Source organism: Calliphora vicina, chromosome 2 (genome assembly GCF_958450345.1).
Source record: "Calliphora vicina chromosome 2, idCalVici1.1, whole genome shotgun sequence".
NCBI lineage: Eukaryota > Metazoa > Arthropoda > Insecta > Diptera > Calliphoridae > Calliphora > Calliphora vicina.
In genome coordinates, this window is record NC_088781.1 from 81,162,458 (window position 1) to 81,234,546 (window position 72,089).

At 33.1% G+C, this 72,089-nt stretch overlaps 4 protein-coding genes and 1 long non-coding RNA gene across 5 annotated transcripts in view; 1 reads left to right on the forward strand and 4 right to left on the reverse strand.

The window, feature by feature from the left end:
- Positions 1-978: 978 nt before the first annotated feature.
- On the reverse strand, positions 979-2,217 carry LOC135950602 (uncharacterized). Its single transcript, XM_065500134.1, has one exon. It carries the CDS (start codon positions 2,215-2,217, stop codon positions 979-981), a length of 1,239 nt encoding a protein of 412 aa, XP_065356206.1.
- Positions 2,218-22,869: 20,652 nt separating this feature from the next.
- Positions 22,870-48,190, reverse strand: LOC135950603 (uncharacterized). The gene is made up of 3 exons (XM_065500135.1): positions 47,545-48,190; positions 22,948-23,091; positions 22,870-22,890 (listed from the first exon to the last, which is right to left on the reverse strand). The coding sequence occupies exons 1-3, from the start codon at positions 48,073-48,075 to the stop codon at positions 22,870-22,872; spliced, it is 696 nt and encodes a 231-aa protein (XP_065356207.1). The 5' UTR covers positions 48,076-48,190.
- Positions 48,191-52,025: 3,835 nt separating this feature from the next.
- LOC135952028 (uncharacterized) lies at positions 52,026-53,213 on the reverse strand. Its single transcript, XM_065501805.1, has 2 exons — positions 52,453-53,213; positions 52,026-52,388 (listed from the first exon to the last, which is right to left on the reverse strand). The coding sequence occupies exon 1, from the start codon at positions 53,208-53,210 to the stop codon at positions 52,593-52,595; it is 618 nt and encodes a 205-aa protein (XP_065357877.1). The 5' UTR covers positions 53,211-53,213; the 3' UTR covers positions 52,026-52,388; positions 52,453-52,592.
- Positions 53,214-55,210: 1,997 nt separating this feature from the next.
- The window catches only part of Utx (Utx histone demethylase), a 530,199-nt gene continuing 513,320 nt past the window's right edge, over positions 55,211-72,089 (forward strand). Inside the window, exons 1-3 of the mRNA XM_065501028.1 lie at positions 55,211-55,349; positions 55,400-55,731; positions 55,786-55,894. Coding sequence (XP_065357100.1) covers positions 55,285-55,349; positions 55,400-55,731; positions 55,786-55,894 — 506 coding nt within the window. The 5' untranslated portion in view covers positions 55,211-55,284. The remainder of the gene's footprint in view (positions 55,350-55,399; positions 55,732-55,785; positions 55,895-72,089) is intronic.
- Positions 70,225-70,981, reverse strand: LOC135952673 (uncharacterized). The gene is made up of 2 exons (XR_010576055.1): positions 70,784-70,981; positions 70,225-70,461 (listed from the first exon to the last, which is right to left on the reverse strand). It is a non-coding gene; the product is annotated as an uncharacterized LOC135952673 (long non-coding RNA).

A 72,089-nucleotide genomic window follows, 5' to 3' on the forward strand; every position in this document is an offset into this window, starting at 1 on the left:
CCAGAACGATTCTTGTTCCACACGGCAGAATTTTCTCGGCGTCTGATATCGGTGGTGGTCGACCTCCAAGTACGAAATTCATACAGTATCCTGCCATCCAAGATTTTCGGGTGGTTCACTGTCGGAATTTGTACGCCGTCGACCATGATGCCTAAGTTCAATTTTACCTCCTTCGTCCAGGTGGTGTGAAGAGTGTTGCCGATGACTTCGTTGGTGATAACTGCAGGTTACGTGCAGTGAAGAAATTGTGGATTTAATTGAGATAACCATTTACCATACCGCAAAGCTCATCAACGTTGTGACCTGTTGCCAATATAGTGCAGTCGTCCGCATACGAGATTATCTCTACGCCCTGTTGGGGCACTGGAAGTTTAGAGAGGTAGAAGTTAAAGAGGAGTGGCGATAGGACCCCGGCCTGAGGAACTCCTTGTTTAACTCTACGGGGTTTTGAGCGTTTGTCTCTAAACTCCACGAACGACTGCCTGCCATTCAGATAGATCACTATCCATCTCTTCGTGTTGTTGGTCATTGTGGACTGCAGGATGTCCTGGAAGAGTGTGGCGTGACTGACAGTGTCGAAGGCTTTCGACAGGTCAAGTGCCACTAGGATAGTCCGTTCACAAGGCCTCTGCTGGTTTAAGCCTTGTGAGATCTGAGTGACTATGGCGGATAATGCTGTAGTGGTACTGTGCATTTTACGGAATCCATGCTGGTGACGAGCAGCTGGTAGTTGACGGGTTAGCTGAGGGAGAGGAAGAGCTTCGATTGTCTTCGCTACAGGTGACAGGAAGGAAATCGGCCTGTACGATTGACCCTCACTCTCGATTTTCCCAGGTTTTAGCAATGGGATCACTCGACCCATTTTCCAGACATCGGGTATAGTTAAGCTCCTCACTGACAGATTAAAAACCATTGTCAGGTACTCGACTCCCCGCTCGCCTAAGTGTTTTAGCATCAGCATGGATATCCCATCAGGTCCTATTGCCTTTGAAGGCTTAGCTGTGTTGATGGCTTCTGCAACTTCAGTTGGAGCGTGTAAAGCTGTTGTGTGTCCGAGACTGGAAGATCGTGTAGTTTGCGGACAATACTTCTTTTCGCCTTGTCTCTCTCGGGGTGCTCAATGAATTGTCGGCAAAAAGCGCGCGCGCACCGTTTAGCGTCGGATATGGTGGTATCTGCAAACTTAATCGAGACCCTATCATCCTTTTTAGTCGGATTGGAGAGAGACCGAACTGTGGACCACAACTTGCCAACTACAGAACTTAAGTTGCAGTTCTTCAAATGATCCAACCATTTGTTTCGCTTGTCCTCATTTACCAACCTGCTGATATCGCGGTTCAGCTGGGCGATCCTAGGGTCGTCAGGGTTGGTACTTCGGATGTCATCACGCTCATCTGCGAGTCCCGCTGCTTCTGTTCGCACTACGGATATTCTTCCAGCTGGAATAAAGCGAGCGGCTGCTGCGGCGATGGTTTCGCGAAACTTCCTCTCTGCTTTGTGTACGTTGGAGGGAATCGGTAAACCATTGAAGATGCGGTTGGTAAATTCTCTGAAGCCGTGCCAGTCTGCTTTCTTTTGGTTGATGTAAGTTCGGCGTTCAGAGACGATGAAATCGTTGGGTCTATCCAGACAAACGATTATGGGTAAATGGTCTGATCCTAGAGAAATAACTGCACGCCAGGTTGTGCAGTTAATCAGACCAGGAATCGCTATGGTGATATCTGGCGAACTTGCGCAATTACCCATAACCCGTGTGGGGGCATCATCATTTAGTGTGCGGAAGGTGGATTCGTCAATCTGTTCCGCCAGCGACGCTCCTCTCTGGTCTTCCCCAAGACTTGAGTGCCAGAGCTGATGGTGAGCGTTAAAATCCCATAGGACCAGACGAATATCACCATCTAGTAAGGTCCTAATGTCGGGATGGTAGCCTGTTGGACAACTGGCTACTGGCGGAATGTAGACATTATAGAGCTCCAACTCCGAATCTCCCGATCTGACCGCAATACCCTGAACTTCAAGATATTGGTCTCTAGAATTCAGATCGAGAGAAAGAGCTCTATACTGCACGGTGTTGTGTATAATAAATGCGATGCCTCCACCGTTGCCTCTGGTGCGGTCTTTTCGGAGAACGTTGTATTCGTTGGAACTTTGCAGACTGGAATTACTCGTAAGTTTTGTCTCCTGGACCGCAGCGACCACGATGTTGTGTTGGCGCATAAATCGGGTTATCTCAGAAATTTTTTAACAGCAATATGGATATCACCCCAGGTCTACGGACTGCAATCGATGGTGTGAGCGGCGATGGTTGTTGCTGCTGCTGTTGTTGTACTTGCTGTCGTTGTTGTGATTGCGGTGGGGAGTTGTAACTATAGTCTATAGTCTAGTCTATAGTCTAGTCTATAGTCTAGTCTATAGTCTAGTCTATAGTCTAGTCTATAGTCTAGTCTATAGTCTAGTCTATAGTCTAGTCTATAGTCTAGTCTATAGTCTAGTCTATAGTCTAGTCTATAGTCTAGTCTATAGTCTAGTCTATAGTCTAGTCTATAGTCTAGTCTATAGTCTAGTCTATAGTCTATAGTCTAGTCTATAGTCTAGTCTATAGTCTAGTCTATAGTCTAGTCTATAGTCTAGTCTATAGTCTAGTCTATAGTCTAGTCTATAGTCTAGTCTATAGTCTAGTCTATAGTCTAGTCTATAGTCTAGTCTATAGTCTAGTCTATAGTCTAGTCTATAGTCTAGTCTATAGTCTAGTCTATAGTCTAGTCTATAGTCTAGTCTATAGTCTAGTCTATAGTCTAGTCTATAGTCTAGTCTATAGTCTAGTCTATAGTCTAGTCTATAGTCTAGTCTATAGTCTAGTCTATAGTCTAGTCTATAGTCTAGTCTATAGTCTAGTCTATAGTCTAGTCTATAGTCTAGTCTATAGTCTAGTCTATAGTCTAGTCTATAGTCTAGTCTATAGTCTAGTCTATAGTCTAGTCTATAGTCTAGTCTATAGTCTAGTCTATAGTCTAGTCTATAGTCTAGTCTATAGTCTAGTCTATAGTCTAGTCTATAGTCTAGTCTATAGTCTAGTCTATAGTCTAGTCTATAGTCTAGTCTATAGTCTAGTCTATAGTCTAGTCTATAGTCTAGTCTAGTCTATAGTCTAGTCTATAGTCTAGTCTATAGTCTAGTCTAGTCTATAGTCTAGTCTATAGTCTAGTCTAGTCTATAGTCTAGTCTATAGTCTAGTCTAGTCTATAGTCTAGTCTATAGTCTAGTCTAGTCTATAGTCTAGTCTATAGTCTAGTCTATAGTCTAGTCTATAGTCTAGTCTATAGTCTAGTCTATAGTCTAGTCTATAGTCTAGTCTATAGTCTAGTCTATAGTCTAGTCTATAGTCTAGTCTATAGTCTAGTCTATAGTCTAGTCTATAGTCTAGTCTATAGTCTAGTCTATAGTCTAGTCTATAGTCTAGTCTATAGTCTAGTCTATAGTCTAGTCTATAGTCTAGTCTATAGTCTAGTCTATAGTCTAGTCTATAGTCTAGTCTATAGTCTAGTCTATAGTCTAGTCTATAGTCTAGTCTATAGTCTAGTCTATAGTCTAGTCTATAGTCTAGTCTATAGTCTAGTCTATAGTCTAGTCTATAGTCTATAGTCTAGTCTATAGTCTAGTCTATAGTCTAGTCTATAGTCTAGTCTATAGTCTAGTCTATAGTCTAGTCTATAGTCTAGTCTATAGTCTAGTCTATAGTCTAGTCTATAGTCTAGTCTATAGTCTAGTCTATAGTCTAGTCTATAGTCTAGTCTATAGTCTAGTCTATAGTCTAGTCTATAGTCTAGTCTATAGTCTAGTCTATAGTCTAGTCTATAGTCTTGTCTATAGTCTAGTCTAGTCTATAGTCTAGTCTATAGTCTAGTCTAGTCTATAGTCTAGTCTATAGTCTAGTCTAGTCTATAGTCTAGTCTAGTCTATAGTCTAGTCTATAGTCTAGTCTATAGTCTAGTCTAGTCTATAGTCTAGTCTATAGTCTAGTCTATAGTCTAGTCTAGTCTATAGTCTAGTCTAGTCTATAGTCTAGTCTATAGTCTAGTCTATAGTCTAGTCTATAGTCTAGTCTATAGTCTAGTCTAGTCTATAGTCTAGTCTATAGTCTAGTCTAGTCTATAGTCTAGTCTATAGTCTAGTCTATAGTCTAGTCTATAGTCTAGTCTATAGTCTAGTCTATAGTCTAGTCTATAGTCTAGTCTATAGTCTAGTCTATAGTCTAGTCTATAGTCTAGTCTATAGTCTAGTCTATAGTCTAGTCTATAGTCTAGTCTATAGTCTAGTCTATAGTCTAGTCTATAGTCTAGTCTATAGTCTAGTCTATAGTCTAGTCTATAGTCTAGTCTATAGTCTAGTCTATAGTCTAGTCTATAGTCTAGTCTATAGTCTAGTCTATAGTCTAGTCTATAGTCTAGTCTATAGTCTAGTCTATAGTCTAGTCTATAGTCTAGTCTATAGTCTAGTCTATAGTCTAGTCTATAGTCTAGTCTATAGTCTAGTCTATAGTCTAGTCTATAGTCTAGTCTATAGTCTAGTCTATAGTCTAGTCTATAGTCTAGTCTATAGTCTAGTCTATAGTCTAGTCTATAGTCTAGTCTATATTCTAGTCTATAGTCTAGTCTATAGTCTAGTATATAGTCTAGTCTATAGTCTAGTCTATAGTCTAGTCTATAGTCTAGTCTATAGTCTAGTCTATAGTCTAGTCTATAGTCTAGTCTAGTCAATAGTCTATAGTCTAGTCTATAGTCTAGTCTATAGTCTAGTCTATAGTCTAGTCTATAGTCTAGTCTAGTCTATAGTCTAGTCTAGTCTATAGTCTAGTCTATAGTCTAGTCTATAGTCTAGTCTATAGTCTAGTCTATAGTCTAGTCTATAGTCTAGTCTATAGTCTAGTCTATAGTCTAGTCTATAGTCTAGTCTATAGTCTAGTCTATAGTCTAGTCTATAGTCTAGTCTATAGTCTAGTCTATAGTCTAGTCTATAGTCTAGTCTATAGTCTAGTCTATAGTCTAGTCTATAGTCTAGTCTATAGTCTAGTCTATAGTCTAGTCTATAGTCTAGTCTATAGTCTAGTCTATAGTCTAGTCTATAGTCTAGTCTATAGTCTAGTCTATAGTCTAGTCTATAGTCTAGTCTATAGTCTAGTCTATAGTCTAGTCTATAGTCTAGTCTATAGTCTAGTCTATAGTCTAGTCTATAGTCTAGTCTATAGTCTAGTCTATAGTCTAGTCTATAGTCTAGTCTATAGTCTAGTCTATAGTCTAGTCTATAGTCTAGTCTATAGTCTAGTCTATAGTCTAGTCTATAGTCTAGTCTATAGTCTAGTCTATAGTCTAGTCTATAGTCTAGTCTATAGTCTAGTCTATAGTCTAGTCTATAGTCTAGTCTATAGTCTAGTCTATAGTCTAGTCTATAGTCTAGTCTATAGTCTAGTCTATAGTCTAGTCTATAGTCTAGTCTATAGTCTAGTCTATAGTCTAGTCTATAGTCTAGTCTATAGTCTAGTCTATAGTCTAGTCTATAGTCTAGTCTATAGTCTAGTCTATAGTCTAGTCTATAGTCTAGTCTATAGTCTAGTCTATAGTCTAGTCTATAGTCTAGTCTATAGTCTAGTCTATAGTCTAGTCTATAGTCTAGTCTATAGTCTAGTCTATAGTCTAGTCTATAGTCTAGTCTATAGTCTAGTCTATAGTCTAGTCTATAGTCTAGTCTATAGTCTAGTCTATAGTCTAGTCTATAGTCTAGTCTATAGTCTAGTCTATAGTCTAGTCTATAGTCTAGTCTATAGTCTAGTCTATAGTCTAGTCTATATTCTAGTCTATAGTCTAGTCTATAGTCTAGTATATAGTCTAGTCTATAGTCTAGTCTATAGTCTAGTCTATAGTCTAGTCTATAGTCTAGTCTATAGTCTAGTCTATAGTCTAGTCTAGTCAATAGTCTATAGTCTAGTCTATAGTCTAGTCTATAGTCTAGTCTATAGTCTAGTCTATAGTCTAGTCTAGTCTATAGTCTAGTCTAGTCTATAGTCTAGTCTATAGTCTAGTCTATAGTCTAGTCTATAGTCTAGTCTAGTCTATAGTCTAGTCTATAGTCTAGTCTATAGTCTAGTCTAGTCTATAGTCTAGTCTATAGTCTAGTCTATAGTCTAGTCTATAGTCTAGTCTATAGTCTAGTCTATAGTCTAGTCTATAGTCTAGTCTATAGTCTAGTCTATAGTCTAGTCTATAGTCTAGTCTATAGTCTAGTCTATAGTCTAGTCTATAGTCTAGTCTATAGTCTAGTCTATAGTCTAGTCTATAGTCTAGTCTATAGTCTAGTCTATAGTCTAGTCTATAGTCTAGTCTATAGTCTAGTCTATAGTCTAGTCTATAGTCTAGTCTATAGTCTAGTCTATAGTCTAGTCTATAGTCTAGTCTATAGTCTAGTCTATAGTCTAGTCTATAGTCTAGTCTATAGTCTAGTCTATAGTCTAGTCTATAGTCTAGTCTATAGTCTAGTCTATAGTCTAGTCTATAGTCTAGTCTATAGTCTAGTCTATAGTCTAGTCTATAGTCTAGTCTATAGTCTAGTCTATAGTCTAGTCTATAGTCTAGTCTATAGTCTAGTCTATAGTCTAGTCTATAGTCTAGTCTATAGTCTAGTCTATAGTCTAGTCTATAGTCTAGTCTATAGTCTAGTCTATAGTCTAGTCTATAGTCTAGTCTATAGTCTAGTCTATAGTCTAGTCTATAGTCTAGTCTATAGTCTAGTCTATAGTCTAGTCTATAGTCTAGTCTATAGTCTAGTCTATAGTCTAGTCTATAGTCTAGTCTATAGTCTAGTCTATAGTCTAGTCTATAGTCTAGTCTATAGTCTAGTCTATAGTCTAGTCTATAGTCTAGTCTATAGTCTAGTCTATAGTCTAGTCTATAGTCTAGTCTATAGTCTAGTCTATAGTCTAGTCTATAGTCTAGTCTATAGTCTAGTCTATAGTCTAGTCTATAGTCTAGTCTATAGTCTAGTCTATAGTCTAGTCTATAGTCTAGTCTATAGTCTAGTCTATAGTCTAGTCTATAGTCTAGTCTATAGACTAGACTATAGACTAGACGCTATTGTCTTTCCATTTTACCAAAAGAATTTCATTTTGTTTGTCAAATCTATAGTCATATGAAGCCAACTCTTCTTTATTCATTTCATTCGCAAATCTTATTGGAAACTTTTTTGTTCCGTTTTCTCAAATTGTGCCAATAGCACGAATTCTATTTTCCTTGAGATCGACCAAGATAATACAACTAGTAAAAACGTTATCAAAAAATACCTCTCCTTTTTCTCAAGTAATTTTTTTTACTACTTTTTTTTTTTTTATTATTATTATTATGTTTATTAGTATTATTAATACTTTGAAAATTACACATTGACATAAATTATTACAAAATTGTATTTCTCTTTACTCTATAAAAATCCAATTACATTATTTTTAACAAATTTAACACACTCTTTTCTAAATATATATTCATTTGTTTCAGATTTTACGTTATTCGGTAATGAGTTATAAAGTCTAAGTCCTTTGTAGAATAATGATAACTGCATATTTGTTCTCATGGCTCTCTGTAGTCTGAAATCATCGGCATTTCTCAGACTATATGGTTGTAACTCTCCCACATAATTTATTTGCTCGCATAGATATGCTGGTGCTTTCCCTCTTTTCATTTTGCGTATAAATAGCAATGTGTTTAACTCTAATCTGTTTTTTATATTTAGCCAATTTAGTGCGTTTAACATATGATTTATTGATGTATATCTATTGCATTTTAAGATGGTTCTCATTGCCTTATTTTGTAATTTTTGTAGTCTTTCTATTTGTGTGGTTTTAAAGCACGTATATAAAATTGTGGAACCAAATTCAAAATGTGGTTTTATTATGGTATTGTAAATATTTATTGCTGTTATTGTTGATATTTTGTTTCTAATTCGTTTGAAAAAACCAATTTTCTTGGTAATTTTTTTACATATATAGTCTATATGCTCTTTGAATTTCATTTCTTTGTCTATTATGAAACCAAGGTATTTTATTTGTCTTACTTTTTCTATTTTTTCTCCATTTATTTGAAATATTGCACTACTGTTCATATTTATTTCTATTATCTTTGTTTTATTTTCATTGAGCTTCAATTTGTTCATTTTTAACCATTTGCTTTTGACCCTAAGGGATCAATAAAATTTGCCTCCGATTTTCTACAATATAAATCGTAAGTGTAGCAATATCCGTTTTTTGACATTGACTTTAACGCAATTTCCATGCCAATATCTTTATCATAAGACCACTATAAATCCTCTCTGGGTTATTTGTTATATCAAATCAATATCAGTGCAAACATATATTTTTTTAAGTCTAGTCTAAACACCTAAATGTTGTCTGTCACATCTCTCGGTAAGTTGTCAGCTGTCATGTTCTTATCACCACCATCTGTTAATTGATTGCGAAATCATAAAAAGAATCACTGTCACTATCTTCCAATATTGCTTTTATATTTCTGTAAACATAACAGTGTTGGCAAAATTTGTATATGGATTCTGCCAATGTACTCAATTGAGTACAGTTATATTTAAAATACGATAACTTTGTAAAAGTAAATGGCAGACAATTTATTTTAACATATTTTATAAATAGAAATGCTTTCTTTTAGAAAATAAAATAAAAATTAGCAACACAGTAAAAGCTAAAAAAAAACGGAAAATCTGTGCTTATCTCGCCACACCAATTTTCTATAAGTTTAAGAGTCTATTTTTTGACAGCTGATACGTATAAAGTCAGATTTTTTGTATTATTTTAGCGGAAGCAGGTCGCTTTTAAGCTAAAAACGCGAAAAAATCACAAAAACTTTTAAAATTTCAAAAATATCGCCTAATATTTAGCTGTACTCAATTGAGTACAGCGGCGCCAAATGGGTTAATGGCCTGGCGATTTTTTATTAACATTAACATTTTTTAACCAATTTTTTTCTTTAAAATCTTATTAGAACGACAATTACGTTTACATTTCGATTCTTTTAAATTAAGTTGCTAAAGTAATTATTTAATGGCAAAATTTTTACAAAAACTGAAAAAATTGCATTTTTTCCCCTTGTAAATGCACCTCAAAACTTCAGAGCCGATGCGGCACCAGTTAACTTTATCCTATCATCCTAATATTTTACACAAAGTATTTTTTGGCTACGGAGAACATTTCTGGGGGGAGTTACGATCCAAATTTTACAAAAAAAATTGCCCCATACATATAAGGCGCACTCTAGTGATCACTCTATTTCTGAACAAAAATCGTTTATATAAAAACTCAATATATCTAAAACCGTTAGTAACTTGGCCAATAAGCTTTTAATCAAGAAAAGTAGCTCGATCTGTAATGACTCATATTTCTGGCCAAAAATCGATTTTTTTTATATAAAAACTCACAATATCTAAAGTCGTTAGTAACTCATATTTCTGAACAAAAATCGATTTTTTATATAAAAACTCACAATATCTAAAATCGTTAGTGACATGGCCAATAAGCGTTTAATCAAGAAAAGCTGCTCGATCTGTGATCTCTTATATTTCAGAACAAAAATTTATTTTTTATATAAAAACCCAAAATATCTAAATTCGTTAATAACTTGGCCAATAAGCGTTTAATCAAGAAATGGAGCTCGATCTGTATCACTCACATTTCAGAACAAAAATGTATCTTTTATATAAAAACTCAAAATATCTAAATTCGCTATTAACTTGCGTAAGCGTTTAATCAAGAAAAGGAGCTCGATCAGAACAAAAATGGATTTTTTATATAAAAACTCAAAATATCTAAAGTCGCTATTAACTTGGCCAATAAAAGTTTAATCAAGAAAAAGAGCTCGATCTGTGATCACTCATATTTCAAAACAAAAATAGATTTTTTATATAAAAACTCACAATATTTCTAATCGCTAATAACTTGGCCAATAAGCGTTTAATGATGAAAAGCAGCTCAATCTGTGATCACTCATATTTCCGAACAAAACTCAAATTTTTATATAAAAACTCAAAATATCTAAATTCGCTAATAACTTGGCCAATAAGTGTTTAATCAAGAAAAAGTGCTAGATGTGAGCATACATGTATGCTGTTGTTGCTTGGACAGAACAACGTCTGTCGGGTCAGCTAGTTTACAATAAATTTCAATGCAATTTACAATAAAAGGGTTTGCATACTTTCAGGCTTTTACTTTTACTTTTTAATAGTTGATTGACAGCAATATGGAAAAAGTTCATAACAAAAAAAGAAAACCATATGATTAATTGAACCGTTATTTGAAATAATAATATTAGCCAAAAAAAAGAAATTTATTAAACTTAACTAATTTTTAAAATGAATTCATTTTGTGTTTCATATAGTGAATTGTGCAAGGAACTTATAAATTGCGATAATAATGTGGATTTATTAACTGATTTCATAAAAACAAAAAACATGGGGCTTACTATTAATGAAATTGAGATTGTGAAAAAATCAGTTCAGAAGCGATTTCTTAGCCGCTTTTTTAAACGTTGCACACTGGTCGATCCCATAGGCCAAAAATAAAAAAACAAAGTGAAAAGTTTGTCACCAAATGTGTCATCACTATTTCTTATAAAAACAAGGTTTTAATATTTATAGTTGTTTTTGTTTTATTCCAACTATACTCTTCAAGAATAGCTTCAAAAGTGAGAGCATTTTGACAGTTGGTTTTTGCAGAGTGAAAAAGTGGAAAATTAAGCGCAACTTTAAATTAATTAAAACCATATAAAAAAATGTTTTTTTGAAAAAAATCAAAATGAATATTGAATTGGAAGGTATTAACTTAATTTTAATATAATTACAATGTGTTTAGCTTCTTGTGTATTTTTTATAAAATTAATATTTGCCCAGTGTCATTTTTAGTGTTCGTTCGTCCATATATTTCAATTTCAACTAGAGTTTTAGTTGTGTTTCCCCCTGATGTCTCCAATGGTATTATTTCTGGTTTGTTAGTTAATATTCCAAGATTCTAAAATTGCAAATTTCAGCTGCATCCTTTTGCATCTCTTTGATTTATCTCCCATACACCAAAGCGGCCTCGTTGTTTATGATGTCCAACTTTGAATTTTTGTGAGGTGTTTTGTTAGTTTATGTTCGCGTTGCTTTGTTATTGTTATGCATGTAAAGAATTGTGTTTGTTTTTTTTCTTGTCCACGGACTTTTAATATTTTTACTTTATGAATTTGGTCCTTATTATAAGTTGTATTTGCAATCTTATAATTGCAAACTTTTGCGCTCACATATTTTTGATATTTGGTGCTTAGAATGCTGAAAAAGCTCGAAAAGTGAAGGATGTCGTGAAAAACTATATTAAAAATGAGGACTACACATTTAAAGAAAGTCATTTAGAAACACGCTTAAATTATAATTGCAAAAAAATTTCAAAATTTTGTCAAAAATTCAATCGTATAAAAACAAAAGTTCAAAATACATATTCTGATTGGCTTGCCTAAAAGGAGTCGATTTTATTAAACTCACATAGCGAGCGGACCACGCCCAGATTTAGTTTGCAATGTTTTTAGTAAGATTTCTTATTGATCTTTAATTTTTTATCAATTTTATAAAGTTTATAGTTTTACTGATATGGGGAGTGGGTGTGGCAGTTGTCCAATTACGCCCATTTTTGAAAAAAAATGTGTGTAATATCCTTATTATATATTGTACCAAAAATTATAAATGTACTATTATTTATTACCGAGATATGGAATTTTGATTAACTAGAATTTCATAACCTCGCACTGCTCGTTGGGGTGAATTTGGATGATAGGGGAAGGGTATGAGTCATCAACCACTCCCATTTTATCACTAAATAGTTCTGACATATTTATAAAGCCGTGACCGAAATTACAAGTTGATACCTACACTGGAAGTATTTTTGGCCGCCGACTCCATACAGCACCGACCACTGTGCGTTGGGCCGAATCTCACAGAAACAAATAATATTTCTTTAAGAAAAATGATGCTTGGCTAAAAATTGACTCGTGGACAGTTTTTCGTTCCGTAAGAACCTAACCTAAATAATTAATCGAGGTTTAGATTTATTCGGTTAATAATCGGTTAATTTAAAATTATCCGATTAACCGAATAATTTCTATTTTCATTTTTAATTGAAAATACAACAACGAATTTTGGTTACAAAAACATAAAAAACAGCAAATAAGGTATTTGAGATCATTTTTGTAAACATATCGCCCATTTGCTGCAACAACGTCATAACTCAAAATCCGTGTTTTATGAACTGAGTAATACAAAATATGCGCTGTTCTATAATCTTTCAAATAGTTTTCAAAAAAGTCAATTATTTTTTGTGTGAGTGTTTTTTTGTTGTTGTTGTAAACATCAAAATTAAAATTCATGTTTTCTCGTATATTTCATAAGTAAAAATACGGATTAGAAAGATATTAACATCTACTATTTATATTTCTGAAATCGCATGATTTGTTGAAAATTTATTTAAGAAATAGTAATATGTCATAAAACATTCAAAGACGTTTTTCTCGAAACGACTTTTTTTAATTATGACGTTGTTGCAGCAAATGAGCGATGTGTGAGTTTTTTAGGGTTTTAGTGAGATCTTCTGAAATAATCTTTTATAAAAATAATATAATTTAAAAGATTTTTTTCTTTAGATTTAATAAAACTTTTCTTGGAATAAAACTCTCTCGCTGATTGTATATGTTGGAGAAATCAAGAGCACGATAAAGAATATTCCGTTTTGGATTGTTTTAGATTTTGATTAATTTAAAAAATAAATACAAAAAAATTGTTTAAAGTGCAAAAAAAAAGGAATTTCGGTTAATCGGTTAATCGACACAAATTAATCGGTTTATTTGTTATTTGAAAATAGGCAATTTCAAATTATTCGAACAGTTAACCGTCCAAAATTAATCGGTTAACCGATTAACGGTTAATCGATTGAATACCCTAAGTAGTACTAACATGGAGGTAGACCGAGCTGACTTATTTTTTTTCTAATGAAAACTGCAACTGCTAAATTTCTTGGAGCCAAACTTCTAAAGTATGGTGGCGATATGCAAAACAAAGAAGATTTATCTCCACTGCTCAATTGCTAATAATGCAGATTTTGCCTTTTTGCAGTTTTCTCCATTCATCATAGATTTTTCCAGAGTTGCGACCATAGCTGTAACTTGTGAATAAAATACAAAATATAAATATTTTTTATATTATTATAGTTTTTGTTTCCAATTATAAATATTTATTTTCCAAATTATTTATTAGTTAAATAAAGTATTTGTCTAATTTATTAATAATATTTACAGTTAAATTTATGCATATTTATATCTTTTAAAACCAAATAAATTATAAATAAAATCATTTTATATTAGTTTAACTAAATTATATTGATATTTTTTAGAAAATAGTAAAATTTTGTATATTCAAATAAAACAAAGTTGAATAAAATTTAAATTTATTTCATTTATATACAAATAAAATCAACTAATTTCTTTGGAATATTTATTCAAACAAAACACAAAAAACTAAAATTATTCAAACAAAAAATTATTGAATAGAAATAATTCTAATAAAACTTTAGAAATATTTTTATTTATCACAAATTTGAAACAAATAAATTTATTTTTCCAAAAATTACTGAATAGAAATAATTCTAATAAATGTTAAAGAATATTTTTATTTCACAATAATACTGATGTAAAATATCTTCTGATTGCATTCTGAGTTGAAAAAGTTAGTTCTCTGATATCTAATATTCTATTTTTAAAAACTACTACTTAATCATTGATTATCACTAGAATATGGACACAGATTAATGGTTTCAATTGGAGGTTTAATAATAAAATTTAAATTGTGAAGAACAAAATTCATGAATTATTTTTAAAAACTGTTTTTAACTGTAACTAGTTGTTCAAAATGATCGTCTTACATGGCATTCCTCCTAGGTCTAAGTGAAATTAGACGTTCAAAATATCGTTGAATTATTTTTGAGCATTGTTTTTGTTTGAAGGACCGAAGGATCTTTTTCATAATCCTCGGAAGAAAAATCTTTATCGTCCGAGCTCATTTTCACAAACAAAAATATTTTTTTATAAAATTTTTGAAAAATTTGTTGTTAAAATATTTGACTTTATTTTCACAAATAAAATTATTCAAAGAAAATTTCTATGAATAAAAGAGTATTCTAAATTTTTTAGTTGAATATTTAAATATTTTTCTTTTTTTTGGAGAAATAAAATTATTCAAAGAAAATTGCTTTGAATAAAATCTATCAACAAATTTTGGAATAAGTAAAATAATATTTTATTCATAACTAGTTGAATAAACTAATTTAATATTTAATTTTTACTATAAAAATATAATTTGAAAATAATTACATGTTTTCATATTGATTAGAATATTTTAAAATCTATTCATTATATAATAAATAAAATACAACTTATTGTTACTAAAATACAAATACTATTAGTATAATTTTATAAAAGTTTATTAAAAACTTTTAAGTATAATTTATTTAATATCGTATTCTATTGAAATCAAATAATATTTAATGCTTTATATTCTAAATAGATATATATTAATTAGTATCCTATTTTCAATAATATAGAATGATTTCAATATAAATTTATTTTTTTAAATATAACTAAAATTCAAAAATAATTAAGTTTTTGGAAATATTTTGAATAAAAATATTCACAATTTACAGCTATGGTTGCGACTAATGTTTATAAAAAACCGACGTTTGAAAAAACCAGTTTGTCGGTTAACCGAAAATTAGCCTTTTTTAGAAAACCGGTTTTTAGGATAACCGACTTCGAAAAAACCGGATAATATCTCATATATCTTGAAACCACTATAATGACCATCCACACAGCCAGACGGACGGACAGACATCGTTTAATCGAGAAAGTAATTCTGAGTTGATCGGTATACATTAAGGTGGGTGTTAGACTATCATTTTTTGGCGTTACAAACATCAACACAAACACATAATACCCTCCCCACTATGCACAGTGGTTTAGAAACTTTTTTTTGGAAATAATTCGGTATCTTGTGAATTATTGGATATATTGTTACGAAATTGAGCTGAGGTGTTTTCGAGTTAATTTACGTTTGTTCAGTTTCCTAGCGATAATGGGGGCCAGTGCGTAGTCCCCCAAAGTTGGTCACCTCGGGTCACAATTTAAAAAAAAAGCCAAAAATCCATTTTGATCTCCATGAGCTGAAATCTATATAAATAAAAATCAATTGTCGTTCGTTGGTAATTGCATCAGTTGAGAACATCTGGACCGATTTACACAATTTTTTTTTTAAATGTTGGTCATAGTCCAGCTTAGTTTTTGACGGAACGAAAAATTTACCACGCTCACTTTTTTTCGATTTATCTAAAATCTGAAAACGGCTACACCGATTTGTCTAATTTTTTGCTTAAATGTTCGTAGTTATCCAATTTATGTTTTTACTGAAGGAAAAATTGACCACTGCCACTTTATGCCCACTGTTTTCCATTCATCTAAAATCGGCTAATTTTTTTTTAAATATTCGTAGTAAAATTCGTAAGAAAAATTTACCACGATATATCTAAAATTGCCCAATAATACGCTCACTAATACGACCACTTACCAAATGTTTTTACGCCCAATAATACGACCACTTACCAAATGTTTTAAATATGTGACCAAAGGTAGTGACATGGCATCTGAAAAATGGTTGATCGACCGCCATCTACAACATTGACCAGATTTTTGATATGTGCCGGAATGATAAATTTGCCCGAACCTGCTATACTCCGAAATGCTAATATCTTGGCATATACTTGGAATCAATCGTCAAAGAAATTTCAACGGCGGAAACAAGGAATTCCAGGTTTCCCCCATTTATTTTCCAACGACGCATTAGGTCCATTCGAGAAACGATGAGTGCTTCTAAGTAATTGCGTTGGCCATAAATCAATTTTTTATATAACTACTCACAATATCTAAAATCGCTAATAACTTGGCCAATAAGCGTTTAATCAAGAAAAGCTGTTCGATCTGTGATCACTCACGTTTCTGAACAAAAATAGATTTTTTATATAAAAACTAAAAAAATATCTAAATTTGCTAATAACTTGGCCAATAAGCTTTTAATCAAGAAAAGGAGCTTGATCTGTGATCACTCATATTTCTGAACAAAAATAGATTTTTTATATAAAAACCCAAAATATCCAAATTCGTTAAAAACTTGGCCAATAAGCGTTTAATCAAGAAATGGAGGTCGATCTGTGATCACTCATATTTCAGAACAAAAATAGATTATATAAAAACTTAAAATATCTAAATTCGTTAATAACTTGGCCAATAAGCGTTTAATCCAGAAATGGAGGTCGATCTGTGATCACTCATATTTCAGAACAAAAATGGATTTTTTTTATATAAAAACTCAAAATATCTAATTTCGCTATCCATTAATAACAAAAATGGATTTTTTTATATAAAAACTCAAAATATCTAAATTCGCTATTAACTTGGCCAATAAAAGTTTAATCAAGAAAAGGAGCTCGATCTGTGATCACTCATATTTCAGAACAAAAATAGATTTTTTATATAAAAACTCAAAAAAATCAAGAAATGAAACTCGATCTGTGATCACTCATATTTCTGAACAAAAATCGATTATATAAAAACTCAAATTATCTAATTTCGCTAATAACTTGGCCAATAAGTGTTTAATCAAGAAAAGGAGCTCGATCTGTGATCACTCATATTTCTGAACAAAAATCGATTATATAAAAACTCAAAATATCTAATTTCGCTAATAACTTGGCCAATAAGCGTTTAATAAAGAAAAGGAGCTCGATCTGTGATCACTCATATTTCTGAACAAAAATCGAGTTTTTATATAAAAACTCACAATATCTAAAATCGCTAATAACTTGGCCAATAAGCGTTTAATCAAGAAAAGCAGCTCGATCTGTGATCACTCATATTTCTGGTACTGTGATCACTCATATTTCTGGCCAAAAATCGATTTTTTATATAAAAACTCACAATATCTAAAGTCGTTAGTAACTCATATTTCTGAACAAAAATCGATTTTTATATAAAAACTCACAATATCTAAATTCACTAATAACTTGGCCAATAAGCGTTTAATCAAGAAAAAGTGCTAGATCTGTGATCACTCATATTTCAGACCATAATTCTATTACTTATATAAAAACTCTAAATATGTTCATTGATTTACATGTATGCTGTTGTTGCTTGGACAGGACAGGACAACGTCTGTCGGGTCAGCTAGTATCCAATAATTCACAAGATACCGAATTATTTCCAAAAAAAAAGTTTCTAAACCTCTGTGCTATGGTGCACAGAGGGATGGATTCATACATTTTTTGCCAAAAATGCGCTGAAATTTGGCACCGAGAACTATATGGACCAAACTAAGAAAAAAATAAAATTGTATCAAAATCGACCATGCCCAACGCCCACTTCCCATACAGTCCAAATCGATTTTTTTGTATAAAATGTTGCCTATTCAAGTAAAAGTCTAGAAATTTGGTACATATATTTTCCGAAACAAAAGAAGAACGTATGCCGAGTTTCAATAAAATCGGCCACGCACCGCATACCGCTCATGCAATCCAAATGCAATACATTTTTGTGTAAAAATTATAAGGAATGGTCGTAGAGCATTGAAATTTGGCACCGAGAATTATATGGACTAAATTAAAAATAAAATTTTATCAAAATCGAGCACGCCCAACGCCCACCGCCCATACAATCCAAATAGATTTTTTCGCATAAAATTTTTCCTATCCAAGTAAAAGTCAAGGGTGTGAAGTTAAATTCGTAAGTTAAATACGTCCCACATATATGTTAACTACTTAACATAGCACTGTTAAATAAAGTAAATTTGAAAAACATAGTTTTTTTTGGCAAAAACATAATAAAATTAATTATTTTTATTCACCAATTAAAGAAAATACCTTAAATTTAAACTTTTAGTTAAAAAATAAAAAAACGTCTTCATATTAAGATTAAAATTACAGTTTGAATATGTAGTATTCAAGTTCATTGGCGGGCCACTTACGACAGACCTGAATGGGGTTTGGATATGGTGGGTGAAAGCTGGGAGGGAGTAGATGTCAAAACTATATAGGGTATACCCAGTTGTTTCTCAGGGAGGGCGCTACGATGGGTGGACTTTGTTCAATTACTTTTTTAACATTTATGTTCAAAGTGTTATAGGGGCCATTTAGGACAGACCTGAATGGGGTTTGCATATGGTGGGTGAAAGCTGGGAGGGAGTAGATATTAAAACTATATAGGGTATACCCAGTTATTTCTCAAGGAGGGCGCTACGAGGGGTGGATTTTGTTGAATTACTTTTTTAACATTTATGTTCAAAGTGTTATAGGGGCCATTTAGGACAGACCTGAATGGGGTTTGGATATGGTGGGTGAAAGCTGGGAGGGAGTAGATATTAAAACTATATAGGGTATACCCAGTTGTTTCTCAGGGAGGGTGCTACGAGGGGTGGATTTTGTTCCAAAATTGTAATGTTTAAAGTGTTATAGGGGCCATTCAGGACAGACCTGAATGGGGTTTGGATATGGTGGGTGAAAGCTGGGAGGGAGTAGATATCAAAACTATATAGGGTATACCCAGTTGTTTCTCAGGGAGGGCGCTACGATGGGTGGACTTTGTTCAATTACTTTTTTAACATTTATGTTCAAAGTGTTGTAGGGGCCATTTAGGACAGACCTGAATGGGGTTTGGACATGGTGGGTGAAAGCTGGGAGGGAGTAGATATCAAAACTATATAGGGTATACCCAGTTGTTTCTCAGGGAGGGCGCTACGATGGGTGGACTTTGTTCAATTACTTTTTTAACATTTATGTTCAAAGTGTGATAGGGGCCATTTAGGACAGACCTGAATGGGGTTTGGACATGGTGGGTGAAAGCTGGGAGGGAGTAGATACCAAAACTATATAGGGTATACACAGTTGCTTCTCAGGGAGGGCGCTACGGGGGGTGGATTTTGTTCCAAAATTGTAATGTTTAAAGTGTTATAGGGGCCATTCAGGACAGACCTGAATGGGGTTTGGATATGGTGGGTGAAAGCTGGGAGGGAGTAGATATCAAAACTATATAGGGTATACCCAGTTGTTTCTCAGGGAGGGCGCTACGAGGGGTGGAATTTGTTCCAAAATTGTTGTAATGTTAAAAGTGTTATAGGGGCCATTTAGGACAGACCTGAATGGGGTTTGGACATGGTGGGTGAAAGCTGGGAGGGAGCAGATATCAAAACTATATAGGGTATACCCAGTTGTTTCTCAGGGAGGGCGCTACGATGAGTGAACTTTGTTCAATTACTTTTTTAACATTTATGTTCAAAGTGTTATAGGGGACATTTCTCAGGGAGGGCGATAAGAGGGGTGGATTTTGTTCAAATACTTTTTTGAAGAATTTATGAACAATTTTTGTGTAGAAATACGTAAACATTTACGTCCCAGCAAAAACTTCGCTTACAAAGGCTACAATGACTTTTTAATAACTTACTTTTTAAGTAGTAAAGTCTGTTACTGTTACTTTTTTTCAATTTGCCCATTTTTTTATTGCACGTTTATTTTTAGAAAAACAGAAAAGAATATTGCATTACTGTGTGAAAACCATTATTTGATGCACAATGAGATAACTAAGCAGTGGTGTAGTGAGCACAACGGCAGACTACCAAACAGAAGGTTGCAGGTTCGAATCGGGTCTGCGACTTATTTTTTTTATATTTATTTTTTTGTGTAAATAAAAATTCTATAAATAACTTTAACAAAACAACTTATTTCTGGCCAAAATATAAAGGATTACTTTTGGGACATCGCGAACAAAAATAATGACGTCTTACAGTAGAAAAATAAGTAGTTGAATTCCCCTTATTTTTCGGCTTATTTGTAAGAAAAGTTTTTGCTGGGATATTTTGGACGGAAATAAGTTGTTTTGTTAGTAGAGTTATATAGAATTTTGTATTTGCAAACAAAAAATAAAAAAAAATAAGTCGCAGCCAAGAGTCGAACCATTAACCATCCGTTTGCTAGTCTGTTGTTGTACTCACTACACCACTGCTTAGTTACTTTATTGTGCGTCAAATAATGGTTTTCACACAGTAATGCAATTTTCGTTTCTGTTTTTCTAAAAATAAACATGCAATAAAAAAAATGGCAAATTGAAAAAAGTAACAGTTTTTTTGTTTTGTTTGTTTATTTTATAGTAAAGTCTAAAAAACAAAAACAGTATACTTAAAATGTAAGTTATTAAAAAAGACATTAGTTGTAGCTTTGTAAGCGAAGTTTTTGCTGGGTAGTTTGAGAAATTCAGATAAAACTTCGCTTACAAAGCTAAAAATAATGTCTTTTTCAATAACTTACATTTTAAGTAGTAAAGTCTAAAAAAACAAAATAAACAAACAAAACAAATAATCAGTTACCATTTTGGAACAAATTTCACACCTCGTAGCGCCCTCCCTGAGAAACAACTGGGTATACCCTATATAGTTTTGGTATCTACTCCCTCCCAGCTTTCACCCACCATGTCCAAACCCCATTCAGGTCTGTCCTAAATGGCCCCTATCACACTTTGAACATAAATGTTAAAAAAGTAATTGAACAAAGTCCACCCATCGTAGCGCCCTCCCTGAGAAACAACTGGGTATACCCTATATAGTTTTGACATCTGCTCCCTCCCAGCCTTCACCCACCATATCCAAACCTCATTCAGGTCTGTCCGAAATGGCCCCTATAACACTTTGAACATTAATGTTAAAAAAGTAATTCAACAAAATACACCTTCCATAGCGCCCTCCCTGAGAAACAACTGGGTATACCCTATATAGTTTTGACATCTACTCCCTCCCAGCTTTCACCCACCATGTCCAAACCCCATTCAGGTCTGTCCTAAATGGCCCCTATAACACTTTGAACATAAATGTTAAAAAGGTCATTGAACAAAGTCCACCCCTCGTAGCGCCCTCCCTGAGAAACAACTGGGTATACCCTATATAGTTTTGGTATCTACTCCCTCCCAGCTTTCACCCACCATGTCCAAACCTTATTCAGGTCTGTCCTAAATGGCCCCTATCCCACTTTGAACATAAATGTTAAAAAAGTAATTGAACAAAGTCCACCCATCGTAGCGCCCTCCCTGAGAAACAACTGGGTATACCCTATATTGTTTTGACATCTACTCCCTCCCAGCTTTCACCCACCATGTCCAAACCCCATTCAGGTCTGTCCTAAATGGCCCCTATAACACTTTTAACATTACAACAATATTGGAACAAAATCCACCCCCCGTAGCGCCCTCCCTGAGAAACAACTGATTATACCCTATATAGTTTTGATATCTACTCCCTTCCAGTTTTCACTCACCATGTCCAAACCCCATTTAGGTCTGTCCTAAATGGCCCCTATAACACTTTTAACATTACAACAATTTTGGAACAAAATCCGCCCCCCGTAGCGCCCTCCCTGAGAAACAACTGGTTATACCCTATATAGTTTTGATATCTACTCCCTCCCAGCTTTCACCCACCATATCCAACCCCCATTCAGGTCTGTCCTAAATGGCCACTATAACACTTTTAACATTACAACAATTTTGGAACAAATTGCACCCCTTGTAGCGCCCTTCCTGAGAAAGAAGTGGATATGCCCTATATAATTTTGACATCTACTCTCTCCCAGCTTTCACCCGGTATCTCAAAACCCCATTCTGGTCTGTCCTAAATGGCCCCTATAACGCTTTGAACCTTAATGTAAGCAAAGTAATCGAACAAATTCCGCCCCTAGTAGCGCCTTCCCTGAGAAACAACTGGGTATACCCTATATAGTTTTGATATCTACTCCCTCCCAGCTTTCACCTACCATATCCAAACCCCATTCAGGTCTGTCCTAAGTGGCCCGCCAATGAACTTGAATACTACATATTCAAACTGTAGTTTTAATCTTAATATGAAGACGTTTTTTTTATTTTTTAACTAAAAGTTTAAATTTAAGGTATTTTCTTTAATTGGTGAATAAAAATAATTAATTTTATTATGTTTTTGCCAAAAAAAACTATGTTTTTCAAAATGTTAAGTAGTTAACATATATGTGGGACGTATTTAACTTACGAATTTAACTTCACACCCTTGTAAAAGTCTAGAAATTTGGTATATATATTTTTTGAAACAAAAGAAGAACGCATGCTTAGTTTCAATAAAATCGGTCACGCCCACCGCCCACGAAACCCATACATTTTATATTTCGTTCATTATTCGACAAAAAGTTTTAAGTTTTCATCCTGTTCCGAAAACTATTTTTTTAATCGAAACAAGGCACTCCCAACTTTCATTTTATTAAAAAAACAGCTTGGGGGACATTTTTTTATTTCCATGGAAAATTTTTAGAGACATAGATTTGGGAATATCTTCTTAACGGTTTATGATATCCCCATAATTTTTTTTTTATTTATGGAGATATGTTATATTTTTCAAATATGTTAAAGGTAAATGGTATTATTAGGAAAATTATTCATATATAAACCACTGAATTGCGTGAAAATATAAGTAAATTTTTGCTTAACACCCTTAAACTATAAGTCTTAAAACTATAAGTGTACATTTCATCTTTAAACATTTCTATACAAAACTGCATCATTTTGAAATTGAGTGTTTGAAAAATTTACTTTTTGACACCAAAATCCCTCTGTGTGGTGTAGGATATATCAAATTGAAATTATGTTTACGCGATATGATAGCTAAATTCAAAAATGTCACTGAATGGCACTCGAAAAAAATACATTAAACTGTTGCAAATACAATCTTTTTAATTATGTAAAAATATAATTTTATTCTTTAAAATTAAAACATAATACATACCTTATCTGTAGAGTTGCAGAGTTTTAAAAAATCATTAAGCGCTGCGTTTGTTTTGTGAGCCATCTTCCTAAAGTTCCAGAATGTTTGTAAGAATAACTTACAGTTGCAACAGACTAAAGCTGGCAAGCCATCGGTTGGTAAAATCTAATGAAAATAAAGCTTATATTCAATAGTACACAATTATTTTAAACAAATCTAGAAGGCGTGAAGAAAATTTTTTTATTTTTATTGTTTTTTGTCCATCTCTTACAACTACCTTTAGAATTGGGAAAATGCTGACCTAGTGTAGAATGGAATGTAAAGATCATTGTGTATTGTTGGTGTTTTGTCAAAACTAATCCCGGCTTTATAATCTCATAAAACTTATCGTAAGTCCTGTATAAGATATTTCTAGTTTTACTAAAAAAATGAGAAAGGTTTCCTGATGAGCTGGCCTAAGCAGCCACTGAAATTACACATACATTACATTTCATTTTTATATTAATTCATTTGAAAACTAAACTTTGGAGAAACTAAAAACTAACAGCCATATGCATAAACATTTACAAAAGGTTTATAAACCAATTATAGGAAAATTTTCATAAAGTTGTATTCATAAACGATTAATAGCTTAAAATACCTTTGATAAACAATTGTTAAATGTAAAAATTGTATAGTAGGTTCGACCATACTTTAAACCTACTTTAAGGAATTCTTTTTGCTTTTTATCTTAAAAAAGAGGATTTTAAAGATAAATTTGGAATAATAGATGATACTATTGCAATTGCTAAACACAATTTCCACTCCGCTGGCGATTAAGTTCCATTTTAATAGTATATGATTTTGTTTGATATTCCTCCGGCAGTGAACTATATGAGGTTAACAAGTGAGTTTGATTGGCATTTTTGTCATTTATTTTTAACCTGCAACGCCATATAGTCATAAAATGTGTAAACATTGTGGAAGAAGGTGCACAGAATCTAATATACCCACTCCGGAATTAAAACTATGTGTTTCCACATAGAAATTCATTAAATTTTGTTAAAATTTAACAAAATGTCAATAAAAATAAATTAATAAAACAAATTATAAAACAGTGATGTTTATTTTATCACAGAATATTCGTCATTCGAATACTTAAATAATAATTGAAATAAACTATATAAAAAAGTTTGTACATTAATACATTTTAGCTTAATATAAATTTACTAGAATCAGATATACATTTTTTATCTAAAAATTAGTTGTTATCTTCAAAAATGTATTATTACTAAAAACAATTAATGAAAAAAATTAAATTAACGAATATTTTATCCTAATTGAAAGCAACACTAACAACAAAAAAGGGGAAATAAATGAGAAGCATTGCCAGCTTAGACAAAAATCAGTACATTAGTTATTGTACCTTTATCAAACTTTTATGAATACAATACTTTTATAAATGGTTTTTAAAGCTAAAGTGTTCGTTAACAAAATTGTGTTTTAAATCTACAATAAGGTTTTTTTATGCATATAGCCGTAAATTTATTCCAAAATTATTAAAATTTGTATTTATATTTTTTTGTTGAATAATAATTTTCTTTAAACAAAATTTATTTTCATAAATTTTGTAGATACAATGAAATTTGATATGATTTTCAAATATGAAAAAAACAATTATCTTCTATCTACAGTGACTCAAACGCAAAATCAAAGAAGAGTTTGTCTGATATAAATGTGCTCTAAACATAAATGTATGTACCAAAAAAAATGTTTTTTCGCTTCTATTTACACTCCACATACCTATATCTCTAAAAAATAACAAAAACTAAAATTTGCATAATTTAAACTGTAAACTTTTGCATAAAAACCAAAATAACTAAATTTTTTGCGTCAAACACAAAATCGGACAGAGTAAAAGAGGTATTCAAAAGTGGGCGATAAATATTTAGTTGCATATAATTTGTTGTCTCGAATGACCTGTAATCGCTTTTGAATCGATTTTACCAAGTTTTGGCATACTTTTGGCTCTTTTGAGGTTCATGCTTCCAGTAAGGACTCTTTTATCTGAACTAACTTGTTAAACTTTAGTTGATGCACTCTCCTAACAAATTCCTCCCAAAGATGCTCAATTGCATTAAATTCTGGGCTCTGTGCAGGAGTTTCTATAAGTTTGAGACAGTTATGGATCAACCAAAGATTTGCAACACCTGATGTCAGCTTGGGATCGTAGTCTTCATAAAAGGAAAAAATGTTTTCTGTACCCACTTTTCCGCACTTTGCTGTAAATTTTGCTTCAAAATGTTGAGATAGACAAATTTGTCTATTTTGCCATCGATAAAATGCAAATTGCATACTCCGGCACTCAATATGCAGCCTAAAATGACAAAACTTGGTAAAATCGATTCAAAAGCGATTACAGGTCATTCGAGACAACAATGCAACTAAATATTTATCGCCCACTTTTGAATACCTATAGACAAACTCTTGTCCGATCTTGCGTTTGAGTCACTGTATATATGGGGGATTTCATGTCAAGTGAACCAACTTTTAAAATCGATTTCTTCCGATCGGGATGAATTTGCCCCAAGGTTAGACCTATTGGATAGTAATTCAGACACAATTTTTCAACAAGATCGGTAAAGAACTCTCTGAGTTAGAGAGTTTCAAAATTTTACATTTTGGCCAAACATGTTTTTTTTCTCATCTATGTAACTTATAACCTATTGTTCTTAGCAAAATATCTCCCAAATAGTTTAGTTAGCTATTTCTTCAACCTTTCGAAAAAAGATATTAAAAAAAAAAATAAAAATTTTTTAATATTTTTTTTTCCGAAATCAAAAACTTTTATGACGTTTTTTTTTTTAAATAGGCCCTTTTTTCTTAAAAGAAAGCTTAAATATTGTCACTATCCAATAGGTCTAACCTTGGTGCAAATTCATCCCGATCGGAAGACATCGATTTTAAAAGTTGGGTTACTTGACATGAAATCCCCCATATATAAAAATACAAGGCCTGACTCACTCACTCACTGACTCATCACCGCCAGCCCAGCAATAAACCAGAAATTTTAAATGCGGGTACTAGGTTCCTTCAACATAATTTAGATCCACTAAGAATGGATTTTTGGAAATTCGAACGCTAAGGTGGATAAAACGGGAAAATATCGAGTAAAACCTGTACCTCTATATCTCCAAAACCAATAAGCATATTCTAGGTGTTAAAATAGTACCAGTAGGACCCATTGCTAACCTTCAATCTCCTAAATTGATAAACATAGAAATAAATAATGAGTATTTATTTATTAATTCTACTTCCACAAAAGATCAATTGAAATATTACTTTTGTTCTAGATGTCTACTAACACAAAACATTTTAAAGTCAATTATTTCGAAATGGCAAAAATTATACACTATTGCTTTATTAAGGGGACGATATTCGGAACTCAAGTACTAAAGGGTAAAAAGGGGTAAACTTTAATACACTATATTTTGGTACTTTTTTGAAAATCATTTCTGCTACTCTATTTTAAGCACTATTATTTTAATTTGATTAATAAAATTATTTTGCTTCCACTGAGACCCGAACACAGGTTGTTCGGCTACAGTTCAGTAGTCTAAACCCTTTCCCCCATATTCATAAACAGTTCTAAAATTTATCAAAGGTGTCACAGATGAAAAAAAGAAATGTCTCCTGTTGAATATTTATTCACGATACTAGCTGACCCGATAGACGTTGTCCTGTCCAAGCAACAACAGCATACATGTAAATCAATGAACATATTTTGAGTTTTTATATAAGTAATAGAATTTTGGTCTGAAATATGAGTGATCACAGATCTAGCACTTTTTCTTGATTAAACGCTTATTGGCCAAGTTATTAGCGAATTTAGATATTTTGAGTTTTTATACAAAAATTTGAGTTTTGTTCAGAAATATGAGTGATCACAGATCGAGCTTCTTTTCTCCATTGGCCAAGTTATTAGCTATTAGAAATATTGTGAGTTTTTATATAAAAATCGATTTTTGTTCTGCAACATGAGTGATCAAGGATCGAGCTCCTTTTCTTGATTAAACGCTTATTGGCCACGTTATTAGCGAATTTAGATATTTTAAGTTTTTTTAAAAAAAATCGATTTTTGTTCAGATATATGAGTGATCACAGATCGAGCACCTTTTCTTGATTAAACGCTTATTGGCCAAGTTATTAACGAATTTAGATATTGTGAGTTTTTATATAAAAAAAATCGATTTTTGCCTGAAATATGAGTCATTACAGATCGAGCTCCTTTTCTTGATTGAAAGCTTATTGGCCAAGTTACTAACGATTTTAGATATATTGAGTTTTTATATAAAAAATCGATTTTTGTTCAGAAATATGAGTGATTACAGATCGAGCTCCTTTTCTTGATTAAACGCTTATTGGCCATGTTATTAGCGAAATTAGATATTTTGAGTTTTTATATAAAAAAAATCCATTTTTGTTCTGAAATATGAGTGATCACAGATCGACCTCCATTTCTTGATTAAACGCTTATTGGCCATGTTACTAACGATTTTAGATATCGTGAGTTCTTAAATAAAAAATCGATTTTTGTTCAGAAATATGAGTCATTACAGATCGAGCTCCTCTTTTCGATTAAAAGCTTATTGGCCAAGTTTTTTGTTCAGAAATATGAGTGATCACAGATCGATGTATTTTGCAGATGTATTTAATAAGTGGACGTAGACAAATTTTATTTCTGTAAAAACTTTTGCGGACTATTGTGAACATTAAAAAAAAATTTGTCAAATCGGTCCAGCCGTGCTGCGATTTTGGATATATATTTTTCTTTCAGTAAAAACTTACTATGAGCGAAATCGATACAGCCGTTTTCCGATTATGTATAAATCGAAAAAGTGGGCGCAAGAGTGGGCGTGGTCCGTAAAAACCTAAGTAGAACTATGAAGAACATTTTAAAAAAAAATTTCAGCTGATGCAATTACCAACGAACGACATTTGATTTTTATTTATATAGATAGATTTTAGATATTGTGAGTTTTTATATAAAAAATCGTTTTTTGTTCAGAAATATGAGTGATCACAGCTCCAGAAATATGAGTGATCAAAGATCGAGCTGCTTTTCTTGATTAAACGCTTATTGGCCAAGTTATTAGCGATTTTAGATATTGTGAGTTTTTACATAAAAAATAGTTTTTTGTTCAGAAATATGAGTGATCACATATCAAGCTCTTTTTCTTGATTAAACGCTTATAGGCCAGTTATTAGCGAATTTAGATATGTAGAGTTTTTATATAAAAAATCGATTTTTGTTCAGAAATATTAGTGATCACAGCTCCAGAAATATGAGTGATCACAGATCGAGCTGCTTTTCTTGATTAAACGCTTATTGGCCAAGTTAGTAGCGATTTTAGATATTATGTGTTTTTATATAAAAAATCGATTTTTGTTCAGAAATATGAGAGATCAAGTTATTGGCGAATTTAGATAATTTGAGTTTTTATATACAAAATTTTTGTTCAGAAATATGAGTGATCACAGCTCCAGAAATATGAATTTCTTTGACGATTGATTCCAAGTATATGCCAAGATGTTAACATTTCGGAGTATAGCAGGTTCGGGCAAATTTATCATCAATAAAAAATCTGGTCAATGTTGTAGATGGTGGTCGATCAACCATTTTCCAGATGCCATGTCACTACCTTTGGTCACATATTTAAAACATTTGATTTGCGAGCATTTAAAAAAAATAGCCAAATCGTTCCAGGCGTTCTGCAATTTTAGATATTTCGAAAAAAAGTGGTCGTGGTAAATTTTTCTTACGAATTTTACTACGAATATTTTAAAAAAAATTAGCCGATTTTAGATAAATCGAAAACAGTGGGCGTAAAAGTGGGCGTGGTCAATTTTTCCTTCAGTAAAAACATAAACTGGATAACTACGAACATTTAAGCAAAAAATTATAAATTATAACATTTAAAAAAAAATTGTCTAAATCGGTCCGGCCGTTCTCAACTGATGCAATTACCAACGAACGACAATTGATTTTTATTTATATAGAAGATTAAATAAAATACTTTAGGAGTAATTTTAATAATAAAATAAAAGTTCACGTTTATTCCATTTACGTATAAATTAAAAGATTAAACAAAAATATAAAAGTAAGACGTGTTTTGTCAGGACGTGTTTCGTACGTATCAAACGACAGACTCAACAATACAATTACAACTGACTGTTAACTATTCAAAAATATATACGCACAAAGCAAAAATGATAAAAACAGGGTTGTCATCTCATTGTTGTCCACTTTACAGTTGACAGTAGAAGAGAATAAATTCTTATTGATTTACACCTAGAGAATTGAAGCAAATTTCGTCAGTATTACGTGGCCTGTAACATGGCACAGACATCGAGGAACTTAAACTGCATCTGCATGGGTTAATTCCCGGTGTAATCTCAAAGGTTACAAAATTTACAACCCCATACTCTGTAAAGAACAATGCTTATACTGGTCTTGGGGTCATATGGCTAAAAATTGCGACCAAAATCATCTGCCTGGTGAATGCAATCGAAGTAAAGACGTTAAATCAAACCCAAAATGTGTTAATTGCGGAGAAGAAGGTCATCCTGCTAATTGGCGAGGCTCCACCTTCTACAAAAATTACGTATCGAGGAAGAAACAGCGACTACGTGACTCACAAGAATTTAAAGCTAGAGCCAACAAGAACGTCAGCAAATATATATCACCAACTGTTAACCCATCCAAGTCTTTTGCAAGCTTTTTTCACAAGGCAGCTGCCGACGACAAACCTAGCCAGACGTCAATCATTGAAGCGTTTTTAAAACTCGCTGAATTTTTCCTTGAGCCAGAAGAGCTGACTCTAGAAAAAGAACTTAATATCTTTGTTAATGAACACAAAAAAAATGCCAAAGGAAGAAGCCAAGGTGGATTTCCTACGCCTTCTAAAAAAAGTTAAACGAGTTCATAGGCCATAGATTGATAATTTTTTTAACATTTAACGTCAGGTCGCTCGTAGATAGAATTCACCAAATTGATCTCACAAATACCCTTAATAGCAACAAAATAGATATCTGCTTCTTACTCTCCGTAGACACAAACAAATTTTCCTTAAAAACTACAACTTTCTTTCCGATAACTCTCCCATATGAGTTGCGATTGCATTTAAAAATAGTATCTCATATAAAAAAATTGTAATTGACGACCTAAGTATTCTTCGTACATTTGTAGAAATCCAAATGAAGATACATAACACGAACAAAAGAGTTCTGGTTGGATCCCTATATATAAAGTGTAACACTGCTGCTAATGGTTTACGCAATAGCTTGGACAAAATACTTCTAGTGGCAAACGGCTTCGATCTATTTCTTCTCGGTGGTGACTTAAATTCCAGAAATCAGGCATGGGGCGCACAGTGGCTCATTTTCGTTTTTCATTGGCCAAAACTCTGTAACTTTTGAACCGATAGAGATATTTTAGAAATTTATTTTTTTTGGTGGACAGATAACTTCTTGAATTTTTCTCCAGTTTTAATTTCATTCAAATCGGTTCAGCAGTTGTTGCGCAACTTAAGGTTATGAACTTTTAATTTTTGTATAGCATTTAGTATGAAAATGCAAATTTTTTGTTTTTTGAATCAGCTATACTTATTAAAAAAGTTATCAGCAGATAAAATCAAGTAAGGAAGTATGTTCGGCCAAGCTCGACTATATAATACCCTACACTATAATTTATTTTCGTGAATGATTTTCGGAAGAGGGCATTATTTGGGAGCTATGACTAATTATGGACCTATCGCCATGAAATTAGGTCGTGTGATTTATGTCTATATGGAAGTTATTTCTATTGAATTTTGTGTTTATACCAACATTTTTAAGAGATTTATGCTCGTTAAAGTGATTTTCGGAAGCGGGTCTTATATGGGAGCTATGACTAATTATGGACCGATCGCCATGAAATTAGGTCGTGTAATTTATATCTATATGAAAGTTATTTATGTTGAATTTTGTGTTTATACCAACATTTTTTAGAGATTTAGGCTCGTTAAAGTGATTTTCGGAAGCGGGTCTTATATGGGAGCCATGACTAATTATGAACCGATCATCATAAAATTAGGTGACATTAATTCAGTTTATATAAAACTTATTTGGAGCAAAATTTGTGTAGATACATATATAAATTAACCATTTACGACCGATAAAGTATAATTTCGGAAGAACATTTGTATGGGTGCTAGGTGAAATAGTGGGCCGATTTCAGTAATTTTCAATAGACTTCGTCCTCGGGCCGAAAAAATGTATGTACCAAATTTTATCGCAATATCTTCAAAATTGCGACTTGTACTTTGCGCCAATCATATGAATCAAAATTAAGCCTTGACTATAAAGTCATCCTGTATAAATGTGTTTTAAAACCAATCTGGACATATGGAATCCAATTGTGGGGAACGGCCAGTAATTCCATTATTGAACTTATACAGAGGGTCCAATCGAGAATTCTTAGGACAATGACAGGTGCACCTTGGTACATAAGAAATGAGAACATCCATAGAGACCTACAATTACCGTTAGTTAAAGATGAATTCAGGAATGTCCGTGAGAAATACATCATGAAATTGTGGAACCACCCGAACCCGCTTGCAAGACATCTCCCACAGACCCAAACAAGATCAAGGCTTCGTAGAGCCGATCTACCGCCCCGCTAAGATGTGGCCCATATGAACATCAACGCTCCCGTCGGAGAGCATTTAGTTTTAATTTTAGTTATAAGATTTTATTACTTATTGTCAGGCCTAAGTAAGGCAGATTCGATAAATAAATAAACGTTAAAAAAAAAAAATATGAACAAGTAAAATAAAAATAAAAAAAAAATTTGGGAGTAATTTCATTCAAATGAAAAAAGTGTTCAACAAACAGGTCAAAACAGGTCAACAAGTATATATAGGCTTAAAGAGGACACCTTGGACTTTCTCCTGGTAGTAAAATTTGTTTAACCCCTTTTGACCCTAAGCACTTTTATTCCACTGAAATTCAAAATTGGCTAAAATATAGCACCTGAGAAAAAAATTAATAACACATAAGGTATAAAGGGTACAGTGACAAATCAGATCAGCTCTTAAAGACTATTATCCTACCAACATAACAAAGAAAAATCATCCAATTATCTATAATGGTTTGCGAGTAATGAAAATTTACTTCCGATCAAATTTACAAAAATCAGGAAATACTTCAGGAGGAAGCTTATTCCACATACGGACAGTACGGCTAAAGAACGAATTTTCCCTGTAATGTGTTGTGCGATCTACTGTCCAGTCGACAACGAATTGATGTGCCCTTGCCGAAGAGCGTGTGTTGCGTAAAAATCTACGGGTTTCGGGCATCTACGGCACATACCATTGTAGTATCGGTAGAACAGTGAAACACAACCCACATTGCGACGATGTTCCAGTGAGTCAATAGAGCTGGATACCCTGCTGGATACCCTACTGTCACCGATAAGCATCTTCGCCCTCTCCTGTACGCGGTCGAGTAACTCCAACATAGACTTCGAAGCACCGGCCCACACATGAGAGTTATATTCCATTTTAGGTCGGATATAAGTGGTGTAAATAGTAAGGAGATCAGATGGAGTGAAGTATTTCTTACACCGTTTTAGAAAACCAAGGCACAAAACACATTTTTCGAGTGTCGAAAGAAACATTCAATTCTTTCGACACTCGAAAAATGTGTTTTGTCCAGCGGACATCGCACTGAATACTCATGCCTAGAACATCAAGAGCTTCTGTTTCCTTAATATTTACACCACCCATAAAAACAGATGGAGCAACATGATCTGTTGTGCGTTTGTGGGTTAACATACAACATTGAGTCTTGCGTGCATTAAAATCGACTCTATTCGCACAACCCCATTCAGAGATTGTCACAAGACCTTGGTTGAGCGTATCATTCATATTTTGCCTCATTGCACCAATCTCCTACAGACTTGGTCTATAATTAAATGCATATGAATGGCAAATGTTGCTGTCATCTGCAAAAGAGTAGATAGGGTTGGAAGTTTGACGTAGAAGGTCGTTTATAAAGATAATAAATAGAGTAGGAGAAAGGAATATTTGACTTTAACAGCATGCCACGCACACAATTGACAATATTTTTATCTAATTTTTTGGCTACTTTAGTTTCAATGTGTTTACTATTAAATGGCATTAAAATTTTGGAAACCGGAGTTAACAAAAAGTTGGACTTTTGGCCGATGAAATTTAGATATGATCCACCGTGGGGCGATAGTATTGGAAATCAAAATGGCAATTTTTTACAAAATTGGCTTCAAGACCATTCTTTGGATGTCACAATAATTTGTCATAACACCCCATCATTTCCAAGCGCAAACTCATTTCTTGATCACTATCTTATAAACGCCTCTTTTGACACACCTAACTACAAGATCTCATCGCTCCCATCGTTCTCAGATCATTTTCCATTGAAGTTGGAAATAGACATGAATGCCACGGATATATTACTTAACAATCCTCGCCTTTTTACATCGTACAAAAATACCGACTGGAATCGTTTTCAACAGGATTTATCAATCAATTCCAATACTATAATGACTCCGAATAACAGAAATTTGGAAAATTCTGAAATTGATAAAATTATAAAAGATTCTAAAGAAAGTTTCAAGTCCATTCATGATCTCCATACGACGAAAATCGAATGTAAGGGCGGTACATTTGTATACTCAGACAAAATTAAGAATTTTTATAAGATAAAATATAGATGGCAGAGGGAATTGAAGAAAATATATCATCGTAATGGAAATAGGATGAGTAACGAATATAATTTACTATCCAAGCAAATACAACTGCTTAAAATTATTATTAGAGGTCTTGTTAATATCGAACAAGCTGACATTTTTAACAATAAATTAAAATGTATCAAGCCGGGACCTGTAGTGCGATTCACTAACTTTTAACGAACCGACAATCGTAATGTTTATCGACATAAATAATCGCTTGCAGTAACGATAGTGTGATTCAGTAATTTATTTTTAACGATTGTTTAAGATATGACATCTCTGTCTACAAAATATCAAAATAAGCGAAAAGTAGAAAACCATTATTTGACACACAATGAAATAATTAACCAGTGGTGTAGTGAGTACAACGTTGACTAGCAATCGGAAGGTTGTTGGTTCGACACTTGGCTGCGACTTACTTTTTTTATTTATTTTTTTTAGTAAATACATAATTTAATTAATAATTCTACTAGCAAAACAACTTATTTCCGTCCAAAATGTAAAGGATTACTTTTGGGTCATCGCAAACAAAAATAAGTACTTCTTCCAGGTGAATAATTAGTAGTATAATCTTCAAATTCTCCTATTTTTTATATTTTATTGTAAATATTAATAAGTTAAGTAAACAAAATTGTGTTTCCATTATTTTTACTATAGTTCCAGCTACAAAAGATGAAGATGACGAAGAAAAAATTGCAAATACACTTTATCGATTAAATAAACACAACTTAAATTATTGTCGCTAACATAACGAAAAAAAACTGCTTAAAGTAACAGCTGACTTCAACCGACAGCAAATATCGTTAAAAATGTTACTGAATAGCAAATTCGCTAAATTTTCGTTATATTTTTTTTAACGATACGATTATCGTTATAAAAGTTAGTGAATCGCACTACTGCTGCCTTTAGACAAGTCTATAACATTGTTGGGAAACATAAATCTCCTTTCTGCAACAGTCTCTATATTACGGAAACCAACAGTGAAATATGTTCAGAGCACTTTAAGGAATAATATTCCAATATACAGGTAGGCCTCCATTTACGCGGTTTGTTGGGCCCAAACAAATTGCGTGTAAATCAAATTCGCGTAAAACGAGGTTCTAATTTAGAACGAAATGCTTTTGTGGGGCCAATAACTTTTTATTTCGCGTAAAACAATACATCAGTCACATAACAAATAAGAAATTGGGACCTAAAAATCGCGTTAAATCAAAAACACCTTAAATGCAAACGGACGTAACTACACAAAAATTCAAAATTGAGGTTTTGATTGATTATGGTTCTTTTTATCAAACTACATGTTCACGCAAATTTGCGATCAAAAATTACAACTTTACTAAAGAAATTCAAACGCAAAAAATTGTCAAGAATACTCTATTATTATTGATTTTATAACGTGTTTTGCTTCTCCTGTAAAAACAATAAAAATGTAATTACGTCCGTTTGCATTTAAGCTGACGATATATACTTTTTAAGTAAACTTATTTTATTTTTACTTTTATAAACTTAAAAAAAGTAAAGTATCGAAAACAAGTAAGAGTGCTATATTCGGCTATGCCGAATCTTATATACCCTTCACCTTTGTTGTGGATGCATTATTATTTTTTATAATTAGTATCTATGTATGTACATTGCCCACTTTCAGCGTACAGCATCCTAAATTTATCAAGAACACAAAAAACAACAACAATGCCAAACGAAACAAAACACCAAAAGAAAAACAAAATACGCAAGGCAATGAAACCAACACACATCCAAACATACGTTTAATTGTATAAAAAACAACAACAACGCCAAAAGAAACAAAACACAAAAGAAACAAAATACGCAAAGCATGCACATCCAAACATACGTTTTGTTGCTTTTTTGGGTATAATTAAGAAAAAAATGTCAATTAAACAAGTAAGAGTGCTATATTCGATGCTATGCCGAATCTTATATACCCTTCACCTTTGTTGTGTATGCATTATTATTTTTTATAATTAGTATATGGGGAATTTCATGTCAAGTGAACCAACTTTTGAAATCGATGTCTTCCGATCGGGATGAAATTTGCACCAAGGTTAGCTCTATTGGATAGTAACTCAGACACAATTTTTCAACAACATCGGTCGAGAACTCTCTGAGTTATAGGGGGTAAAATTTTGACAATTTGGTCAAACAGGGGTTTCGGGCATCTACGGCACATACCATTGTAGTATCGGTAGAACAGTGAAACACAACCCACATTGCGACGATGTTCCAGTGAGTCAATAGAGCTGGATACCCTGCTGGATACCCTACTGTCACCGATAAGCATCTTCGCCCTCTCCTGTACGCGGTCGAGTAACTCCAACATAGACTTCGAAGCACCGGCCCACACATGAGAGTTATATTCCATTTTAGGTCGGATATAAGTGGTGTAAATAGTAAGGATATCAGATGGAGTGAAGTATTTCTTACACCGTTTTAGAAAACCAAGGCACAAAACACATTTTTCGAGTGTCGAAAGAAGCATTCAATTCTTTCGACACTCGAAAAATGTGTTTTGTCCAGCGGACATCGCACTGAATACTCATGCCTAGAACATCAAGAGCTTCTGTTTCCTGAATATTTACACCACCCATAAAAACAGATGGAGCAACATGATCTGTTGTGCGTTTGTGGGTTAACATACAACATTGAGTCTTGCGTGCATTAAAATCGACTCTATTCGCACAACCCCATTCAGAGATTGTCACAAGACCTTGGTTGAGCGTATCATTCATATTTTGCCTCATTGCCCCAATCTCCTACAGACTTGGTCTATAATTAAATGCATATGAATGGCAAATGTTGCTGTCATCTGCAAAAGAGTAGATAGGGTTGGAAGTTTGACGTAGAAGGTCGTTTATAAAGATAATAAATAGAGTAGGAGAAAGGAATATTTGACTTTAACAGCATGCCACGCACACAATTGACAATATTTTTATCTAATTTTTTGGCTACTTTAGTTTCAATGTGTTTACTAAGGAGTGAGATCGAAAAATTCTTAACACACGTTTTTCATTACATTTTTTAACCCAAGTATTATTTGAATTTTTTTTTGATCAAGTTACCTTTGAAAAACATGTCAGTTATTATGTGTAATGTCAATTATATTAATTTTTTTGTTAATCTGATTAAAATGAGTGACCAGAAAAAAGTGCGTACTGAAATTATTAAATATTTTCAACAAAACCCAACTTGGTCTTACAAAAAGTTGGCCAAGCATACAAAGGTCTGCCGTCAAACTGTTTCCAATGTTATTAAACAGTACCGGGAGAACTTGTCAGTTGATAGAAAACCTGGTTCAGGTAGAAGGAATGGTCCACATGATGTTTCTAAAGCCAAAAAAATAGAACGCATTTTCAAAAGAGCTCCCAACACATCCGGTAGGAAAGCAGCCCGGTTAGCTCAGTGCTCGGACTATTTGGTACGAAAAGTTAAAGCTAATGCAGGTTTAAAAACATACAAGGCTCAAAAAGTTCCTGACAGGAACGCTACTAAAAATTTAGAGGCCAAAAACAGAGCACGGAAATTGAAGTCAAGTTTTATAAAAAAATATTCTTGCTGCATAATGGATGACGAAACGTATGTTCTGGCAGATTTTTCGCAACTTCCAGGTCAAAAATTTTATGTTGCTGATGCTCGAGGGAATGTTGAAGAAAAGTTTAGGACCCAAAAGCAGACAAAATTTCCCAGAAAGTTCTTGGTATGGCAAGCAATATGCAGTTGCGGCAAAAGAAGCCACTCATTTGTTACAACGGGCTCTATAAATACCGAAATTTACATCAAGGAATGTTTACAAAAAAGGCTGCTTCCATTCATAAGACTTCATAATGTGTCCACTTATTTTTGGCCTGACTTGGCATCCTGTCACTATGGCAAACAAGCCCTATAGTACTATAGCTGTCCAAAATATATATTTTTGTAAAAGATCACTTTTTAGGAATAGTTAAATTAATTTTTCAATAAAATTATCAGCTGTATAACAAATTTTGCGACTATTCAGGCATGATGTTGCCAGACTATATATTAATATTGTTAAGTGTGACAGGTGGACAGCATCCCCTTTTTAACTCATTTACACGTATTCTCCATTTGTTTAACCATGTTTCCACACATCTTAAGTAGCCATCTAGTATACTAGATGCTATATATGGGTTTTCATGCGAGCTAATAATTGCGGTGTCATCAGCAAATGTAGAAATAGTCAATTCATCGATCGTAGGCAAATCAGAGGTGTAAATCAAATAGAGGGTAGGTCCAAGAACACTTCCTTGTGGTACTGCTGCTCCAATCCTATATTCTCTTGTCACGTAATCGATGTACTTAACTGTAAAAATACGGTCCGATAGATTAGATTCCAATAGTTTATGAGTAGATGGTGGCAGCAAACATTTTATTTGTGCCATACTTTATCAAAGGCTTGAGCGACATCCAAAAATTTTGCAGAACAATATTTCTTTAATTCAAAGGATTTTCTTATCTCTCCGGTTATACGATTAAATTGTTCGATTGTTCCGTGACGTTCCCGGAAACCAAATTGATGAACTGGGATATTTTTCTCATTTAAAAATGATATGATTTTCTTTTGGAACACTTTTTCGAATAGCTTCAATAAGCAAGGAAGTAAGCTTATTGGTCTATAGGAGGATGGTACGGTCAAGTCTTTACCTGGCTTTGGTATCGTTATTATCTGAGAAGTTTTCCAATTTGTCGGAAAAACTCCATGTTTAAAGATCGCATTAAATATTGTAGACAACACAATTATTGCCACACTCGGTAGGTTTTTAATCATAGTAGGTGTAACAGAATCATTTCCAGGTTATTTTTTTAATATTATATTATCCTTGATTACTTCGTTAATGTCTTCTGGGCTTATAGCTAATATGTTATCATTAGATAATGTTGACACAGGTGGCTCTTCAAGTTCAAAAACAGTTGTTGGCGAGTTTGGTTGAAAGACTGTACTTAAGTGATAGTTTGGCCATATTTCACAAAAACCGTCAAAAACTCTAAAATTTTCAAAGTGAAATTTCAAAAAATTTTCAAAATTTTCACAAATACAATTCAACATTCTCCCTTATATGTGTAGCAAGCCCAGTCCCTTGACTCCATTTTCCATATAGTGGGATTCCATGCGATGGAATAGTTTGGCCATATTTCACAAAATCCCTCAAAAACTCTAAAATTTTCAAAGTGGAATTTTCTAATTTTCACAAATACAATTCAGACAAATATATTTTATTGTCTGATAGAGTGGTTCCTTGGCTTCATTTTTTATATGATCAATATGAGTGACAAAGAAGCATTTGCCCTAATACCCAAAAAATCTTTCAGTTATATTCAATTGTAATTAAATTTTAAAAATTTACCAATTTTACATTATTTGTATTAATATCTTTATATTTGAAATAATTCTTTCATTATTTTAAAATATTATTTTTTTAATTTGTGCCAAATGTTTCTAAAAAAATAGTTCACATATTTAAATATGTGTGTAATAGTTAAATATGTCGTTACGTCATAACATAACTTTGGAGTCAAATATGTAATAACGTAAGCTCTTACGTAGAAACATATTTAACTCGGCATATTTATCTTCACACACATCAGAAATTCTTGCAACAACCTCAACAACAACTAACAAAACCATTCAATTGTTAGAAACCGTGTTCGCTAGATTTGGTATTCCACAAACCTTAGTTTCGGATATCGGTACACGATTCGTTGCAGCACAATTCGAGATGTTTTGTCAACAAAATGGTATCGACCCCATTCGGACAGCACCGTACCACCCGCAGTCAAATGGGCAGGCTGAAAGGTTTGTCGATACGTTGAAAAGATCTCTTCAGAAAAATCAAGGGAAAGGAGGCTTACAGGACGCTCTTCAAGTGTTCCTATCTACCTACCGTAGTACACCAAATCCCAACACACCTATGCAAAAATCTCCAGCAGAGATTATGCTAGGATGGAAAATAAAGACGCCACTAGACTTGCTTAAGCCAAAAGTTCAACACAGCAATGTGTATGACGAACGCCAACAAATCCAAAATAAACAATTCAACGAGTACCATAAAGCAAAGCATCGTCAATTTCTAGTCGGAGACACCGTTGATGTAAAGGTTTATCACAACAACAAGTTTAGATGGTCAACAGGTCCAGTTAAAGAACAAATAGGAAAAGTAATGTACAATGTTCAACTACAAAATTCAAATAGGACTATCAGACGTCATGCAAATCAAATGCGTTTGCGTTCAAAGCAATTGCCTCTTGAAGAAGCTGATATGAAATTACCATTGGATATCATTTGCCACGAACCGAAACAACAACCACCTAGGCAACTGACGATACCCTTGCCAGTTCATAATGACCAAGACAGTGAAGGAAATACGCCAATTCGCAGATCCGCTAGAGAGCGAAGACAACCCCAGCGGTTCAGGGACTTTAATTTTTAACGAGGAAGGTGTTGGCATCACTGTTTTTATAAATGTCATATCAAAAGAATTTTTAAAACAAGAACTCATAAGAGCTTTACCGGTGAAACAATTAAGTTATATTTTATAGTATTGCGTATTTAATAAGTAAATTTGGATTAATTAAATAAATATATTTGAATTGATTTCTTATGTTGTTTCATTAAAACACAACAATTACAAGTAAATAATACCTGAGATTCTTATAACTATTTTCAATTAATAAATTCAATAAAAACAAAAATAAATTATCACTTTAGATTAAGGCACCCCAGCCACGTCAAAAAAAATATGTATTAATAAATATCATAATTATATTTATTGTCCATCAGTAGCTATTCGTGAGTATTTAAAAAGTCTTTTTTTAAACGAAAGGAATTGTGAGAAGAAGAAAAAATACGTAACGTAATAGGCAAAAAGTTCCAGAGTCTTGCTATCCGCACAATAAAAGATTTTTCAAAAAAAGATGTTGAGATTCTAGGTAAATATATTTGGGGATTTCTAGTAGATCGTGTAAAAACAAAAGTTCTGCGTAACCGAGGAGGTTTGGCATTTTTTATAACTTTATAAAACAAAATCGACATTTAATAAAGTTTTTAAAAGTACATCCAAGAAAACGAGAAGCAAAGTTCGTAATATGTTCATAGCGTCTAATATTATAAACAAAAGGCACTATTAAGTTAAATATACGACAAATCCTTCTCAATCGCATGAGCCAGTACCAGAGTAAACTTCAAGACCATATAAGATTTGTGAAAACATTAAAGCATGAGCCAAATTATATCTAATTCGTAATGGTAAATATAATTGTGTTTTATTTTATAAGTTCGTTAATGTTAGATAATAAATGTCCTGTTTTACCTATTTTTTGGGCGCTTTTTTGTCCCCGTGAAAAAATAATTTAAAAAAAGTACCTTATAATTATCAGCAGGGCAACCAAAAATATGCAATATCATATTTTTTGCTGTGCGTCGTATAATCATATGAGTTAGTTATTTATCCGTTTCAGACAATTTTAAGAATTTTGGCATCGATTTGTGTTCTATCTTTTGTAGGATTATAATTGTATATATAAATCCAATCGAAACACGCGTTGAATCATTTCATGTAACATTTTATTTCATCATAACTTACGATCTAACTATAAAAAGGAATATGATAATTACAGGAATAATTTACAATGTTGCCAGACTATTACAATTCACAATGGGACATAACAATCTCCCACGCTTAATAGAAAATAATGGAATTCAATTTAGGAATATATGTATAGACAAAAATACAATGTTAAGAATTTTATGTGCAAAATAAATTAAAATTGATACTTTCTTACTCTGCCAAGTACTCATTTAAATACGTGGGTCTCTTGCGAATACGTTCAGATCTTCGAATAATTTGCTCTTGACTCCCTTGAGGTATTCAGGAGGTTGTTGGGCATTCGGCACCTCTGCTTCATGGACTTCTGATTCTTGTTGATTTTGAGGAATTACTGGTTCGAAGATTTGTTGATTGTAATCGATGTGTTGTTGACTTGACGTGTTGCTTTCAACATCTGGAGAAAAGTGGACTCTACGTTGCTGAACTTTAGTAGATTTAATTTGGTCGATATGTCGTTTTAAAATGTAACCATCATCGAGTTTTATAAGATAATGCAGTTCACCAAACTTACGTAGAACACAACCAGTCTTCCATGCCGATTTGTTATTTCTCATGTGAAGTACCTGTACTCTTTCTCCCACGCTGATTTTTCGTACCCCTGGAATGGGTTTTGAAGGTTTGAATTTGATACAAGGTTTCAATGCATCTAGTCGGATTCGAATACGTCTGTTGAAATACAATTCCGCTGGACTTTGGCCAGAATTGAGGGGTGTAGCGCGGTATCTTTGCATTATTTCATTTACTTTTTTGTGTAATGATCCTGGTTCTGACGCCATTGACTTTAATTTACGTTTAAGCGTTTGTACGTAACGTTCCGCTAACCCATTTGTACTAGGGTGACCAGGTGCTATTAATTTTTGAAAAATTCCGTTTTTGTTGCAGTACGTTTTAAACTGATCACTTGTAAAGATGGTCGCATTATCAGATACCATAATCGAAGGAAATCCATGTGTTGCAAACATATCCGAAAGGAGATTTATTGAAGTCTGCGATGTAGGCGCATCCCGTATGATTCGAATTTCTGCCCATTTGGATTTTGCATCAACAGCAATTAAGAAAAAGCTGTCTTGAAATGGGCCTGCATAGTCGATGTGTATTCTTTCCCAGTTTTCGGCTGGTTCCTCCCAGTGATGAAGTGGAGCTTTTGCAGGTTTAGATTGAACTTGAACACATGCTTCGCACGATCTTACCATTTCCTCTATCTCACAATCGATCCCTTTCCAAAAGCAATATCTTCTGGCGAGCTGCTTCATCCTTGTAATGCCAGGATGAGTACGGTGAAGCTCTTGTAAAATTGTAGATTGAAGACTTTTTGGAATTAAAACTCGTTGACCCCTAAAGATAATGCCATTATTAAGGGTATAAATATCATCACTCTCACCAGTGTTCAGTAACTTTGACATGATTTTTGAAAGATATGGGTCTTTAGCTGTTTCAGATGCCAAAATTTTAGCATTTACATATTCATTTGAAATTTCGAAAACAGATACTGAGCATAATTCGTTTACTTCTTCATTTATTAATTTATCTGTAGATGGTATTTCTATAATTTTTGTTGCCCGTGATAGACAATCGACATTTATATGCTCCGATCCCTTTTTGTACTTTATTTCATAATTGAAGCTTGATAGGAATTCGGCATAACGAAGCAACCTAGCTGATGTTATTGCTGGCATTTTGTTATTCTGATGAAAAATACGAGTTAATGGTCGATTATCAGTAATGAGTTGAAATTTTCTACCGTAAAGGTACATAAAAAAGTGATTTATTGTAAATATGATTGCCAAAGCCTCGCGATCCAATTGACTATAATTTCTTTCAGCAGATGTCAAAGATCTAGATGCAAACGCGACAGGACATTCCACGCCGTTCACCATATGTGACAGCACTCCCGCAATCCCTGTGGGACTTGCATCGCATGCTACCATTACCGGCATTTCAGGATCAAATGGCGTTAAAACCTGATCGCTGGATATAATATTTTTGAGATTTAAAAACGCTGCTTCACAACTAGAAGACCAATAAAATTTTGTATTTTTTTGAAGTAATTGACGTAATGGAAAGGTGATGGTTGATAAATTCGGAATGAATCTAGAGTAGTATGTTACCATTCCTAAGAATCTTCTAACATCATCTACCGTAGCTGGACGTGGTATATTGACGATTGCCTGAATTTTAGCTGGTGATTTTGATATTTTATTGAATTGAACAACATGACCTAAATATTCTATTTGAGTTTGGAAAAATAAGCATTTACCTTTATTTAGATGTAAATCGTGCTCTTTTAGTCGTTGTAGACATTGAATTAAGTTGTTTTTGCATTCTGTTTCCGTTGCCCCATGCACAATTATATCGTCGAAATATGACATGGTGTTCTTTAAACCAGCTAAAATTTGTTCTATGATACGGTTGAACTCTGAAGGGGCTGTTTTTATTCCAAACGAAAGTCGATTTACTTTGTACGTACCTCTATGGGTTGATATAGTTTGAATACTGCTTGATTCTTGACTCACTCTCAAATGTAAATATGCCTTAAAAAGGTCAAGACGACAAAAATATTTCGATCCTTTAAGGCTGTTTAAAATTTCGTCAATACGACGTATTGGGTAATTTGCAGATACGAGTTGTTGATTTATCCCAACTTTGTAATCGACGCATAGTCGCACTCCACCGTCTGCCTTGGGAATAATTACAAGCGGAGATCCCCAGTCACTTCTTTCTACTTTTGAAATAATGCCAGCTGCTTCCAAATCATTAAGCTCCTTTTCGACACGATCACGCAGTGCATATGGAACTTCACGTTCTTTATTGAAAATAGGTTTTGCATCTTTGCGAAGTTGAAGCGTAACTTCAAAATTTGGTACACAACCGACAGCTTCAGTAAAAACATCTTGAAATTGATTAGTTATGTCTGCTATCGAAAACACTTCAGTCATCTTGTTGACATTTATTTTGTTTAATAGCTGATTATCTACTTGCTGAAGATCGATGTTTAAACGTCGTATCCAACTTCGTCCCAGAAGAGCGTCATACTCATTGGGCACTACATACATTTCTTCTACAGATCTACGATTGTTGTAGCTTACTTCGACTTTTACTTTACCATCCGGTATTATAATATTTTTGGTGTACGATCGAAAAGCGATAGAAGAGGGTTCAAGTTTCGTACTGATTTTAAGCTTCTCAAATTGATTTCTAGGAATTAAGGTAAATCCTACTCCAGAATCTACTTCAAACTTTTGAGGTCGTTCATTTATTTTTACAATTACGTAGTATTTTGCAACATCATTTTTATCAGTGCAGTGCTGAGTGTTGTGTATATCGACAACCTGATTGATGCCATATACCTGGTGTATTTCATCATCATTTTCATCATTAAAAGGCATTGAATTTTTGTTTGCTGAACTCATTATAGTTCTAAGACATACCTTTTGAACATGGCCTGTTTTACCACACGACCTGCATTTGAGGTTATGTCGGTTGGTGCGACATTCGTTTGTTTTATGATTATCTCTTCCACATCTTATGCATAAATTTTCAATACCCAGTTGGCTAAAATTAATTTTCGATTTTGAACGTGTGCGTGGTCTTGATGTTGAACGATTTCTCGAGCGATTTCTACTGCGGTTTGACCCGGTAGATTTTGGGTGCAATTTGTTGACATCACTTAAGCAGCTTGGTTGTTTTGAATTCAGTTCGCGACTATCAATTTTAGAAGCTTCCAAAGATAACGCTTTTTGAACAATCTTCTCAAAATCAGCCTCTTCAGACTGAAGGAGTTGTTCCCGTATAGTGTTGTCTTTGATTCCTCGAATAAATTGTGCACGTAGGAAAATATTAGAAATATCAGCATGACATTCACATGCCGACACAAATGCACAATCGTTAATATCACGCCGAAGAAGTGCCACATAACTAGCCACTGTTTGCTCTTCACTTTGATATGTTGATAGAAAACGATGTTGAATAACCAATATATTTTTCTTGGGGCATAAATGTGTACTAAGTTTTTCCACTAAATCATCGTATTCGACATCTGTAATATTCTTGGGGGCCACCAATGACACTAACAATCTAAAATGTATTGATCCGATGGAATTCAAAAGCATTTGTTGGCACAAGGATCTATTTGTTAAAGCCCCTTTCATTCTCAAGTAATTTTCGAACCTTTGATGATATAATTTAAAGTTTTCTTTGCTTTCATCGAAGTTTTCAAATGGCGGCAGTTGCACTTGTAATGGCGGCTGCTGTTGTTGTTGTGTTTGTTGAAGAGTCGAATTTGAATTTACTTGTTGTAACAAGTCACGTTGAGATTTACTGAAAACTTCCAGCAATTGTTTGAATTGTTCGTCGTTCATGATGGTGTATTTTCTTTATTTTATTTTTGTTTTTATTTGAAATTAATTTTCACCCGTCGCCACTTTGTTCTATCTTTTGTAGGATTATAATTGTATATATAAATCCAATCGAAACACGCGTTGAATCATTTCATGTAACATTTTATTTCATCATAACTTACGAACTAACTATAAAAAGGAATATGATAATTACAGGAATAATTTACAATGTTGCCAGACTATTACAATTCACAATGGGACATAACAATCTCCCACGCTTAATAGAAAATAATGGAATTCAATTTAGGAATATATGTATAGACAAAAATACAATGTTAAGAATTTTATGTGCAAAATAAATTAAAATTGATACTTTTGCTTTTTTTTCATATTTGTGCATATTTAACTCATAACTGCATGTTTTTGTTGCATATTTTCTTTTTTTTCATTATTTTGTTTTCTTAATATAATTCTGTTGTAATTTTTCATTTCTATATTCTAATAAGTATTTTGTTAAAGTCCAATGATAATTAGCCTAAGTTACTTAAAGAAGAAATGAGAGTACGACATGAGAGAGTCGACATATCTTCTTTGAATTTTCGTTAACTTGAGGGACCTTAACTTCCATATAGGAAATGACATGATATTTTGAGTCCAGCAACAAAAAATGTTTTTTTAATCGCCGCATTGTAAGTCTTTTTGATAATTTAATATAAATTTTGGAAGCCGAATTTATTTAGATGTTAATCTACATACATTTTGAATGCTCCAAAATCCATGGCAATTTTTTACCAAAAAATTACACATAATTTAGTTTTTGAAACATAATAAAAAATTGGTTTTTAAAGCTTCATGTACAATAGAAACAGTTACATCCAGAACATCCTCTCCCTACTGGTCCCACAAACATTGGGACACATAAAATCAGAAAGTAAATTACTAAAAAAGTTTGAAGTAATAGGTAGTTTAAAATTGAATTGATTAAGATTGTCTATAAAACTTAGCTTAGTTTGAAAATTTCAAAACTTAAGTAAGCACATATTAATTTATTGTAATAATAAAATGAATTGAGTCAAACTATTTTAAGATCGAAATTTAATCCTTTAATAAACAATTTGAAGTTATGAGCTCAATATTTTATTAACCTATTATTTATTTTTTTAATAAAACTTTGAAATCAAAGCAAAACCAACTATTTTTAAGTGCATATTTATGGTTTTAAGTGCATATTTTTAGAACATATTTTTGGTTGCGCTGATTATCAGTAATACGTACTATTTGAAAATAATAGTTCATGGAATTTTTATTGAGAAAATACGTTTTGATAAAAAAGTACCAAAAAATAATACAATTTTTAGGCCTTAGGAATTCGAATTTCAAAAAAGTACCAAAAAGGTTTCTAGTCCTTATTGATCTCAGCCAGATGCATTTAATATAGTATTTCTATGTCTATTTATGTAGGAGATATACATATTAACATAGGGTTCTACGGGGACTATTTTTACCCCATATGGCCACTTGAATTTCGAATTTCAAAAAAGTATCTGACACCCGTCGGCTCTTTTTTCATTAAAGGCGGACGCATTTAAAATATTATTTCTATGTTTATTTGTTTTGGAGATATAGAGGTACAGATGTTACCCGTTTTTGCCCCATTTGTTCCCCTTAACGACCGAATTTCCAAAAATTCCTTCTTAGTGGATCTGCATGTTGTAAAAGGAACCCATTTCCCGAATTTCAAGTTTCTAGCTTTAGCCGTTTGGGCTGTGCGATGATGAATGAATCAGTCACGTTACTCTTTTATATATATAGATAAAATCAATTTATTTAATTCACTAAAAGTTACAGTACTTACTTCTAAAGACAGGCACTTTAAGATTTGTATTACAATGTTTGCTGATGAATCATCTAAACAGAACTGCTTAGGGCCATCACTAATGTTTTTATTAAAATGACATGAATGATTTTGCATTGATTCATTAAAATCGTCACTAATGCCAGAAGACGGATTAAATACGGGCAAAGATTGTTTACAAATATCTAATTCATTTAAATTATCTGAGTATTCATCATCATATTGTATGTTTAAAGAATAAGTTTGCAACGGGTTAATTGACAAAGGCACTCGCGGTAGCGTCGAATGAAGTATGGTTGGAATCGAGTTTTTTAAATTTTGTTTATTTCGATATTTATCACAGCTGCGGCATTTACGAGCTCTTTTGCAGCACTTGCCATTGTCTAATTTTTTGTTGCATTTACATTCATTACTATAATCATTTGGTACACTATTTGTACTGTAAATTCGATGTGCTGATATATCATGTTCCTCTATTAACATTAGACAAAGGCGACAAACTTGGAAAAACTTTGGTGGAACACTACACATAATTAAAATAAAGAAACACGTATATAAAATAGACAAATATATAAATTAAAAAAATATATATTTTATCATTGTATGAAGTAAACGATGCATTATATGTTAAATAGAACCCAGTCTCAATAGTGTCATAATAATTGTAAACGGTGCTACCACATTTCTAGCAAAACAATTATACATTACATACGTCAAGAAATCAAAACCAAAGCAATCTAATTTTTATTTGTACACGTACGAGCACATCGGCGTGAACAAAACAACCTGGAAGTAAAAGAAAACAAACCTGAAACAGATTATCATGGCGTAATGATTATAAGGTGTATGCGTTACGGCAACAAATACAACAATACAAAAACAAATAACTTTTATAGTGTCAAAAACAACTGACATAATGTATACAAACTACAGCAAAAGAAATTTTGACAAGATTGAAGTTGTAAACAAACTCGAGCAAAAAAATAATCAGCTGTTTGATTAATGTCACCTTGTATATCATTACACCATGCAGATTATTATACGAATGTTGTTGATGTTGTACACAACAACTTTATTTGTTGTGTGGTGAATATAATACTCTGTATATTTATTATTGTAAAAGTTTGTTGGTTTTTAACAAACCGCAGTGGTGACAAAAATTCTGTATATTTGTTATTGTAAAAGTTTGTTGGTTTGAAAGTTTTTAACAAACCGCAACATAACCTTAAAATAAACTAAAAAAAAACAATGTATTATTTTTTCGCGGTTGTTAAAAAAGTTCACGCACCAAACGCCATAAAGTTTTTCATGAAATATTTTCAATTATTTTAAAATACAATATATTTTATTTTAATAATAACTGCGGACATACTTCAAAAGATAATTTTTAAGTAAGGGAAGTATCCCTCGCACTTGCAAACAAAAATATGAAATTATTTATATAATTTTTCGGAGAAAAAAAATTGATTTATTTTAGAAATTGGTGTTGGTGCGTGATGTTTTTCATTCCAAATGACCTAAAAAAATGATTTTCATTACTTATACAACATTGGCCTTCACGTGGTGGTATGCCAAAAATTTCGCTAAAATTAGTTATATGCCTAATGTTCATGAGTAGAGTTATGGAAATATTAATTTAAAAAAAAATTGCCAAATTTATATAAGACAATGGGCATCATACCGGGAAACAGAAACGGGATATAGACTGTCGTAGGAATCGAATGCCATATTAACTTCAATTTGAAAAACTTTTAATTAGGGGATAGGTCCATTCAAACTTTGATGTCATAACCATTTTTCATGAAAAATTTTAAATTAGAAAAAAAATGGCCACAATTATACAAGGCGTTGGGCATCATATCTGGGAACGGGCACGATAAGTGGACACCCGTAGGAATCTAATGGCATACAGAGCATGTTTGGAAAAACTGGAACTTGGGGGGTAGGTCCATTCAAACATTGATGTCATGAACAAATTTTTCATGAAAAATTTGGAATCTAATGGCATACAAAGAATGTTTGGAAAAACTTGAACGTGGGGTAGGTTAGGTTAGGTTCCATGGGCTGCTGCTCCTCAAGCAGCTCACTTGGGTCCATTTAAATCTGATCCCATTGTGATACCCAAGGGGTAGACAACAGGGTATTTATAATACTTCCGTTGCCTCCAGGTTAAACCAGCCAGATTCCCGGATGAAGGAGTAGATTCGTCTAAGATTCATCCTCGATAGCTCGTCCAAGCATGATAGGAATGGAAATCCAAGGATGCGTTCCCTCAGGTTTGTAAGAGCCGGGCATTGGCAGAAAAGGTGATATACAGTCTCTTCCTCTTCTTCATTGTGACAGCTTCTACAGTAATCATTGTACCGTAGGCCCAATCTTCTAGCATGTGTCCCGATTAAACAGTGCCCTGTAATAAAGGAGACAATTAGCCTTATTTGCTCACGACGGTATTCTACAAGTAGATTCGTCCTGTTGGCATCATATACGGGCCAAGTCGACCTCGCTGTGGCACAGGAAGGTTCATTAGTCCACCTGTTTTGTGCAGTCTCATACAGTTTCTGCTGAACAGCCATCTTGCATTTAACAAGGGAAATACCAGAAAAGGGGTCGATCGCCTCCTCACTCAACATCGCACCCCTTTTGGCCAGATCATCTGCTATACAATTACCCTGATTTCCATCGTGTCCAGGGACCCATATAAGCGTTATCCTAGAATGTCTCGCTATCTCATTTAGAGATACCCGGCATTCCTCGGTTAACCTAGATGTCGTAAAGACACCCGCTATTCCGTTAACAGCAGCCTTGCTGTCAGTAAATATACATATATCACCAGATATTCGATAATACCTCAGCCAGTTGGTTGCGCGTTTAATGGCAGTAATTTCCGCCTGAAGAACAGTACAGAAGTTAGGTAGCCTGAAGTAGGATCTTATCCCAAAGTTTTCAATATAGAAACCTCCACCGACCCTATTACCCCTATTAGAGCCATCCGTATATATCCGTATGACATCAGCAGGAGGGAAGAGTCCGCGCTGCCATAGATCCCTATTCGGGATCATAATATGGAAATGCCTATCGAAAAAAGGTTTTGCGATGCAGTAATCGATATTACCATGTATAAACCCATAGTAATTCATTATCCTAGAGTGTCCAAGATCAACAGGGTATTCATAGCCAGGTTCCACAGAAGTGGAGATAATACACCACCCTGTGGGGTTCCTCGATTGGCCACTTTTGAAACACTTGTACCACCTAGGGTAGCACATATGACTCTGTAGCCGAGTATCTTTCCGACTAACCGGCGTATACAAATGTCAATCCCAAGTTCCTCCATCGCAGATAGGATGGCGTCGGGTCTGACATTATTAAAAGCTCCTTCAATATCAAGGAAGGCAACAAGTGAATACTCCTTATGTGATAGCGACTCTTCAATGGAGCCAACTAGCGAGTGTAGAGCTGTTTCCACAGATCTGCCCTTAGTATAGGCATGTTGGGATTTAGAGATGAGTTCAGTCGGAATGGTCATTCTCAGGTATACATCAATCACCCTTTCTAGGGTTTTCAGCAAAAAGGATGCGAGACTGATTGGCCTGTAGTCCTTTGGTTTAGTATGAGTCGCCTTGCCTCCTTTAGGAATGAAGACTACTCTACACCTCGTCCACCACGTGGGAATATAGGTCCATTTGATACACGCTGTGTATATGTTAATGAGCCATGGTACAACTATTTCTTCGTTCTTCTGAAGATCAGCAGGAATAATGCCATCCGGCCCAGGGGATTTAAATGGGTCGAAGCTCTTAATTGCCCATTGAATTCTTTCTCTGTTCACCGGAACAGAGTTTTCACACGGAGCAACAGAATCAGCAGCCCCATTCACAGTTTCAACATCAACTGGGAGGCAGCCCGGGAAATGAGTGTCCAGAAGGACCTCAAGTGTTTCCTTACAATTCAGAGTCCATCTACCGCAGGGTTTCTGAATATAGCTTGGTACAACCGGGGAGGTTGATAAGATTTTACGTAATCGGTTAGTCTCAGAGGATCCTTCCACGCCGCTACAGAAGTCCCTCCAGGCTTTCCTTTTCGCATTCCTCGTAAGGTTCTTGAAGTGATTCAATGAAGACTTGTATGCCGGCCAGTTACCCGACCTCTTAGCCTCGTTGAACAATTTACGACACGTCATTCTGGCGTGTGCTATTTCAGGATTCCACCATGGAGGCTTGTTCTTACCTCTGCGGATGGTCGGCCTACAGGCCAAGTTAGTAGCCGATTGAAACGCTTCTGTGAGTGTCTCCACTGCTACCTCAATATCTTCCCTATTCTCAATAGAGGGTGGGTTTGGCAAAGACCGAGAGAGAGCGTCACGTTGCAACTCCCAATTGGTCTTCCTCCTATTTAGAATGTTATTAACACTCCTAATAGTTACACTAATATTAAAGTCAATATATTGGTGATCGGAGAAGGAGCAGTCGCTAGAGACGGCCCAATTAGTAATCATGCTGTGATGTTCAGCACTTACAAGTGTTAAGTCTAGAACCTCACTTCTGTTAGCGATAATGAAGGTAGGTTCTGAACCTCTATTTACTACTTCCAAACTACTATTAAGAATGAAGTTGAAAAGACTCTCACCTCTTGTATTGGTGTCACTGCTACCCCATATGATGTGGTGCGAGTTAGCGTCAGCACAGATAACTAAAGGTATCTTAGACCTATTCGCCATTTTAACAGCACTGCGGACAGCATCATTTGGCGGATGCTCCCCATGATCGTGCGCCATATAGCTGGAGATCAGCCACAACAAACTGCCTTCATTGGTTTCCCATGAGACTGCTACTGTATCTTCATTGCTGTAATCAGACAGAATGAAGATATTCAAAGAGCTTTTAGCCAGTATACAGGATCTAATTTTACCTGCGCCTTTAGCGTAGTAGAGCTTATAGCCCTTCAGACATAGTCCACAGATACGATCCTGGTGGATCCAAGGTTCCTGGACCATGACTAGCTCCTCCCCGTTCTTAGCAATTCGGAGGAGCAGTGCAGCAGATGCTGCCTTAGAGTGGTGAAGGTTTATTTGCGTCACCTTCACCATGCTCAATTTGTACAACGGTGACGTCGGCGTCCTCCTGGTCAGAATTCAGGAGGGCGTCCTCGTCCACCGCCTCGTCCATCCGTTCAAAGAAGGTACCAACCAGTTCGGAGACAGAGTTGGTATCTTCAATGTCGATTGGACCAGCGGCGTCATTGCATTCCATGTCCTCTTCCGAGGGCATGGGTTTTACATCCTCTGAGGAGGTATCGTCCTTGTTGTCGCTACGGTAGACACGCAGGATGATCGTACCAAATCCATAGTACACCTTCCCTTGTGTCTTCCTTAGCGGCCCCAAGGAGTCCTTATTCAGGACGACGATCGCCTTTCTGGAAGATCCCTCAGCATCAGTAACCTTGACAACTTTCCAGTCGTTAGTTGGAAGCTGTGGGTTACAGCACTGGAGGATCTCCAAGATCTCCTCCGGGCTAGATGGCTCAGCTGGTATTTTAGCTATGGACCTAGGCTTTCGGGGTATCTCACTCACCGATACCACCTCAAGCCTAGATCCCGGCCATACTTCGCCCAACGATGCGACGGCAGTCTTGAGTAGCAACGCTGAGCGTTCATCCACACAAGACATGAGTTTAACGTGACCCTGGTACCAACCAGCGTCATCGCATTGAGGAGGAGTGCCTGGTTCTCTTTGAGAACTTTCCAAAACACCCCTACCAGTTTTTGCTTCACCATATCCCAATTTGATTGAGATATGGATCCGTCATTGACACTTCGATCTATAACCGCCCTAACGAGATTGTCTTTGACAATCTCGCTAAAGGACTTAGCTAGAGATCGTTGTGCCGCTTTAGGCCTTTTCGGACCCGGTTGCTGGCTCTTAATTGTCACGTCCTCCTCTGAACGTTGCCGTTTAGGCACCGCTGATGACTCAGCAGAAGGAGGGCCGGATTTGAGACCAATTATACAAGGCGTTGGGCATCATATCTGGGAACGGGCACGATAAGTGGACACTCATAGGAATCGAATGGCATAGAAAGAATGTTTAGAAAAACTTCAACGTAGGGAGTAGGCCCATTCAAACTTTGATGTCATAAACATTTTTCATAAGAAATTTAAAAATTAGATTCCTACAAGTGTCCACTTATCGTGCCCGTTCCCAGATATGATGCCCAACGCCTTGTATAATTGTGGCAATTTATTTTCTAATTTAAAATTTTTTATGAAAAATGTTTATGACATCAAAGTTTGAATGGACCTACCCCCACGTTCAAGTTTTTCCAAACATTCTTTGTATGCCATTAGATTCCTATGAGTGTCCGCTTATCGTGCCCGTTCCCAGATATGATGCCCAACACCTTGTATAATTGTGGCAATATATTTTCTAATTTTAAATTTCTCATGAAAAATTTGTTCATGACATCAATGTTTGAATGGACCTACACCCCACGTTCAAGTTTTTCCAAACATTCTCTGTATGCCATTAGATTCCTACGGGTGTCCACTTATCGTGCCCGTTCCCAGATATGATGCCCAACGCCTTGTATAATTGTGGCAATTTTTTTTTCTAATTTTAAATTTTTCATGAATCGTGCCCGTTCCCAGATATGATGCCCAACGCCTTGTATAATTGTGGCAATTTTTTTTTCTAATTTTAAATTTTTCATGAAAAATTTGTTCATGACATCAAAGTTTGAATGGACCTACCCTCCACGTTCAAGTTTTTCCAAACATTCTTTCTATGCCATTCGATTCCTATGGGTGCCCACTTATAGTGCCCGTTCCCAGATATGATGCCCAACGCCTTGTATAATTGTGGCAATTTTTTTTCTAATTTAAAATTTTTTATGAAATATGTCATCAAAGTTTGAATGGACCTACCCCCACGTTCAAGTTTTTCCAAACATTCTCTGTATGCCATTAGATTCCTACGGGTGTCTACTTATCGTGTCCGTTCCCAGATATGATGCCCAACGCCTTGTATAATTGTGGCAATATATTTTCTAATTTTAAATTTTTCATGAAAAATTTGTTTATGACATCAAAGTTTGAATGGACCTACCCCCACGTTCAAGTTTTTCCAAACATTCTTTCTCTGCCATTCGATTCCTATGGGTGTCCACTTATCGTTCCCGTTCCCAGATATAATGCCCAAGGCCTTATATAATTGTAGCAATATTTTTTCCAATTTAAAACATTTTTTCATGGAATAAAAGTTTGAATGGGCCTGCCCCCTACGTTTAAGTTTTTCTAAAAGAAGTTAGTATGCCATTCGATTGCTATGAGTGTCCACTTATCATTTCTGTTTCCCGATATGATGCCCATCGTCTTGTATAAATTTGGCAATTTTTTTCTGTATATATCAAAGTTATTAAAATTTTTTTTTATGATTATTTTATTTTAAGGTTATGTTGCGGTTTGTTCATATGTAACAAACTTCATTTTGACATTTTAACAAAGTATTACAATAACAAATTTTATTTTTTATATTCACCACACCAAAACAAATAAAAACATCTACAGCAACAAAACCCAATCTGCTGTTACCGGTTTGTTTACTCCGGGTTGTTTTGTTCACGGGCGTGAATATTTGTCTAGTATAGACAGGGGAAAATGTATCCATCTGGTAACATTGATTATTTTCTATGCGGCTTATTAGATCTTTAAAAGTAAACAAATAATAAGAGTCAAATATTATTAAAATGCAATTTTTAAATGAATTTGGCTTAACCACTGAAGAGCTTCAAATAATATCGGACCTCGACAGGTAAATATTTTCTTATTAACTAAATTGTTTGTTTATTCCCAATTTTTTAGTACTCAGTTTGGGTTTATTGACTGGAATGATGCTAAGAATTTTACACTGCGTGATTTGATACGACGTTCAATAAAAATATTTCAAAACATTGGCACTTTAATAGAAGGCAATAGTGAAAATAATGTAAAATTGGGTCCCAATTCAATAATAAAGCATTATTCGAAATATAATGAAGCAGATTCTATGAAAAATATTCGAGTTTTAAATATTAACTTAAAAGCACATCCATTCCTTAATAATGAAGAGAAGTATCCCTTATCAATTGCTTTCGATCTAAATACGTTTTGCAAACTTGGACACTTACATTTAATTTTAGAAGAGTTTGATAAAGGTGGGTAAATAATTTAACATAATTTGAAACTATTTCTTATATTTTTGTTCATAGCTCTTTCAGCTTATCAGCAATATTTAAAAATCAAACCAATGCATGTCCATAATTTGGAGTTTTTATATGGTATAGGACTTGTTTATTTCCATTTTAATGCTTTTCGTTGGTAAGTTATATTTTTTTTACAAGATTTACGACATTAGAAATTATAGTGGATCATTATAAATATTTTGCAAATTTTAAATAATGAATATGAAGAAAAAATTTTGTAAAAAGAAACGATAAGAATTTGTATGTAAAATACTGTCAAATTTTTGGAAATTAATTTTTTGCCATAGAATTTGGGACCTATTTACATTCCTAAACATCTAATATTGGTAATATATCCTAAAATATTTATTTGTTAAAACATATTTAAATGAGCTTGAATTGGCAAACTTCTTTCATTTAATTTAATAATTGGTATCAACAAAAATTGGTGTGAAAAATAGGTTTTTCAGCTTACACCCCCTTATCCGAAATATATAAAATAAATAAAAAGAAGATAAATTCTAATTATAGTGAGACTTAGATCTCATTTAAAAGAAATTATTACACTAGTAATTTTCAAACTAGTTTATGATCATAAGCTACTTTCATAAACTATACCGTTTACATCTGCATTTTAGGCAGTTAAGTGGTTTATTTTTGACAAGTCATAAAACAGCTGACTTCAATATAAAAAAATTAATAAAAATATAGACGTTCTTAAGAAAAAACGTGGCTGCACTTACATATATATTATGTACATATAAACATACCTTTCATTTTCGTTGTCCATATTATATAAAAAACACTTATTATTTTTATTTTTGCCTTTAAGATTAAATGACAAACATTAAAGTTATATGCCAGTATATTCCAAAGTTTTCCTGTCTCGACTTATACCTTCGTATAAGAAGCAGGTACTATGAAATTTCGAGTTTTTAAATAATGGTGCTCCACCAGGTTATTCTTCACTAATGAGTTTTGTATGGTCCTCTACCAGATTTTCATAAAAAATTAGTTTTATGTGGTCCTCCACCAAAGTTTCTTCAATTGAGTTTTAATGGGTCTCCTCTAATGTGTTTTGAATGGTTCTCCATCAGGTTTCTCTTCACAAAATATGTATATCAACTGTGTCTTCTCATAACCTCAAATCAAGGTTATAACAAAACGAACGCATGTGGATTAACATAAACGACTCAAAACTGTGAAAACAGTTATGCGACGCATAAAATTAATACCAATGCGAGGTGAGACGCAGAACTCTCGAAAGCCAAACAACAAAAATTGGCCTGACCGTCCTTAAGAGATAATGACAATGAGGGAGTTGTTCCTCAACTCAAATCTGTTCCACGACTGACATACAGTGGTTGACAAAACAATGGAAACTTTTCCAAATATTCCATATGTAGCCCAACATTTAAAATATTTTTTTAAAATAAAAATTTTTTTTTTAGTATTTTACTTATATAGTTTTATTTATATAATAAACTAGCTGCCCGGCAAACGTTGTTCTGCCATAGCTCACACAAAGTTTGAAGACTCCCACTATAATAGTACTCCAGATATGCAATAATAAATCTAAACCATCCAGGGACCCACTCAAACACACACAACAAATTTCATCGAAATCGGCTCAGCCGTTAAGGAGGAGTTCAGTTACTAACACACGTACAGAAGAATTATATATATAAAGATTGACTTTAAAACAAACAACATAATTAATTATATTCTGAAAAAAGGGAACAAAATTAAAAATATTCACTATTTCGCTACTGAAAAAAAAACGAAAATAATATTTAATGAACGATGTAGAAAGCATCCTGTTTACAGTTATTTTATTTTATTTCTAAATTCTGGTAATTTTTCACAATTTCTTTTTCTAAGTTTTTCGCATAATTGCTTTTTTTCAAAGTTAACGAAAATGGCTAAAGTTAAGATTTGTGGAGACTTAAAAAATAAAATAATTAACGATTTTAGAGCTGGTTTAATACAAAATAGTATCTGTGACAAATATTCAATAAATAAATCAGCAGTTTAAAAAATTATAAAGAAATATCGAGAGACCGGTTCTGTAAAAAGTTTTTTTTTACTAAAAACTCAACATTTAGGTGGAAGACCTCGTAAGACTACTCCTCTATTTTAGTTGATAAATAACAAATCCAGTATCTCAAAATGTATTCATATTTATTATATTGTACTCGTTTGTTACTCAGTATAATGGAATTATATTTATGAAGATATGAATCAAGTTTGAACTAAATTAACATTAAAGTTTGCAGAAAAATACGATAAGTAATTTGGAGATTATTGCTATGTTGTTCGCAATATTTTAAAAATATAAACGTTACAAAAATTATACATTTATTTACTTACAAGATTTTACTGGGAAAGTGTTCATTTACTTTTTTCTCTCTCGCTATAATTTTTAAACAAATAGTAAAAATATTTAATTTTGTCTAAATTAAGCCTATTTGAAACTGAAAACTTATTTCAGAGCACTTAGTCCCTAATTTTGTAAATCACGTCACCAAAATTTAAAAAATTTGATTTTGTTTTGTAAATAACAAATTCTGAACAGAACAAACGCACCAAAATTCAGGCATTGATTTGCCATTCATAATTTGAAAATTTTGTATATAAAACAAAAACAAATTTTTGAAATTTTGTTTTTGCTATCCATATAAATATCACTTAGGTGCTATTTTTTTAAATATTGTTAAATTTTTAATAGAAATGTAAAAATATCCAATGGAACAATCTCCGAATGAACATTGATTAATATTTGTTAAAATCTTTTTTGGGATTGACATATTTAACTGATCTCAAGAATTCATTAAATTAGAAAAGTTCACTAAAAAAAGAGATTGCTGACTTTGCTTTAATAATTTCATATATCCAATTCCTGAATAAATTAAAATCTGCGCAAGTGAAAATAGTGCACTGGGATAAAACTTTTGTCTTCATGTACATACGTTTTAAAAATCTAGTATTCGCAATAGGATAATTTGTCCTATTGTGATCACGAAAATTACATGTGTAATTTTTTCACGTATGTGTAAATTAGGAATGAGTCATGTGTAGTTTATAATTTTCCTGGTGGCAACACTGCATGTTTCACTTTACTCGTCAATTCTGTAACATTCTTTCGCTCACTGACATTGAAAAGTGAGTGAGTATTGTGTTCAACAAAAATAAAACGATCATTCGAATGTAGGTTTGTTATGTATGTATATGATCGTATGCTGCCGCGTATATATTTTAGTTTCAAGAATTATTAGAGTTATTCAAATTGTTTTTATGAAGGAATTTTTATATGTGTGCTATTGAATGAATGTGAATTTATTTATGGTATGGTGATGTAGAATGATATAAAGAAAGAGTATTTCTACAGTTTGTAAGTAAATTTCATAAAATAATAATGAAAAAGGGAAATACATAATTGTTATTGTTAAAATAATAATTGTAATTGAAAGTATGTAATTAGTAAAAAAAATACTATTTCAAAAATACAATAGTGGGATTATATCTAACAAAACACATAATTAAGAAAATACAAAGTACTGATATTCTTAATTAAATTGGCAATATTATTTCAATCACTTTTTTTTAGAAAACATATATCTTATGCACTTTTTTACTATACTACTACATCAACAGAACATTTTTCAGCTGCCATGAGCGACCTATCGTGGGTTTTTCGCTGTTTTTTGGAATGACAGTTTTACGTTATTTTTTATTCTATTTATATATTCCCAGCAAAAATTTTGTGAATTTTTGTAATGACAACTAGTTATTTCATGCATTATTTTGTAATGAGTGGTGGTTACCCAGCATATTATTTTATTTACTAGAATAATGCGCGTAATTTCAACAAATAGGTATCTACGGTGTAAAATAACCAGTAGATAAATTTACCTAAACGGTAACTTGACATTGATTTCAAATCAATATCTACGGGTTAAAATTACCAAATATTTTTACTCCATAAGTAACTAAGCACTAATAGATATCTATTTGTTGAAATTACGGGCATAAGTACTTATTTTTATACAGGCTGGTAATGAACTTTTGCATGTAGCACAGCTATCTAGTGTGTTTGACTGGAAAACTGGAGGTTAGTGGTTCGCCACCTGTCAAAGCCATTAATTTTTTTGTTCATATCATATTCATTTATATGTTGATGTTAAAACTATTGTTAACTTACAGTGAAATAACTCGTATATGGAGCAGTGAGTTAGCAGCATGACTATCAAACACAAGCAAATAATGTGACTGTTCGATTCCCACACAAGGCAATATTTTTTGTGTTTTTTTTTAGCTACATATTCTTGTTGTGAATTTACTACTTATTTTTCAACTGATTGTAAGTACATTTGTAAGCTTGACCCATGAATTTTTTAAAAATCTCGAACAAAGATAAGTAGTTTTTCAGTCAAATAATAAGTAGTTATGCCTTGGCTCCAATATTACTTGCTGGCTTACTAAGTAAGTAAAGTTTTTGCTGGGTTGTTATATCATAAAATAATTAAGTTAATGTTGAAAATATACAAATTGTATCACAAAACTATTTTTCTTTCGTATTTTTAGTAGAAATTTTGTTGATCATATATATATAAGTTGTAAAAGTCAGGTAAAAAATATATATTTTGCCAATTGATAACTAACATTATGTAAATGGGAAAACACCCAAAAACTTGCAACAATATTCATTTTGGTTTAGTTATTGTCACATTTTTATTTTGGATCACAATTATCAGATCATCAAAATATTTTTTCTTTTTCAAATTCCAGTTAATATCTTGAGTTTTTTGGTAATTTTATCATTTTGTGGTAAAAGAATACCTTATAGTTAGTGAATGTTCAGCTTAACAAATATTGTCTAAACATTTGGTTAGCATCGGAAATTAGAAATAATAAAAAATTAACTTTTTTCCGCAAAAATATTAGTTTAAATAAAATACAATTTGATTTATTAAAATTTTAATCAATTATTTCACGCATAAATCTCTAATTGTCAAAAGACTGTGTGTTTTTACAACTAACAACAGAAATAATTGATTTAATTCACTACAAGCAATTCTCAAATTAAATGGTCATTATACAACATACTGAGCTAATGAGCTAAAAGAGCCACCTAGTTCATTTCAGTGAGCTGAGCTGAAAAGAGCGGTCACTTCACTGAACTAATAAACCCAACTCTACTGGTCTTGGTTGCTATTGTCCTGTGAAAACACTACTCATTTCTAAAAAGAACCGTTCTGCTCGTCTACAATTTGCCAGGGATCATTTAAACTGGTCGATACAGAAATGGAATACTGTCCTCTTTTCCGACGAATCGAAATACAATTTAAGAGGCAATATTTGTAAGACGACCAAAGGGAAAAAGATTAGATCCAAAGTACACAAATAAGACTGTAAAGTTTGGCGGTGTCAATATTATGGTATGGGGATGTTTTTCAGGGCAAGGTATGGGCCCAATTCATATTATAAATGATTCCATGACAGGTATAGGATACAGAACCATATTAAACGATGTTATGTATCCATACGCTGCGGAAAATATGCCCCTAGTTTGGATATTCCAACACGACAACGACCCGAAACACACCTCTAGGGTTGTAACCGAGTGGTTACAATCCAACGAGGTACGTGTTTTAAAGTGGCTTGCCCAATCGCCAGATCTCAATCCCGTAGAAAATCTATGGGAAATTGTTGATCGTAAAATAAGGACCCAAAATTACACCAGGAAGGAAGATTTATCGGAGGCGGTTGGTTATAAGGAAATGGCAAAATATTTCAAAGGAGACCATTGACTCTTTAATTGATTCAATGCATCGTCGATGTGTAGCAGTTATAAAAAATAAGGGGTACCCAACAAAATATTGAGTTATTCAAAGTTTAGACCATATTTGTTAAAATAATACCTAAGTTTCCATTGTTTTGTCAATGCCGTAATAAAGAAATCTTTTAATTTTGTTTTCTCATTTTTAGAATTTAATTAATTATGTCCTTTGTTTTTTGTTAAATTAAATATAAAATACTACAAAAATGTTAAAATTTTTAAAAAAATTATTTCAGATTTTAGGCTATTAATGAAATATTTGGAAAAGTTTCCATTGTTTTGTCAACCACTGTATTTATTAAAAAAAAATAAATAAATTTTTATTTATGCCGCATTAATAAAATTCAAATGAATTTGCGTAAACAGCTGTGATTTTTGACAGTTTTTATAACAGGCTGCTTCAGAATCAAATAAAATTAGGTAATATGTTACAATATGATTTTTTTACTTTGCTGGCGTAGTCGAAAATTTTTCACGATACAATTAAATTTTAAATACGTCTACAAATACGACAGTCGTCTAAATACGCCTACGCCAACCACGATAAGGGTGATTATAATCTTATACCAAATGTACATCAATATGTCAAATCATATCTAAACAAATTCCGAACTGTAAGTTGGATTTGTTGTATCTATTTGGCGAGACCAAAGTAGATTATTAATAATTTGCTACACAAAATGTAACAAATGTAGGGCACAATAGCGGCGTTGTGTATCAGCTAATATTGATGTAGATGAACAAAATTCAAGAAATTTAATGTACTTACTTGTTTGGTGGAGAAGGGAGTCTTTTTCCAGAAATAAAAGAGAGGTTTTGTTGATAATTTTAATAGAAATTTAAAATTTATTTGGTTCAACGTTTATTGAGAATAAACGTTTGTGTGATTGTTGTTACCACAATGTTCACTTATGTTTTTAATTCAATGTTTTTTTTTTGTATTTGTTTGTGCGTTGCACTTTTTTTGTTCGTACTGTTTTTGTTCACAAAACTTTTATATTTTAAATGTTTGTTTGTTGTTAACAATTGGAAATTGTTTTGTTTATTTTTGATACAATGTTAAATTGTAATATTTTTATTTAGTTTTGTTGTGATATTGTTCACTGTTGTTGATGCTGTTTATTTGGTGTGTCGATGACAAGTGTCTTCTTTTCTTCATTTTGCGTTGGCGCTTTGGAACGGGGCGTTCTTACACAGCATGAACTGTCAGTTTTAGTCGAAGTCGATCAGGTCGTTCACAATGTGAGCGATGACGACTGATCGATCTTGGACATGGCGGCCCCCTTGCACTGGTGCAATGCTGAAACTGCCCAAGGAATAGCTGTCTGCCAGGGTAGCAGTAGGAATTGGGAATGAACATCCAGCTCTGGGTAGGCCAAACTATTGATGAGAAATCGAAGCATTCATCAGTATCTGAAAAGAAATAAGAAAAGAAAAATGAACAGCAGTATCGTTTGGACAACAAACTGGAAATTTGACAGAAATGCACAAGAACTTGTATTATATTAGGATATTTTCGAAATTTGAAACTCGTAAAATTCTGCCTTACGATTTTCAATAGTAGATGTGGTCTACGTAGGTCAAGTTGAAAACTTGAATAATATTGTTGCATCAGCGCAACTGTATTTATGAATATGAGTAAATTTAAGAAAATTAATGTATTTCCATGGAAATCGTATATAACTGCACAATACGATTTATGAGCTAGAATTTGACTTATAACTTAAAAATTTCGAATGGTCGTGCGCCATTTTTTAAGCCAAACAACATTTGGATTTCATGAGATAAAATCACAGTTGGCAGTAAACATATAGGATATATGTGATATACAAGAGCTTGTATTGGTTTGAATAAATTCGTACAGTTTTGTGAAACATTAAAATTCAACTTGACGTTAAATATAAACTGTTGGATATTATTCTGAATGTTTTTTGACAAAGGGAATGCCAGTTGATTCATTTGTTGCAGCGGCGCAACATAGTCAAAGATTCTGACTTCATTTTTTCTGAATTTATATATAGAATAACATTGTAGTTGTTCCTTCAGATGACTGCTTATAGTATTAAGAAAGGTGTCTATAACAGGCATGTTATTACTTTTAATGGGCGTATGCCATCCTGCGGGGGGGTTAATATTGGGGAATGTTGGCAAAATGTGATTCTTCAATATATAATGACAGTCATCAACAATATTATCAAAAGCCGAAAAAGAAATTTTCGTAATACCTGAATCATTTTCTTGAAAAAAAAATGTTTCTAAAAACCAAGGAATTGGCGTGTGTAGTATCTTTTCTTAATGGAATTAATTTATTGTAACAATTTGGTTCGGGTGAACCATCTGAGGTCACTAGGGCAGTGCCGTGTGATTTCAGTGGACCAAATATATACCAACCGTATATAGAATTCTGAGCGATCAGACTTCCTAATATATTCTTTTTCATACCATCTAGAACTATATACGGGATTACATCGCTACCTAAGAGCATGTCAATTTGAGCAGGAGCTAAGAAATTAGGATCTGCTAAATCTAATTCACTGATATCGGAAATATCAGGAGTGGGTAATGATAGAGAAGGCATCAGATTCGTGATATGTGGGACAATCACAACTTTAAAGCTAAGCTGTATTTTATTCCTTTCAGAATATAATGTGACGTTACAAACTTTATTACAATTTGCAACTACTGAGTCACCCAGTCCACATATTTTTACATTAGAACCGTTAGTTATTAAGCCTAGCCTTTTGGATACTTCTTCAGTCAAAAGAGACGTTTTTGAACCTGAGTCAATTAAGGCACGAAGTGAGCTTTTTTCCAGAATGCATAATTTGGACAAAGCTGTCGGAAACAAAGTATCATCCTCATTTACAGACAGAAGAGTCTGTGTGGTCGTCGGCAACAATGTATTTTGCTGATTTACAGGCAAGAAATTCTGTTTAGTAGTTGTTCTATGAGCAGACTTAGAAAAATGTGATCTTTCTAATTGATCAGAACGATCAACAATTTCGTTATTATGTATTAATTCTTCATAACAAGAGCTTGTCGAAGACCTTTCGTAGGTCGCATTGAAGTAGGCTGATGGATCTCCTACAGAGGAATGCATCGGTCCATTACCTCTTTGAGCATTTTCGGACGATGCTTTAGAAACTTTAATGAAATCCATCATTTCAGCTTTTGTTTGCTGATAATGTTCTCTACAATTCTCGAATTTACATTTTGCTTCTATCTTGAAGTGTATATCAACGACTTCATCGAGAGCTAAATAAATACCTTCATAGGAACGGCGAAGAGATTGCCAATCTTCTTCAAGGGCTTGAAGTTTTGTCTCGAGTAGAGACTCAGTCAAGTCATTAATACTAAGACTTGAAAATTTCAGGCATACATCAATTATATTTTGAGATTCATGGATGAATCTAGCACAACTACGTGAGCTCATTGTATGGATTTTATAAATTAATTAATCAATAAAAAATAAAACAAATAGAAAACTACTTCTATAAAATTACTGACAATTACTTTTGTACAAATCGAAAGTTGTACTGAATTGATCAACTTGTTAAGTGTAGGGTACACACAAGTAAATGTAACAACAATTACACTGCTGATTTTTTTTCAATTCTCTTTTATGCTTTATTCCCGCTTTAACTATGTACAAGCTAGTGTATTACTTATAATAATTTTTGCAATAATAAAGCAATAAAGAAACCACCACCAAATTTATTATTGTAATATGTATGAAAAACAATATTTTATACAACTAAAAAATTTTAGCTGATATTTACACTGTATATTTTTGTTGTAAACAAACTTTATGAGAGTAATTGAAAATTTGTTTTTATTTTAAAGAAATTAAAATAAATTTAAATACCGATTCTTTGACGACTACAAAAAGGACCATAAACAAATTCCGAACTGTAAGTTGGATTTGTTGTATCTATTTGGTGAGACCAAAGTAGATTATTAATAATTTGTTACACGAAATGTAACAAACGTAGGGCACAATAGCGGCGTTGTGTACCAGCTAATATTGATGTAAATGAGCAAAATTCAAGAAATTGAATATACTTACTTGTTTGATGGAGAAGGGAGCCTTTTTCCAGAAATAAAAGAGAGGTTTTGTTGATAATTTTAATAGAAATTTAAAATTTATTTGGTTCTACGTTTATTGAGAATAAACGTTTGTGTGATTGTTGTTACCACAATGTTCACTTATGTTTTTAATTCAATGTTTTTTTTGTATTTGTTTGTGCGTTGCACTTTTTTTGTTCGTACTGATTTTGTTCACAAAACTTTTAAATTTTAAATCTATGGTAGGCGTTCATATTGTTCAGGTTACGATGATTTTCGTCAAACAACCCGAATGTGAACAAAAGAGCGTAATATAGCGTAAAAATCGTAACACAAACGAAGAAATAGGTTCATTTTAAAAATTGAACATACCCGAGGTGTCCTACTTTGGGAACCCCTGGTCCCGCTCCTGGTGGGCTCATGAGGTCCAAATTCAAAACTTAATTGTTTATTTAATAAAAAAAAAAAATATAACCAATTTACACCATAAATTTACAAGACTTTTATTCATAAATACTTAGAATAGATAATAGAGGGAGTTGAAAAATTCGGAAAATAAAACTAATAGTAAATGTATCCGAATCTGATTCCGAGACAATTTTCAATATAAATTTTATCAGAATCTGGCTGCATTAATTCATAATAGGAATTTTATAATCCGAATCCGAAATGATTTTTTTTAATTTATTAGCATCCGATTCTAGAAAATTTTTTATAGAAAATTTGTTAAAATAATCATATTCTAAACGAATTTTTACTAGAAAATTAATTAAAAATAAAAGTTCTCAGACAATTTTAAATAAACAACCTTCCGATTACAATACTGAGATACTTTTTCCAGCAATATGTTAAGAAATTGATTGTAAAACAAGGAGACGTTCAACACAACTTGGGCTATCACGGCACCGCTGCAGAGAATTTTGAGTACATTCGACTTGTTCCCATATACAGTTCAACTTGAGCAAGTATTGAAGACGACAGACTACCAGCAACGGTATCGGACGATAGAGTGCAGATCAGCTGTACTGCACATGACAACGGATTTAACAGCTCCTGACAGTTTTCTTGGGGATAAATACATATTTGTATTTAAAACAAGTAAGAGAGTTATATTCGGCTGTGCCGAATCTTATATGCCCTTCACCAAATTATACTTCAAAATACAAATTTGAAATATTTTTAGGTAAACAAAATTTATTTGTTTTTTCCAGTTGTTTTTTTAATTTTTTGGAACATTTTTTTTTCGAATTATTTTAAATTTTTTTTCAAATTTTAAAATTTATTTTTTTTGAAGAAAAAAAATTCGGATTAAAAAATATTTTTTCCGATTTTGACCCATTGTAGGTCCATCTTACTATGGTCTTATATACGTCGTTGCAAAGGTCTTTGAAATATCTATCATTAGATCCAGATATACATACATAGGTCAAAAATAGGTAAAAAATCGAGGTTTCCTCATATCTCAGCCATTTTTGGACCGATTTTGCTGAGGAAACTTCTCGAAAGCATGTCCCGAAGATATCTGCGGTCTTCAGAAAATTGACATGGCTTAATCGACTCCGCTATCTATAAGGATCCAGAATATGTATACTTTATAGGGTCGGAAAATTATATTGTGGAAATTACAAACGGAATGAAAACTTATATATAACCTTCTCACGAAGGTGAAGGGTATAAAAAATTATAATAATCGCATAAATAAAAAAAGTTGTGAACCTTTTAAACCATATAGCTCATTCTGTGTCACTCTGTATCATTTAAAAGGACTTATATTTAATAATAATTAATTTTTCGCAGTGTATTGTTCAATGTAACCAATGTATTGCCACAAAAAATTTGTAAATTACACATGACGGTTCCTAAATTACAAACTAGAAGGGAAATTACTCATGTTCGTAATTTGTGTTCCATTAAAAGACTTTTAATGGAACACAATCAAACTGAACAAACTAATGTAATTTCCTGATATTGATGCGTTACATGGAATAAACTGTGTCTGGTCCTACAAGCAGTATGACAACATGACGTTATGTGCCAAATATTATCTGATATTCTAGTTTCTATATATTACCACAGATGAGACTCTGAATATGTTAAGATATCAGTTTATATATATAATTATTAATTTGAAACTCTGAATTACTGTTTATGTAGAGATAATCAGAAATTGCACATCTACATTAGGTTTCCCAATTTCCCGGACTTTTTCCTTTCCGTTTTTTCTTTTGAATTTTAAACCTTCGGTTATTTAAACTGTAATTCTTCTTTGTCAACTGACTATTTGTTGCTAGAACCGAAAAAAATCTATGGATATATAATGGTATCATTCAATTAGCAACAAATTTGGTCATTACAACGAATCTAAATATTGTAATTTTGAGAAGAAAACTGATGAAGAAATACCCGACATAAATTTGCCGAAAATTACACACGACATGTGTAATTACAAATCAAGTGGCAACACTGAATGAAACACACACAGCCATGTGCTGTCATCTGCCATTTTTATTTCACACACACACTATACTCACTACTGCTGCCATCTGTCGGTTGTAAAAAAATATCTTGTGACGCCTCAAAAGATGGCGTATATTAATTGTTATAAAGTGCTAAACAAATCGTAAACAAATCGGCGTAAGGGTTTAGAAGTTACAGATTTATTTCCATCTTTTTTTATTCTCATACCACTGTGCAGCGTTTATTTCTTGAATGCTGACTGCTTCTTCATCTTCAGACGATGACGATGAATAAAAAGCTACACTTAACATTTTCACAAGTAAAATAACACAACAATTTCATCAAAAATTTAAAAACTTTACTATATTTACATTTTGTATTTATTTGTCTGACAGATCTTTAACATGATGTTTCAAAATCATTTAATTTAGCGTATTCTTTTACATTGTTAATCTTTTACAAAATTTTGCTTGTCGAAAATTTTAGACGGTAACATAAAATTGTAAATACGACAGCAACTACGACAGCTATCGTTTTTCGACTACGCCAAACACAATAAGTGTGATTAAGATAATTTACGTTAAGGCAAGTATAAATATAAATTTATATAAATTTAAGTTTAAGTGAAATTTAAGTTTAGTTTAAGACATATTTAGTTAATTAGGTAAAATACGATTTCATAATGACAAATGACAACTCAGACACTTAGAATTGGACAATTTGATTCGTCTGATCAAATACTATAACTAGGGGGCGGATTTATATGCAAATGCATGTTTTTTCTCGAACGTCCAAATACAATGTAGACCAATTATCTCTACGAATCGCACATTTTGCTGTAAAATGGCATCGACTTGTTAGTGCATATTTTTGTATATTTTGTTGATAATGCATATTTTGTTATATTTTACTTCAAAATGCATATTTATATGCATATAATCCAAGTTTTTAATGAAAATATAATTTTTTGTCAACAATGGGCAATATATTGTCTGGACAAAAAGTTTTTTGTCGACTTTGTTATAGAAACAGCATTGAATGTTATAGACTTACTTCTTTCGACATCGAGAAACTGGCATTATGTTCTTTATTTCTCTATCAGCAGTTGACAATTATCATTTCAAACATTTTGCTTCAAAAAACTTTAGATTTTTTTCTAAGTATCAAAAATTCATTAAATGTATCGAAAACAGTCATATATTGACCCTTTTGGATAACTTAGAGACAAATGCAGTACACAATTTAAAGTGACTACACTATAGATTACTTAGAGACACTTAAGTGACAATTATCTTTACGCTAGATAACATGGGATGTATAATGTAATAGCACATAAAAAATTACCCAAAATATATAAATTGAGTCAGCCAATTGATCAGACATTAGTAACAAGTACTGTCTATAAGGGAAACATTTACTACTTGCTTAACTGAGATCAAAATTAAGATTGGATGCTACTTTACATCACGATCAATATACTGACATTCATTCATACCAAGATTAATTAATATATTTATCGTTTTCTCAGAAGAACAATTATAATTTTAAAAGTTTAGCCATATTAATTCCTGGTATAATTTAATGAGTCCTAACTGTTGGGAACACTGTTGTGTATTTTTTGGACATTGCGCGAATCATAGTTAATTACTTTATGTTTATGTACTAAAATATAAGCGCATATATTTTAAGTTTTTAGGTCATATTTTGATTTTTTTGAAGCATATTTTAGGCGCATATTTTACAATAATAAATGCATGAAAATCCGCCCCCTAACTATAACTTATGACGTCTTTGATTATGTGTAAAAAAATATTTAGGATATGAGCGTTTCTATTTTAGAGATTTCATTTGAGGATTATTTTTAGACGATTCTTTTTATGTAGATGATTCTTATATTAGTGATTTGCAAACCTGCACTAATATAGGCTTATTACACTGTGCATCAAATTTCGGGTCATTAAATCTTTCCCGAATGAGACCAACGGGAAGTGATAGTAGAACATCAGTAGACCAAAACCCCCAAAGGGTTTTAAAAAGTTAGCTCGTATTTTAAAGTTATGCGCCTTTAAAGTTCAGCTTTTTTGAGTAAACATTTTTCATATATATTTAATTTTTAAAATGTAATTTGTATTTTTTTACATAGTTTATATAAAAATTAACTACATTATATAGTTCGAGGTCTTTTCTGCTCTGGTGGATGCTCTGTAGATCCAGAATTTGAAGTAGACAAATTTTGTAGTTCACTTCCTGTGTTTTCTTCTCCTTCATCATCGTAATGCAAGTTCTTGCTCCACCAACAAATTTCCGCTAATACAGCATCGGGAGACTTTTTTCCTCGATATCTGCAAAATTTGTGTTAAAATGTATTGGGGAAAAAAAATATGGGCCTTTTCGGAAATGCATCACTGCGCTGCATCTGATGCGCAGTACATTCTAAAATGCAAAAGTTGCCAACACTGCAAATGTCATGAGTTCTAAAAAGCAACAGTGAAACATATGATGCGCAAAAACCCATCAAACAAGCATCACAAAAACGGCTGATGCATTGTCTGCGCATCAGCATCAGCTGATTTGCATGAGCATCGCAAACTAATCACAGATGCGCATCAAATGCAGCGCAGTGTTGCATTTCCGAAAAGGCCCTATATGTATATTAAAAATTACCTCATTTCAAATGGCATTGCAATTTGGTGGTACTGTTCACCTTGTTCATCTGATTCGGTGGCTAGTTGCTGACCGAAGTAGTCTAGATGATGATGTAGGTAATGAATTTTGAGCGACATATTAACGCCTATTTTAGAAAATGCATTCATCATTGCGTTAACAGATCTCTGATAGCTGTCAGACCTATTTTTACCCAACAACCCGCCAATAACCTCTTTGATTGATTGTCAATCAATCAATTCGTTTTTATTTAAAATATTATCAAATTCCTTATTTTTGACCAGCTTCCGAATGTCTGGACCATTCACAACACCTAAAGGAAGAAAAGTTATAAAAAAATATATATTTTAATCAAGAAAAATATACTTATTTTAAATGTTTTACCTTCTTTTAATTTACTTTCAGTGAGTCGGGGGAACATTTTTGCTAAAGTAGTGTAAACTTCATCCCTCTTAACCACAGTTTTCAGAAAACTTTTTACTATACCGAGTTTTATATGTAATGATGGTAATAAAACTTTGTCTTGAAGTACCAGGGGATCTTCAATAACGTTGGCATTCGCATGTTTGCTTAATTCCCTACACTTCCATTCATGATTTGCATATTGATCACCCTTATATCTGGAGTCCCAGTCACATAGAAAGCACATGTATTTAATGTATCCAGATTGCAATCCCCGAAGAATTGCTACCACCTTCAAGTCACAGCATATTTTCCATTGATGTTTATTGTAGTCTACTTCTTGAAGAATAGTTTTTAATGAGTCATACGTCTCTTTCGTTTCTACACTATAGGCAATTGGTACCGATGGTTTTGAGTTTGTTTGATGGAGCAACACTGCTTTTAAACTGGTTTTGGAGCTATCAATAAAAAGTCTCCACTCAGCCGCATTGTAACCAATGTCCATTTGGCTCATTAGTTTGTCCACATCCAAGTCTAAAAGTATTGAGTAACTACTTTTGAGTATTGAGTACTCAAACAATATGGCATATACTCGATACACGATACCCACACTCAATACTTTTACAGCAATATTCAGCAATTCTCCAAAAATTGGTAATTGCGTATCTAAGTACCAAAAACTATAAAAATAAAAAAATAAATCTTCAAAAAGTGTTAAAATTAATGAATTTTAAGTATATTAGGACTAGAACATTCAACTAAAATTACTTAATATAAATATTGACTTACTTCAATAGATTATTCATAAAATGTATATGAAAAATTTTTACTCAAAAAAGCTGAACTTTAAAGGCGTATAACTTTAAAACACGAGCTAACTTTTAAAAACCCTTTGGGGGTTTTG

Bases quoted from the DNA above. Each gene is read 5' to 3' on its own strand.
- LOC135950603 (XM_065500135.1), bottom strand. From the start codon at position 48,075: ATGTGTAGTGTTCCACCAAAGTTTTTCCAAGTTTGTCGCCTTTGTCTA. The intron at 23,092-47,544 runs GTAAGTACTGTA...TATTTTCATTAG, and splicing joins TAAAGTGCCTGTCTTTAGAA to ATTTTACCAACCGATGGCTT. The intron at 22,891-22,947 runs GTATGTATTATG...ATAATTAAAAAG, and splicing joins TCTGCAACTCTACAGATAAG to ATTGTATTTGCAACAGTTTA.
- LOC135952028 (XM_065501805.1), bottom strand. From the start codon at position 53,210: ATGTCTTGTGTGGATGAACGCTCAGCGTTGCTACTCAAGACTGCCGTC.
- LOC135950602 (XM_065500134.1), bottom strand. From the start codon at position 2,217: ATGCGCCAACACAACATCGTGGTCGCTGCGGTCCAGGAGACAAAACTT.